Genomic DNA, 72089 nt, shown 5'->3' on the forward strand with positions numbered 1-72089 from the left:
ATTGGAAGTACTCGCCACAGCAATCAGGCAAAAAAGAAAAAATAAAAAGAAATAAAAGGCATTTAAATTGGAAAGTGGGAGGTAAAACTATCATTATCTGCAGACAATATAATATTGTACAGAGAAAACCTTGAAGATTCCACCAAAAAAACTACTAGATCTAATAAGTGAATTTGGCAAAGTAGCAGTATACAAAATCAGTACCCAGAAATCAGTGTCATTTTTATACATCAATAATTTTTATACATCAGAAAAACAAATTAAAAAACAATCTCAGTTATTATTGCAACATAATGAATAAGGTATATAGAAATAAATTTAGCCAAGGAGATAAAAGATCTATACTTAGAAAACTATAAGACATTGAAGAAGATAGAAATAAGTGGGAGCATATACTATGTTCATGGATTGGTTTCTCCTGGGACTCTCCAAGACCAGCACAAGTAGCAGCCATCTCAGATTGCTTAATAGCTCAGGCAGGATGGCCCCACAGAACAAAGGTGTGGGCTAAGCTTGACGAGCACCAACTGGGAAACCCTAGGGCCAGTGCATCCAATGGACAGCTACAGACCAGGCTAGAGCACTACACTGCCTCTGCATAGCCAATCCTAATAAAGGGTGAAGGCTTGTGGTCAGTGGTCACAGCTAATCTTTGAAGCTGACTGGCCTGAGAAAATCCTTCCCATTGACCTGCCATCCATCAAATATCAACTACGAGAGAAGGGTATACTTAGCACACATAAAAGACACACCTCCAGTACAGAGCTTGAGTGATAGGAGGGGCTATGCACTGGACCCTACAGGATACCTCTAGCAGCTCTACCAATACATAGAAGCAAACACAAATGGCTGCCAAAATGAGGAGACAAGGAGACATTTCCCAAATGAATGAACAGATCGAAACTCCAGAAAGAGAACTAAACAAAATGGATATAAGCAATTTATCAAGTGGGGAGTTCTAAAGACTGGTTACAAGGATGCTCAAAGAATTTAGTGAGGGCCACAATAGAATAAAAAAGATCTAGTCAGAAGTGAAGGATATACTAATTGAAATAAAGAACAATATACAGGGAAATAACTGTAGAGTGGAAAAAGCCAAGAATCGAATCAATGATTTGGAACATAAGGAAGCAAAAACCAACCAATCAGAACAACAACAACAACAAAAAGAAACCCCCCCCCAAAATAGGATAGTGTAAGCAGCCTCTGGGACAACTTCAAGCATTCCAATATTTGCATCATAGGGGTTCCAGGAGAAGAGAAAGAGGAAGAAATTGGAAACCTATTTGAAAAAATAATGAAAGAAAACTTCTCTAATTTGGTGAAGGAAATAGACATGCAAGTCCAGTAAGCACAGAGAGTCCCAAACAAGAAGCATGCAAAGAGGCCCACTCCAAGACACATCATATTTAAAATGCAAAAGATTAAAGATAAAGAGAGAATCTTAAAAGCAGCAAGAGAAAAGAAGTTAGTTACCTAACTTCTAGTTATTAGGAAAGTTTCCATAAGGTTGTTAGCTGATTTCTCAAAAGGAAACTTTGCAGGCTTGAAGAGATTGACAAAAAACATTCCAAGTCCTGAAAAGCAGGGATCTACAGCCAAGATGGCTCTACCCAGCAAAGCTATCATTTAGAATTGAAGGGCAGATAAAGAGCTTCTCAAACAAGAAAAAAAAAACTAAAGGAATTCATCATCATGAAACTATTATAATATAAAATATTAAAGGGACTTATTTAAGAAAAAGAAGAGTGAACAATAAAATGGCAATAAATACATTATCTATCAACCGTTGAATCTAAAAAAAAAACCCAAACTAAACAAATAAAAAGAACAGACAGAATCATGGATCTAGAAAGAGTTTTAATGGTCAGATGAGAGGGAGTGTGAGGGAATGGGTGAAGGTGTGAGGCGATTAAGAAGTACAAGTATATAGTTACAGAATAACCATGGGGATGTATGTACAGTATAAGAAACAGAGTAGCCAAAGAACTTGTATGCATGACCCATGGACATGAACAATGGTGTGGGCATGCCTGAGGGAGTGGAGGGTACTGGGTGGAGGGGAAAAGGGGGAAAAACTGGGGCAAATGTAATAGCATAATCAATAAAATATAATTTAAAAAAGAAAAAATAAGTTGTGGTACATTTATACAATGGAGTACTATGCAACAGTAAAAAAGAAGGAACTCTTCCTTTTTGCGACAGCATGGATGGACCTGGAGAATATTATGCTAAGTGAAATAAGCCCATTAGTGAAAAACAAATACCATATGATCTCAGTTATCTGTGGAACACAATAAACTAATGAACAAAATAGAAACAGAAGCATAGATATGTAGAACAGGCGTTGTTGGAGGGGAGGGCAGCAGGATTGGATTTAGAGGTGAAGGGATTAGCCAAAGAACATTTATGCATGACCCATAGACAGGTACTATGATATGGGGATGTACTGAAGAAGGGGCGAGGCTGGCTGGAGGTGGACAAAGGGAAAAATATGAGGGTGACTGTAGTAACAAACAATAAAAATTAAAATATTTAAAAAACTAAAAACATTTTAATTTGAATACTCCAGGGTTAACTAAAAAAAAAACCTCAAAAGAAAAAAGAATTTAAATGGTATAGTAGGAAATATCTATTAAACATAATAGAAACATTAGTGGAGGGAAAAAGGAACAAGAAAAAAGACAGAAAATACACAGTAAAATGACAAATATATCTTGCTTTACCAATGATTAAGAATAGTAAGAAAATGGAAAAAAGGAAAATGAAGAAAACTTCAGTTACAATAAACTAAAATACATAGGAATAAATTTAACAGAAATATTAAAAAATCTCTATATGAGATTATGGATGTTAACTATACTTATTGTGGTAATCATTTCACAATATATGTAAGTAAAATCATTATGCTGTACACTTAAACTTATATAGTGCTTCTGTCAAGTATATTTCAATAAACTTGATTAAAAGAAGTATGAAACGCATACATGGAAAACTACAAAGTGTTGCTGTAATAAATATTGGTGAGAATGTGGAGAGATAGCAGTCCCCATCTGCTGCTGATGAAATGCTGTAGCTGCTTCGGAATACAGTTAGATGTCCCTGAATAAATTAATCATAGAGTTCACATGTGACCCAACAATTCTAAGTATACATCCAAGAATGCTGAAAACGTATGTCCAATCAGCAACTTGCACGCAAATGTTCATAGCTGCACTATTCATAATACTGAAAAAGTGGAAACAAATCTCATAAATTGAGAAGCAAAATGTATTATATCTACACAAGAGAATATTACTTAGCTGTAAAATGGAATGACATCCTGATAGGTGCTACAACGTGGATAAACCTTGAAAACATTATGCTTGGTGAAATAAGCCAGTCAGAAAAGGCATATCATATTGTATAATATTATTTAATTTCACTTATATGAAATGTCCAAAATATGCATATTCTTAAAGAAAGAAAGTACATTAGTAGTGGCCATGACTGAGAGAGAGAAGACTAGAGTGACTGGTAGGTATTAGGTTTCTTTTGGGGTTGATGAAAATTTTCTTGAATTATATTGTGGTGAAATGCACAACTCTGTGAATATACTAAGCACCATCGACTTGTACACTATAAAAAGTTGATGAGTATGTAATGTAAATTAGGTCTCAATAAAGCTGTTATTTAATAAGGTGCTTCAAAGTCCTTTTCAGTCTCATATATTGGGTTAAGGTGCTTCACTCAAACGTAACAGGTACCTATCGCAAACTTATATGATCACAAAATTATCCCTGAAGGTAAGTTTCAATCTTTTCTTAGTGCTGTACCCACAACAAGAATTTATTGCAGTTTTTTTACCTATACAAAACTGTTTGAAAATTCTCAATTGGAAGTCCCTGGCTGCTGAGGAAGGACTGCAGTTGGTGGACCTGACTCATTGTGTGGTCTGAGAATTGAAAGATTACCTCTTCTCTGCCTAGTAGAAGAGGGAGTGTCTCCTAATTTTGAAAATGTACACATTTCACATTCCTATTATGGTGAATTTTACCTCTGCTAACTGGGCTGTGTCCTGTGATTGTATCTGGCAGCTGTGGACTCTTGGCAACAAGAAGAGTGAACATCTGGGTCCTGGTCTCTTAAGCGGCAGAGTTCTTTTAGTAAAGCACCATCAGCTTAAGTGATGTAGTATGAAAATGTACAATCTTTTCAAGCAGAAATTTGTTATATTAAATTTTTTTATTGTGTTGAAACTAATATATAATATATGTACTTTTAAAAGTATTCAATAAGTACATAAGAAATGTCTTCCTTTGTCACTAAACCCATTTCATTCCACAGTAGAGGAATTATTGTGATATTCTGCTAGTCAATAGCCTATTTGTTCTTGATCCCATCTTTCCTTTGTTCTGTATGGCAGAGAACTCATTTCCTATCCTCTGATTATCCTCGAGTTGCCAGGAAGTTTCGGCCAGTGGAACACACTGGTGGGAGACTGTACTGTGGAAAGAGGAAGATACCCATCTCAGCTTTAGGTGGCGTTTCTGGGGCAAGTTCATCTCTTCCGTGGTCCTGTCTCTCTTGGGAGGTCCATCACGGCTCCAGCTTCCTTTGGGTGGCTTCAGCACCTGGAATTTGGTAATGCTGTCTCCTTCCTGTGTTCCTTCATCTGGGGGTAGTAGTCACTTACTGCTTTTGCTAAACCCCACATCATCTACCCTATACGCTGTTTAGATTCTCAGGTTTTTCATTATCAGTTACACAGATGTTTTACGTTTCTCTATTTGACATATCTAGGGTAGTTCTCTGTCTGGACAGAAATACAGTATTCTTCCAGAAATTGTTTTAGCATTTTAAAAATATGTATTTATTTTAGAAAGAGAGGGAAAGGGGGGAAGAGAGGGTGAGAGAGAGAAGGGGAGAAAGAGAGAGATAGATTTGTTCTTTAACTTAAGTATTCACTGTTTGATAGTTGTAGGTGGCCTGACAGGGGGTCAAACTTGTGACCTTGGTGTATCAAGGGTATGCTCTAGCCAGCTGAGGTACCCAGCTAGGAACTCCAGAAATTTTCTATGATGATACATTAACATACACAAATATCCTTTTAATATAAATGACAATATACTATTTATATATATTGTATTTTACACTATATCTTAGAGATCTTCCCCATTAACTAACTTATGTATATTGATGTCTGTGTTTGAAATTGCTGCATATATTTCATTGCAGGGATATGACATAGTAGATTTAATCAGTGCTCTATTGGTGGAATTTTAAGTTGCTTCCAATTTTACATTAGTACAAACATCTATGCACACACACATCATTGTACATATGGGAAAGTTTGAAAATTTGAGAAAAATATGCCAAATTAGTTTCCAAAGAGATTAACCAAATTGCTACTCCAGGCAAGTGTATATTCTCACTCTGTGTGTTATTGAACCTTTAATCCTTTCCCATGTGATAGAGATGAAAAAGTGATATCTCATTGTTTTAAGGACAGTTTTCAAATAGTAGACCTGACTAAGGGCATTATGTCTTTATGTAGAGAACCCCTGGGGCATGACCTGGAGTTTAGAGGCTGAAGAAAGCCGGTGACTGTCGGTAATAACCTGAATGAGAACAAACACCCAGAGGCAGGGAGATTGTGATTGTGGAGGCATTCTTTCTTCAATGCAGGTCAGTATCAAACTGACTGTGAGAACAGTGCTAGTCCTGTGGAAGTGTAGCGTGTGGCAGGTGTATGCCCTTGCACTGAATATGCTTCTGGTGCACTGGATTTAACGCTACTCCCTAGAACATGAGGCAGAGTTCTCATTTGGTATAGAGTACTGACTTGGAGGGTAAAAGCCCACACTAGACCCTCTTGCTGCAGCTTTTCTGTGGAGTCAGTCTTTAGCAGCTTAGATTTCCAGAAGAATTAACCCCTGAAGATTAACTCCTAAAACAAGAATAGCCCCCAGGTGAAGTTGCAGTTTCAGAGGACCTAGTCAGGGAGTTTTTTCTTAACGAGACTGAGAGTTATACGTTGGAAGCTTAATGAGTTAGTCCCTCAAACCAGAGCAGATGCCAAGAAAGAAGACCAAGCCTTGCATTGAACTTGAGGCCTAGAGTTACATACAGGCTGTGCCAGTCAGGCGGTGGACAGCAGGGGGTGGGGTAGGGGTGGAGACCCTTGGCATGCGGGGAAAGAAGCTTCCTGGGGGAAACCCAGATGTAGGCGTTGGGAAAGAATCTGCTTCAGGGAGGCTGATATGCAGCTTCAACCTCTCTGTCCCTTTTCACTAGGAGCACTCCCACTTGTAGGTTGGCCAGGGAGGGAGAGGATGTGAGACAATGATTGGGAAAAGGTGGGTGGCTGATCTCATGAAGGTCACATTTACCTGCTTTGGGGATTTACTCTTGATCTTGCCCTGATAGCCTTCAAAAGCTACAGATTGATGTTTCTCATATATATATTTGCCTCAGCAGAGAGCTCATTCTTTGCCTTATGCATGATCTCCTAGTACCATAAACGAAAGGGGAGCAGGAGGAAAGGGGGGTTGACTGGAAAACAGAAGAGCCATGAGCATGGGAAAGAGGAATGTGTGGTGCCCTGGATGAGTCTCTTACTTAAGGTGAACTGCCATTTCAGTATTTTCTGAATTGATTTGCCTGCCAGTGTAAGTCGTGTAAATGAGAATCCCTTTAGTTTTTCTCTTCAGTTACTTTTCGCCCTCAGCTGTCTCTAATTTTGAAGAGCAAAACTCCTTTTCCCTCGATGTTAAAAGTGGAATTGCTTCTGTGTTGTCTACATAGATAGAACTGTTTCTGACTATCTAAAATGTATCCAATCAGACAGAAACTGCTACTTTCCCCAGCATCTTCTCCCCCTTAACAGAAGGAACCAACAGTGAAAACGTCCCTGTTTTCTGAGGGGCACACATGACCTCGGACCCTCGGAGACCCCAAGGTAACAGCCCCATCTTCTCTTTTACTCCACAAAGACCTTCCAGGAAGGAAGAATTCACAGCTTCCTAATGGAACAGGCTCAAACTGGTAAGGAAATAAATGGTATTTTCCTGCTTCTAGGAGCATATTACAAAAATAGAAGTGGAAAGTTAAAAAAAAAATGAAAAGAGTTCTCAGCTACAGTGTGATAGATTGAAATTTCCCTTAAGAATTTTGGTTTCAGGAAAACAATTTTTTTAACTTTTCACAACATCTCGAGTGTGGGATATTAAAACCCTTAATAAATACATTGTTAATTTAGGACAGCCGACTCAAAAAATGTGACTCTTGGTTTCCTCCCCGTTGCCATCTTTTGATTAAGAGGAATTTTCAGCTAAGCATACCCGAACTCCTTTCTAGCTAACCTGCAATTGCCTTAGCCTCTAGGCTATTGCTCAAGTGGATAGTATGCCATTTAAAATATTTTGCATACTCCACTGCAAACTAGTTAAGAACAGAAGCAATCAAACCAACCAAATCCATGACCCCTGCTATTGCTAGTAGAAAGCACAGCTGCTAAAGGGAGGACATTGATTTCCAGGTCGTATATCATTTCCATGGTTGCACTAAGCAGTGTAACCTGCTGTAGCTGGGACAAGTCAGGCAGCAGGCAGTCTGACTGTAAGGGATTCAGAGGTAATAGGTTGGCTGAGAAGCAGGGACACGGTCCTCATACCAGGGGACTGTGTGCAGCTAGAATTAACAAGCATCAGATGAGATGTCACACTTTCAGAAGCACTGGAGAGGCATTTAACTGAGGCCAGATCTCTGCTGCGTGCTTCCTCTTTCCCTGCTCCCAGTGTCTGTGCTGAGAGCTGAATTTATAAACCCTCACAGTGGGACTGGCAGGCTGACAGTCAGTGGGAATTAGAGAGAGAAGAGGTGAGAATGTCTGTGATATTGGGACCTGGTGGAAGTGGGGTTGTCCTTGTATTGCTGTTGCATTAAGGTACTGTAATGTGTTGGGACAAGGATGTACTCAGGCCTTAGATTGCCCAGTGTTGCCTGTGTGCAGAGAAGGGCCTGTGTGCAGAGAAGGGCCTGCAGCTGGTCCTTTACAAAATGTAGAATGAAAGATGCTAAAGGACCAGATAGCCCTAGGTAGCATGTTTGAGCTGTGGGCTTCCGGAAATATTGTTTCTAGCTCTGCCGCCCCGGCCTGGAGAGAGACACACAGTGGCGATTTCAGGCTAGAAAGAGCAGGGTGCTTTTCGTGCAGAGTGAGCTAATTGGTCAGGCCTCCAGTTTTGTCATTCTCGTGACAGTCTCCGCTCTCTGTAGGGCAAATGACTGTAACCACCTAACCAGGATCCTGCCTCAGGTCTTCCCCTGTCCATGCTACCTGCCCCATGTGCCACAGATTGCGCTCAGTGCTGGGGATACATACAGAGGTACAGTCTCTCCCCTTAAAGATTCACAGTGTTGGTGAGAAACTACAATTCTATGAATTGTCAAAGAGGTGGACAAAGTGCTGGGACAGTATCGAGCATATTTTTCTCTAGTAAGCCTTTGAGATGATTAACTATTGATTTTAAATCAAGAGAGGTAATTTTTCTTATCTGCAAATAGCCAGGTTGTTTTAATGTTTTCTCATAGAGGAGTAGAGTTTATGATCATTTATAGGCAGTGGTAAATAAGAACAGTCATTTTCAATTTATAAATTAAAGGCAAGGGATCCAAGTCCATACAACAAAAATATCACTCATTATATTTTAAACCATTTTCAACATATGTGTACAGCCAGCTACATAAGCGTATATCAATCATCAGAAGCAAACATATCTCCATAAATGTAACAGAGGAACTCTAGCTTAAAATTTATATCAAACATCTGTACTTACATTAATAGCATAAGTCAGAACAACTCTTCCCTTATACTCATGGTTCCTTTAAATAGAACATACTAGGTGCAAAGTTCCATCCCGGCACCAGGAGCAAACTGGAGAGGGAGAGAGAAGGTTGGGGGGACCTGTGGCTACGCAGCTATGGCTTCACTCATGGGTGGGAACTGAAACCCTGATTTGTCTGCGGGACACCAGAAGTTCAGTTCTTGGAAAGGCTGATTCCATTTCTAGCCTTTTTATTGGGATTTGATGACTCTAAATACATTTTTAATTAGATGCCCAGGTAACCAGAAGATGTATGCTGCTAATGCATCCCTGGCCTTTTATGAACATAAACAGCTGATTAGCAGGACAGAATATATTTTTTAAAAGAACAAATAAGCCTCAAAGGATTGAAATTGTTATGAACCAGTCCTAACTCTTCTGGTTTCATTCATAACTTGAAGTAGCCAGAGGGTTGGAAACAGTGCAGAGGGATGGCTGTGCTCGGAAGAGCCTGGCTGGGTCATGTATCACCAGCGGAAGGAACAGATGTGATCCTCACTGGGCGGGCCTAGGGGCTCCTTTTGTGATAATAGACTGTTTATTATATATTTCTAGATGTATAACTAAATACGTAATTTAATATATCTAGAAATTCTGTTTCTAGAGGCAAGAAGCTGTGCAAGAGCTCCAGGGAAAGAGGAGGGACTGCTCTTGGCAGTGGGGGTGGGGTGAGGGCGGTACGGGGTGCTTGCGAGTGCTGAGGGTTCATCGCACTGCCCTTGTGTTGCTCTCTTAGTTCGCAGAAGCCGCTCACATCTCATTTTGCAAATTAAAACCATGGTAACTAAACTTGAAAAAAACCCAGTGAACCAAGTGGAATGACTCACAATCTAACTGAGAGGTAATTTTTCCTCAACCAACTAACTTCAAATTACGTTAGGCTCCATTTCTCTTCCTTGTTTTGCTTTTCGTATTAGACAAATTTCCAAAGACTTCCGGGATCATCTCCCTTTCATTTGAAGCTCCTTCTATGATAAATGTATTATTTACTGAATGTTGGGCATGTAGGACATGTCTAATTTGTGTCTTGTAAAGAACATGTTGCTCTTCTCTAGAGATAACGAAACTAAGGCTCAGAGAAGTTAAACGAGCTGCCTGATGGTGTACCTTGCTAACAAATGGTGGGGCTGCATTCTAACCCCAACTTCCCTGACTCGGAAGCTATTCTCTGACTTCTGCCACTATTGATATTTGAGGAATCATAATTGCTGGGGGATTTCCATGACCATCAATGTGATCTTGGAAAAGATTGTCAAGGCTGTGTATTCCAATACTGAAAAGGCTGAGGATACATTTTACAGAGAATTATGTAAACCTCCAATGATTCTGAGAGTGGGCATCAGCTGAATTTCATATTTTTGTCAGCGGGGCTCAGGGCGGCACTTGCTTAGTGCTCCTGGAAGTTTGCCTGATGGGAGAGGGGCAGAGACAACTTCTGCTTGGAGTATGTTCTTCGACTTGAGTTATTAAGGAACGAGGGAGCTAATTGCCAAAGCTCCAACTCTACATGCTCCGGAAACCATTCTCCTCCAAAAATGTTTTTTAAACATGAGGTGAGAGGTCCTAAAGAGGAAGGTGCATTATTCTTCTGAAAGAAAAGGAAATTTCAACATCCACCGACAGAATGTGCTCTCTGAAACAGCTGAAATAAATAAAACTGTTAGTTGACTTCTATATAAACTGTCCAGAGCAGCACTGCTGGCCTCTTCCTCTTCATCTGCAGGTCCAGGCGAGAGCTTTGCTCCATCTCCTTAGCTCCTGGTCCACCTAAGAGAGGAGATGATCAGACCTGGTGCCTGAGGGAAACGAGAAGGAGTCCTACTCTCTCGAGCCCTGTTTACAGACTGCAGGTTTAGCCCTTAGAGTCTCTGTCTTTTCTGCTGCTTGACTTTGAGAACTAATCATCTTGCTGATAATGCCTGAAAATATTATGGATAATATTTTGTCCATTCATATGTGATCACAGGCTTAATTCCTGTTAGGCTCTAGCTTCCTCCAGTGACGAATCCTTTACACTTGTATACTGCTATTTATCTAAATGCTTCCAAACATGCTGTCTCATTGAAGTCTCACATCAATTCTACAAAGTAGGCAATAGTATCCTCAGGTAATGAGCCTCAGAATCTAAAGCTCGTGGTTGTGGAGTTTGCAGGACGCAGGGCTGGAATACAGATTCAATGTTGTCTGATCCCAAGGGTCCAGATGCGGGAGGCAACCTGCTTGACACAGAACTAGTAAGGAGACATATGATTGACTTTTTATTATTACAACTTTCTGCTTTTCTCTTACAAAAGAAAGTGGTCCCCAACACCCTCCCCTCTGACAGCTGTCAGTCTATTTCTGCTTTGTTTGTTAGCTTATTTTGTTCATTAGATTCCACATATAAGTGAAATCATATGCTAGTTTCTTTCTCTGGCTGGTTTATTTTGGAAGGTGTTGAGGGTTGGGTGAGCAGGGCGAAGGGATTAAGCAAAAAAAAAAAAAAAGGAAAGATTCATGGACACAGACAACAGTATGGTGATTGCTAGAGGAAGGGTTGGTGCAGGGAGGTAGAAGAAAGTAAAGGGATAAATAGTGATGGAAGGAGACTTGACTTGGGGTGGCGAACACACAATACAGTGTACAGATAAAGTATGGAACAATTGCATACCTGAAATCTAGATAATTTTGTTAACCAATGTCACTCCAATAAATTCAATAAAAATGAAAGTGGCATTTTGTTTTTTATTCATTTATTAATTTCTTTTAAAAATAAACTTGATTTTTTAAAAACAGTTTTATGTATATAGAGAACTTTCAAACATGGTCCAAAAAGTTTCCATATACCTCTCATCCAGTTTTTGCCATTACTGGTATGTTGTATTAATGTGGCACATTTGTTATGATTAATGAGTAAATGTAGATGCATTATTACTAACTAATGCCGATATTTTATTTAGATTTCCTTATTTTTACCTATTCTTTCTGTTCCAGGATTCCACCCAACATCCCATATTACCTTCAGTTGTCATGTCTCTGGGGGCCCCTCTGGCCTGTGACAGTTTGGAGGAGTACTGGTCAGGGATGTCACAGGATGATCTTCCACTGGGATTTGTCTAACGCGTTTCTCATGACTAGTCTGTTGCAGTATTTGGGAGGAAGAGCACAAAAGCAGTGCCATTTTTATCACATATCAAGGATACACACCATCAATATGTTATTGCCGTTGATGTTGACTTTGGTCACCTGGCTGAGGTAGTTTATGTCAGGTTTTTTCTCTGTAAAGTTGTTCTATTTTTCTCCCCTTGCATACTATACCCTTTGGAAGGAAGTCACTGCATAGCCTCTGTTGAAAGAGTGAAAAGTTTGCTTCATTCTCTTGAAGGCACAGTATCTACATAAATAATTTGGAATTGTTACGCACAGATTTGTCTGTTCTACCTGTTTATTTATAGAATCGTTTACTTATATCAGTATGGATTTATGGATTCTGATTTATTTTGGACATTAAAGATTATCTAGTCTATTGCAGCAATAAGAAAGTAGGTTAGTAGGGCCCCTCTTTTTCTAGTTAAGTAGTAAGATTTTCTGGTTATTTGGAAGAGGCAGTGGTATACCTGAGGGGCGTGGCCTTTCTGTGGACTGTTTATTGACTCACGGAATGTAGACCCTGGCAGGTATTATCAGTACGCTTTATTTTACTGATGAGGCAGTGTAGTCACAGCTGTTATGGCACTACTGACCCACTTCATTTTCACCTGCTCCATCTCTCTCCATCGCCTACATCTGTCTGGATACCTAGGGAGCCCAGAATCTTTTCTGTCACTCAGAGAACTGTGTCCATCCCTGATCTGAACTAAGACAAGCAGCTTAGACTTCATGGCATGCAGTTCCAACCAGGGTGCTCTCATCTTTGCAACAGGAGGAGGACCAGCAAGCCACACTCTCTCTCCTTTTAAGGCACAGAGGGAAGGACAGGAGAATCTTTAATGCCCTGAAGCTGTAAGAAGGATGTGGTATTTTTGTTTTCCCTTAAGTACCTGTTGTGTTGTGTGGGACCCATTTTGGCAGGAGGAGGCAAATATATCTGGGCGGCACGCTTTAATGTGATTTGTGCAGATTTTCAAATTAAAATGATAACAACTCGGGATTTACACCAGCCCAGCATGGAAGAAATCCATTAGTAAGCCTTGGCAGCAAAAGTAAAATCGTCTTCCCCTACCCTGCTGTCCACATTAATCATCTGTTCCCAGGCTGTGCTGAAGGAATGTCTCCTCAGCCTGCTTGACACTTGCTGGCTCTACCTTCCCTCCCTCCCATTGATAGACAGGATCTGTATCAGACCTGGCCAGACCATGGAGCAGAGGAGGGGCTGAGTGAGGGAAGGGTCGCAGGAAATGCTGGAGATGGGAGTGAAGCCACGGTGCCAGTGCAGTTCATGACAGATTTCCCTACCCCGGGGCCCTGTGCCGAATCTGCCTGCACCAGAATGATGAAGGTGATTGACAGAGGGAAAAGCCCTCCTACACCTTCCTGGACCACGTCAGCAAAGGGAGGTACAGACCTGCCAGTCTAGCCTGGAAAAAAGACAGGATTGGCTGGGGAAGACGGATGCTTCCTGAGCTCAAGGAAGTTAGGGCAGGGAGATTTAAACAAAAGGTAGGGAGGAACACGTGGCTTCTTCCCCTTGCTTGCTGTGTCGAAAGGCCAGAGTGCTCACAGGGTGTCCGTGCTGGAAGCTCGTGTGGTCAATTGCAGGCTCTCCCTCACCCAGCATAGGAAATGGTGGTAGCACAAGTGACTGGTGCTGTGGGGTCCTGCTCTGCTGGGCGCACAGACACAGCAATCCAATGGCCAGAGGGACTGGACGCAGGTGCTGGGCTGGCTGGAATCAGCAAAAGACAGGGCAGTGAGCAGTGAGTAGGATGAGGGCCACAGGCTAAGACTCCGGAAAGGAGCCTGAGGCCAGACAGTGAGGGGGGAAAGAAGTGAAGTAGTTTGGAGGATGACTCAGTGGCCACCTGCAGTTTTCCAATGGTCAGTATTTTTAAATGGGAACAGGAACTCTCTGGGTGTGCCCTCGGGTTGGCCTGGCAGAGGGTGGCAGGGTTATTTTTCTATGGGTGTTCTGGAAGGGACAGGCTCCGAGGCAGAAGCCTGCCAGTCTTCCAAAATTGTGTATAGTAGCTTCAAAATAAGCAACCTCTTTTCTTTTTCACCCAACCTCTACCGCTGGAGTTTGCCTGTGAGTGGTGGGCAGCAGAACCCCATTTCTGTTCAGCATGGCCCTGTTAGGGGAGAATGGTTTGTCATCAAGAAACAGAGATCAACTGTTTCTCATTTGGAAAATCCTTACACACAGCTAATTCTAATAAAGATAATTTGGCTTTTAAATATCACCATTTGGGTAAGATCGCTCTGCTGATCCAGAACCTCCTCAGAGTGTCAGAGATTCCTGCCATATTTGCTTTCTTGTCTGGTGCTGCTCCAAGACCGTAATTCTTCTGTATCTTTAGTTCAGTGACATGGTCTACCTTTCTGGGACACACGCAGTGTGTCTGGTCTAGTGATGCAGACAGTCCTGTGGAGGCAGAAAGCTGGCAAATAATATTTGATTTCTTGGTGGAAGGTCTTGAAAGAGTGATGTGCGGCTGCCTCAGTCAGTCTGCACCTGGGAAGGGGGGAGCCATGGTAACATATGTAATGTTATAGAATAGACCCAGGGTGGGGGGTGAATGATATACTATTACTGAATGGAACCACCCTGATGCTGTGGGGATCTCCCATCCCTTACTAGGTTCACCTTGGCCATCGCCTGGGAAAGACATCTCTCAATGCCAGAGATTGGTGAAAAGGAAAGGAATTATTTATTTAAAGAGTTATACAAACTTAAGAATAATGATTTAATGTCTTCATCGAGATCCCAAAGTCCTTTGGAATACCCACCAACTCATAGTCCTTCCTTTCCCCTCTACCCAGTGTGTGGTACCATATCTCAGAAAAAGAAATAGAAGTCTGTGGTTCTTCTCTGCCAAAGCTGTGTGGTCCCAAAAGGACCCCTGCATGGCTGCTGTGCCTGGGTTTAAATCCCGGTGCCAGTCTTCCTCTGCCATACCATTTCTGACTTCTCCCACAATTGGCCACAGTTACCAGCATTCCTGTATTTTTCCAGCTTTACTGAGCTACCATAGTAAGTCTGGGCAGATGTGGCCCCATGGCGTGGAGCCAGTCATCTCCAAGCTCTTACGCAGTTGCTGTAACCAGGGGGAGTTGCCTCCCAGTTACATCTGGGTTGAAGTCACTTCCATCCCCGTGGCTCAAAGCATAGCCATAGCTATTTAACATATCTATGAAACCAGTTAAAGGTTATAGATATGTTAAACGACTGTTCTAGAGGTTATCTGCAAAACTGTTGCTATTCAGAGCAACTCTCAATGGCCCTGCTCCAATCGTCTCATCCCCAGCTCAGGCTTGTGGGGGTGAGGACATCCTATATATATTTTTTTCTAATATTTTCTTGACACTGAGTTCCAGACCCCATTACAAATCCCCATTTGGGCCCCCTAACCCCCACCTTATCTGCACCTGTTTCAATAAGAGAGATTTGGAATGTAACTGCCCTGTCCCTTGTTAACCAAGTTACCCTGGTCAGTTCCTTTACCCCTGTGAATCTCTTGTTTTGAAATGTCTAATTGATTTCTATACAGTAAATGAGACAAAGTATATCCAGAGCCTGAAGAATAATCAGGGCATCTATAAATGATAGGGGTTATCATTCCCATCATCAAAATATTATTGTTATATTCTATATGATTATAATTCCAAGATTCTGAAATCCATATGACTTTCAACTTCTCTCATTGTGGGCTTGGCTTCAATAAGAACTATTACCCTTCACAAGGGAAAATGTCTCTTCTTACCCCATCATTATAGCATCACTTTGAATTATTTTCCATAATAGGCTAATTTGTTCAGATACATTCTCTTTTTCTTTCTCTCCTGATTTTATTTGTGTTCAGCAATGAACATTTTTAAGATCATTGGCCCTGGATGTGGTGTACTCACAGCTCAAATAAAGGAATGGTTATAGTTACATGGGGATTGAAACCAGGACCATGACCTCACTACTTTGAGCAGAACTAAATTATTCATTCACTTATTGGTTGATTCTTTTTTTTTTTTAAATTTTATTTAGTTATTTTTCAAGTACAGTTTTTTGTCTATTTCTCCCATCCCAGCCTCCCCTGCCCCATGCTCCCCACCTCCCTCCCACTTCCTATTGGTTGATTCTTGTACGTGCCCTGACCAGGGATTCAACCTGCAACCTTCACATACCACGAAAATGCTTTAACCAGCTGAGCTACCTGGCCAGGGATTCAGAACTAAATTGTCACAGCACGTATTGGTACATCACAGCAAAGTGTTGCTGAACCTGCAGGAGGTTCACTTGCTTTCATTATCTTGGGTGGTTCCTTTTCCTCTGCGGCCCTGTAGGCAAAATAAGGTCAATTCTTATTGATGTATGATCTGTGGTGAACAGAGATTAAAGGTACTTTAAAGTTTTACCTGATACGTATGAGCAGAGACATTCAAGGCTGAAGGAGACCTAGTAGCCCTTTCATCCTAACTACCCCTACAATAGCCCTAACTACCCCTATAATAACCACTTGAGAACAGCTAGGGTATGTTTTCATGTTTTTGCTGGGTTGGACTAAAGGAATATAAGCATTCGCTTGACGTAAAAATGTTTTTGACTTTCACCTAACAATTTCTTAGTAACCTCTCCATATTCCTGGCTAGCTTCTCATGTTATCATATTACTCCATTTTTTTTTGACTTCCAAATTTCAAAAGAGAATAGACATTGCCTGTCTACTCCTTATGCCATTTACACTCTGCCTTTTGTCTCCATCATAATTACGAAGTTGCTCCTTGGAGGGCTGCCTTCTCAGTGGTCTCAGAGTGGTCTAACCAATGCCCTTCCCTTAATGCCATCTTCCTTCTGGGTGTGTCTGACGCTCTGCCCCACCTTTCTCTTTCTGCAGCTGCTTCCTTGACTTTTAATATTTTGGACTACTTGGATGTTCATGCTACTTTTCAGAGTATTCATCTGTCTACTAGGCTGCCTTCCCCTTCTTTGCCCACCTTAGAAATGTAGGCTTTCCCAGAAGTCTGATTTTTATCTGTATTCTTTTATTTTCCTCCTCACTTATTTTCTCACTCATCTCATCCCTTACCATGGCTTCAGGTATCACCTTCTTACTGAAGGCTCCCTAGTCTTTATCTAGACCTTAACTTTCTCCCAATTCCTGTTCTCTCTGTTCAGTTGCTTGCTGAACCTTTTCACCTGTGGATCTCTTTCTTGGTACCTCAAAAGCAATATGTATAAATATTATTCATCTTCAAATCTTGGTTTCCAGATCCCGAAGGTTCAGGAAAATACCTTAGATGCTAATTGGGGAAGGGGCTGGTGGTTGTGAGAAAGAGTGCCTGACTCCTCCAATTTAATTAACTTTTTCTCTTTTGTGTTTCTGTTTTCTGTATATGTGGGACTTCCAAGTAAGATTTCATTTTTCTCAAGAACTGTGATGCTGAAAAAATGTTTGGAATCTATGAGTCACCCAAATTCATCCTGAACTAGATCCTTTTACTTTTGACTTTGTAATTTCAGGTATTGTTACTAGGAATCACAAAGTCAAATGCCGACAGGGGCAGGCAGGTAATATGTAAATGAGTGGGATTCCCTGAGTCTCAGACAAAAGACCATAGTGGCAATTCTGGGGTACTGAAGAAAACACAGCAATTCTAAAGGCCCTAGATAGAAAACCTAACTCAGTGTATGAGCCATAAATCCATCCTGTAAGGTTCTTCTTCTCAATGGTTATACATTTGCAATCTTTGGGTAGCAATAGTATGCTAAATACCCAGGCTAGACACCTTAGAGGGGTTTCGCTCCTTCCTTTTTCCTTGCCTGGCATCAGTTTCCTTTCTTGTCATTTCATTTGTGACCAAATGTAAGCGTCTTCCTCTCAGTGATTCCCTCATCTGTCCTCTTCATTCTGTTCTTATTGATCCTGGTTTATACTGTATTACTCTGTTCATGGACTTTTTCTCTTCACTTCCCTCTGAGTTCTTTTGCACTGTTCAAAATGCGTCCTCATTGGCTACGGTGAGAAGTCAGCTACCTCAGCTTGGTTTTCAAGGCCATTCACCTTTCCACATTATCTTTGTAATTCCACAGAACCTGATTATAATCATCCTCTGATAGTTACTATCTTCTGTAAGTTCTATCTTATAGTATAGTTACTTATAAAAATGTCTCATTTGTCTTGCTAGATTGTGAACTTCCACTGTTCCATTTAACGTAGGTATGCATTTTTCAGTATCTATCGTATCTAACAGGTACTGCGCTAGGTGTTTTGGACATAATCTTTACCCTCAAATAGATCACAGGTGATCCATGAAGGCAGACATGAAAATGAATAAGTAAAATATTAAATAATGATGTTTTATACTAGAGATATGTAGAAATTCTATGAGAATATAGAAAGAGAGTAGTGAATTCTGAACAGGTTGTAGAGTGGGTGACAGATGGGTCAAGGAAGGTAACAGGAGTGCTGGGCCTTGAAGGAGGTCCCCTTGATGTAGCCATTCACTACGATGTATAAAAGAGAAGGAAAAACAATTGTAGCCCTCCTCATGGCTGAGGCAGGATCTTGGAAATAATGTTATATAAGGAAATGTGGAAGATATTGGAGCTGTTTGTCTGGAAAACAGATAACATATATGAAGAGAAAATAGAATCTTTCTTAGGAAATAGAAGAACTAATATGTGGAATTTTCAGAGAGGAATTTTAGATTTAATATGATAAAGATGACTTTCAAAATGGACACCATAACATGCTTTAAAAATAATTTTAATGGTGTTTCTGAATCAGCCAACGTGACTCTTTTGGCCAAACTGATTAGAGCATTATTCGACTAATTAAATTTGTTGGTTCTATCTATGCTGCTGAACTAAGCACAGGACAGGTTCTCTATAATTGTAGAATTGAATCCAAGTGGCTGAATAGACTGGTTTCTAAATAGAAGCATTGTAAAATATTTTCAATTACTTGGCTTCACAAACTTTCAGCAGGGAATTGGGATATCGGCACTTTTACCCTCTGCTGTTGGGAATATAAATTAGCAAAACCTTTCTACAGGACAATTTACATATAAATTACATATAATTAGCTTCAGCGCATTCATATCTTTTTGACCTAGTAATTCTATGTGTAGTAACTTCTTTTAAAGCAGTTATTATAAATTGTTAAAATTTTATCTATAAGGATGCTCATCATAGAAGTACTAATAATAGGAAAAATTAGAAGTAATCTAAATGTCCATCAATTTGTAATTCATTAAATAAATTATGATACATCTGTACAATTAAATATTATTTAGCTACTAAAATTAACATTAGTAAAAACATTTAGCAGCATGGGCAGCCATTCACAACCTATTATTAACCTCAATAAGGCAAGTTTCCTAAGCACTGTAATTCTACCTTTATGCTATATATGCACTGATTCTTGAGTTATGTGATTATGGAAGATTTTAGTTTTTTCATCTTAATTTATTTGTAGTAAACACTTTTCTACAAAGTACATATAGCACCTTTGTAATAATTAAAAAGGGTATGTAAAAAACTAGAAAAATCTGCCCCTGCTCTCTTGGAGTCAGAGATACTGCATCTGTGATACAGAAGCCGCAGCGACACAAAACCCAGGAACCAAGCCAAGCTAGAAGGTCAGGGAGCTCCTGAAGGTGAGTTCAGTCTTGCTGGCCAGGAGGACCTCCTGTCTCTAGCAAAAAAGCTGTGTTCCTCATCTGTACTGTATTGGGCACAAATTCATATAAGGAATTTTCCTTTTTCAGTAACTTTTCCCCTGAAATGGCTTAGCTCGTCAGAACTTCCTTAAGCCTTTCTGTGCTTTTCCTCTTCTACCGTTTTCCCTTCACTCAAGTGCAGGTTGTCTCACTGCATGTAGCAAGCTCCTGGGAGGTGAGACCTGAACATGCACAGACCGTCAGAGTAGGTGTGCTCAGGAAGGAGCACGTACTTTCTCTGCTGGAGACTTGGACTTCTCCTTGCTTTTGCTTCTGAAGTGGGCCTACTGGCTTTCTTACCTTTGCTACTGGCTCTCTATGGAAAGAAATAAGGAAAAAAGGGTCATATCAGAACAAGCACACAGTGTAAGGAGCTGAGCTACTTACTGTACCTCCATCTACATCTATGACAAAGTGACAGGAACATAAAGAGAGGCCTGCCTGGGCAAGCTAAGATGGCTTGTTCTTTTTCTGGTGGCTGGGGCTTGAGCAAAATGACTTCTCTATCCCTGACTTCATGGTAAAGTATATATATTTTCTCCCTTTCTAGAAAAAAAGATCACACTCAATACAAACCACTCTGTTTTAACTTTAGCACTATAGCTAGGTAGAAGCATTTTCTTTGTATTTGCCCCACTCAGAGAAACTCATTTGTGGGATCACATCCATTTTCTTTTATTTAAAATGTGAACCACTAGTGGACACTGGTAACATTCGGGGGCAGCACCAGCAAAGAAACTGGGAGCCTATGGAAAGGGTGCAATATAGCAACTGTCCTTGCACTTATTCGAGCAAAGCTTATGCAGGCACTTTTGGGCCATGGGCACACAAAGGAGATGGAGTCATAACTGCTGCCCTTCAGTACTAGCAATAGACTGTTCCAGGTAATTTGAGATCATTAGAGTCTGTGTTAGCTGCTGGGGTGAAGGAAAGCTCATAGTCTGGAGGAATGTGAGAAGGGCCTCCTGGGCTGCTGGTGCTGGGGCCGAGGGTAGGATCTGGGGATGAGGTGAAGGCTGATTGAGTCTTAAAGGGTGAAAAGAGATAGTAAAGACAGAGAACTGGGGGCAGGGGGATGCTCCAGACAAAAAGGCAGTATGAACAAAGGCATGAGGTGTGAAAGTGCAGGATGTGTTCAGTGATTTAGAATGAGATGTGATGCCGGCTTTGGTGAGAGACGAGGATGCAGAGTTGGGCACAGCTAGGTCTTGGAGGACCTTGTGAGCTTAATAGCGAGTTGGGGTTTATCCTGTAGGCAGTAGGGGGCCTTTAAGGAGTTTAAGCAGGAAAGCTACATAATATTTGAGCTTGAGAAAGGTCATTTCGTTGACATGGTATTAAAGAGAGGTAGACTGGGTTAAGGGGCCAGTTAGGAAGTAGTTGTTACTAGCTCAGAGAGGAATGGTATGTAACAGGTTTAATGAAAGCAAAGATGGTTAGTAGTTTGAATGAATATTTAGGAGATAAAATTAGCAGGCGTGTGTGTGTGAGAACACACAGTTGGGAATCAATGGTGACCAGAGCTGAATGTAATAAAAGTCTCATGCTTCTTGGGTTCCATTTTACCGTGAGTAGTTGTTCTGCAGTCAAAGCTGTGGGAGTCAACCTGTTTGTGTCAGAATTAGGATAGATTGGTTGAAAGCACTTATTTTTACTAAAATAATACAACAAGATCTTGGCTATTGTAAACAATGTTGCAATGAACATAGGGTGCATATATTGTTTTGAATTAATGTTTGGGGTTTCTTCAGAAAAATTTCTGGAAGTGGTATTGTGGGGTCATAGGACAGATCCATTTTTAATTTTTTGAGGAAACTCCATACTGCTTTCCACAGTGGTGGCACCAGTAGCATTCCCACCAATAGTGCAGAAGGGTTTCCTTTTCTCCACATCCTCACCAGCACTTTTGGTATATTGATTTATTGATAATAACCATTCTGACAGGTGTGAAGTGATATCTCATTGTGGTTTTAATTTGCATTTCTCTGATGATTAGTGAAATTGAGGATTTTTTCATATGTCTATTGCCATCTGTATACCCTCTTTGGAAAAGTGTCTATTCAGGTCTTTTGCCATTTTTTAAATTGGATTGTTTGTTTGTTTTTTTATGCTAAGTTTTATAAATTCTTTTGGAAGCAGCCCAAGTGCCCATCAGTAGATGAGTGGATAAAATAGCTATGGTACATTTACACAATGGAATACTACTTGGCTATAAAAAAGAAGAAAATTTTACCCATTGTGACAGCGTGGATGGACCTGGAGAACATTATGCTAAGTGAAATAAGCCAGTCGGAGAGAAACAAATACCATATGATTTCACTCATATGTGGGATCTAATGAACAAACTGAATTTAGAAGGAAAATAGAGACAGGCTCACAGAGAGCAGGCTGACAACTCTGTGTGTTGGGGATGCTTCTGGAGGGAGTGGTGGAGTACATCTAAAGCAAAAGAACTCATGGACATGCACAGCAGTGTGGTGACTGTGGGGGGAAGGGGTGGGTGGAAGATTGTATAGAGGAGAAAATGGTAATGGAAAAAATACAATAAAACGAACTATTAAAAACATATGGTGAGGCAAACATTTTTTATCTGAACTTTCTTTTTTTATGAGGGTTGGGGAAAATTTTTTAATAAAGGAAAATTTTTTATACAAAAAGATAAACTTTTAAAAATTTAGGTAAAAAGCTGGATTGTAGCTCTTTAGGTATCAAAGCATTAGGGATTAATGGCCCAAGTCAGTTTTAATTTTAGGTGTGAAGAATTTAATGTTGACAAGCAAAATATCTGTTATTAAAGGAGCACAGTAGCTCCCCCTATTTCATGAGTGAAATGTTCCAAGATCCCCAGTGGATGCCTGAAACTTCAGATATTATCGAACCTTGTATACACTCTTTTTCTCTCTATATATTGGGTTGGCCCAAAAGTTTTTTTTTCATAAGATGGCTCTAGTAGTGATTAATTGTCTTTACATCATTTGAAACAATTTTGTTAGATTGTACTGTGACAGCCATCATTTCAACAGGCATTTAAAAAAATAAAAATTTACAAAATTTTTGTAGCCATTTTAATATTGAAGATGGAAGAAAATAAACACCATTTTCAGCATATTATAATTTATTTCAAGAAAGGTAAAAACACATCTGAAACTCAAAAAAAGATACTGTGTGTGAAGGTGCTGTGACTGATCAAATGTGTCAAAAGTGGTTTGCAAAATTTTGTGCTGGAGATTTCTTGCTGGATGATGCTCCTTGATTGGGTAGATCAGTTGAAGTTGATAGTAATCAAATGCAGACATTAATTGAGAATAATCAACATTAGTCCATGTGGGAGATAGCCAACATACTCAAAATATTCAAATATCCAAAATACCCAAAGCTTTAAAAATCATTTGCACCAGCTTGGTTATGTTAATGACTGATGTTTGGGTTCCACATAAATTAAGTGAAAAAACCCTTCTTGAATGTATTTCCACATGTGATTCTCTATTTAATTGTAATGAAAATGTTCTGTTTTTAAAACAAACTGAGATGGTTTACGAAAAGTGGATACTTTACAATAACGTGGAATGGAAGAGATCACGGGGCAAGCTAAATGAACCATTGCTCTGGCCAGCAGAGCAGTCAACTGGAGCTCGACCACCTTCCTGGAACAAATGGGTTGAGGGGACAAGAGGCGCGAAGAATGGCAGCAAGACAATAAATTCTGATCAAGCTGCAAATTTTATTTTTCCGCACTGGGTATATATATAGGGAAGAAGGGAGAGGAAGGAGATTAGGCTGCTTGCTATTGGCTAGCTTAAGACAAAGGAGGGCCTGCTTATTGGTTACTTGGGTGTAACTTGTACTCGTGGACACCTCATGTGCCGGTAGCTGATTGGCTTGTGGAGCGCATGCACACGGGGGTTATTTGGAGAGTCCTTGTTGATTAGAGGTTCCGATAGTCAATGGACTGTGCTGCAATGTTAGCTAAAGGCCAGGTGCTCATTTCGGGGAAGTACGAGACCTGGGGCAAGGTTCCCAACAAACCATCACCACCCACACCAAAGGATGGTCTTCATCCAAAGAAGGTGATGTTGTGGGATTGGAAGGGAGTCTTCTATAATGAGCTCCTTCCGGAAAACCAAACAATTAATTCCAACAAGATCAACTGAAAGCAGCACTTGATGAAAAGTGTATGGAATTAGTCAATAGAAAACGTGTACTCTTCTATCAGGATAATGCAAGATGGCATGTTTCTTTGATGACCAGGCAAAAACTGTTACAGCATGGCTGGGGAGTCTGATTCATCCACCATGTTTACCAGATATTGCACCTTCGGATTTTCATTTATATTGGTCATTACAAAATTCCCTTAATGGGAAAAATTTCAATTCCCTGGAAGACTGCATAAGCACCTGGAACAGTTCTTTGCTCAAAAAGATAAAAAAGTTTTGGGAAGACAGAATTATGAAGTTGCTTGAAAGATGGCAGAATGTAGTGGAACAGAGTAGTGAATACATTGTTGTGTAAAATTACTAGTAGTGTTTAATTGTCTTTAACTTCATTCATTCATTTTATTTTTACTTAAAGATCAAATACCACTGGCTGGTATAGCTCAGTGGATTGAGCACAGGCCTGTGAAGCAAAGGGTCACCAGTTCGATTCCCAGTCAGGGCACATGCCTGGGTTGCAGGACAGGTCCCCAGTAGGGGACACATGAGAGGCAACCACACATTGATGTTTCTCTCCCACTCTTTCTCCTTCCCTTCCCCCTCTCTAAAAATAAATAAATAAAATATATTTTAAAAAAAGATCAAACAAACATTTTGGCCAACTCAATACATACCTATGATAAACTTTAACTTATAAATTAGGCACACTAAGAGATTAACAACAATGTGCTGTAATGAAAGTTACGTGAATGTGATCTCTCTTTCTCTTTCCCTGTGTCTCTCTGATAAACAGTCTGGTAACCAAAGTGGCTACCAAGTGCCTGACGTGTGGGGAACATATACAGCATGGAGAAGTGGACAAAGGGACGGGTCACATCCCGGGTGGGAGAGAATCGGATGATGTGAGATTTCATCATGTTACTCAGAATGGATTTAAAATGTATGAATTTTTCAGTTCTGCAATTTTCCATTTGATATTCCAGACCACAGTTGACTGCTGGTCACTGAAAACATGGACAGCGAAACCGTGGATAAGCAGGACTACTGCATTTTGAATGCCTGGGTGGGTAAAACCCAAGGTGGTTAATTAGAGTAAGTGCTGCTGGAGAAGGTGCTGCTCTGGAGCATTGCCAGGAGGGATGATTAAGGATTTAGAAAAATTAATTTTTCATCCAGGGAAAGGTGAAAGACATGCAATGATTCATTCAGTGGCTGTTAAGGACATTTTGGCATCTGAGCTGTAAAACAAAATACTGTCTTTGTGTGAGTTATGTTTCCTTGATGGTTCCCTGGCAGATGCTGCTAGGCCCAGGGCTCACCTTTCCTTCCATGTGTTCCTTCAATTGTGTGTGGGGGGAGGGGAGGATGGGGGAAGATTATGAATAAATGAGAAACCATGAGGAAGCTGTACTTATTTTAAGAACCCTCTTTGGATGGGGACATCCCTTTTCTTTGTAACACTGCTGTACATCACAGCGGAATCATGTTTCTAGAATGTATTCATCTTTCTCCTTTTCCTTTCTCTTTTCTCATTTTTCCTCTATTGCTCCTGTTCTCAAACCTCTTTCCTTTTTCCTTCCATGAATCCAAAGACAGTTTAATACCTCAACATGTCAAGCAGTACGAGAGTTAATTTATTTGACAACTAGGCAAAGTAAAGGGGCACAATCTGCACGTTTTGGCTCAAGGGCTCAGTGTTCTTAGCTATGCACCTTTCGGCAAGGTAATTTTTTCTCGTATATTTGGGGAGTACTGACAATAGTCTTTAGCTACTAAATTTACATGTCTGTGTAGTTATGCTTATTATTCATTAACTTTACAAATATATGAAAAAGTACACTAGGGAATGAATTCACATTTATAACTTCTAACTGTAAAAGTAGGCATACTATTTACCTATTCAAAGCTCTCATGATTTCAGAGTAATTTCTCTAAGCAAATGCAATTAGAAAATGCTACTAATATGTCAACAGGACAATAGGTCTTTGAGTTCAGAAAAACCATAACAGCACGATGTTGTCGGTGTTCAGCTCAAAAACCTGTTTCCTGTGACTCTAAATTCCAGTTAATATGATGTAGGAATTGATAACACAAATGAGGGGTGTAAATGTCAACATCATTAATTATTTGTAGCTGTTAATTAGGCTGTAGATGGATTACTAGAAATAACTCAGAGTGCACTAAATCAGTTAAATGAATGTTAAATAAAATTTCATGTCCTATTTTGATTCAGCAATGTCACTTTCAGTGAAAAATACGTATAAACAGAAATTTTATCATTATGGTAGCTTTGGATCCAACTGGTCTTGTTTTGGTTGGTTATTATCCATTCCCCTTACCTACAAGCATCCTGATTTACTTTCATCCTTGTCGGGTATAATTTGATTGAAATTTTAAACGTGAATTGATCCTGGCCAAAGGCCAAGCATTTCAGAAATGTTAGACAATTGGATGCTTATTCCCTTCTTTTTTTTTTAATTAAAACTTTATTATTTTAGGGGGGACTTCTGCCAAGATGGAGATGTAGGTGGAAACACTTTGCATCCTCCCACAACCAAATCTAAAAACAACAAAGTTTTAACAATAATAAACACAACGAAACCACACAGAAAATCGATAATATGGAGTCCAAAAACAACGAACCGCTCAGCTAAACTGCTGAGAGGGGCGAGGCCAGCATCGGAGCGGGTGGGGCAGGGAAGATCCCCTGACCCAGGCAGTGCGCAGGCAGCTGAGGGCGCGGATCCCAGGTGCGGGCTAGCTACAGGCGGACACAGGGAAGAGGCACGGCTGGCTGGCTGCGGTCAGTTGTGCATTTGCACGCAGATAAACCAGTGAAGAGGTGAGCATTGAGACCGCGTGGTGCAGGGCGGAGGGCTCCCACATTTCCGCTCAGATAAACAGGCAGGGGTGAGTGGTGGGATGGCCTAGGTGAAAGAGGACTGCCATTGCTCCCTCTCTGACCCCACCCCCACATACAGCATCACAAACCAGCGACCTGGGTGGTCCTGCCCTGGTGAACCCCGAAGGCGCCTCTCCTCATATGTAACAGGCACAGATAAAAACATGGCTCAAGAAGAACTCAGAGCCCCAGAGCCAATAAATCTAAGCAATGAAGAAAGCCAAACTTTCAGATGCACAGTTCAAAACACCGGTGATCAGGATGCTCACAGAACTGGTTGATTTTAGTCACAAATTAGAGGAACATATGAAGGCTAAACTAAGTGAAATGAATGGTAATGCACAGGAAACCAATAGTAATGGAAAGGAAACTGGGACTCAAATCAAGGAAGTACACCAGAAGGAAGTAAAAAATGACCAAACAGAAAAGAATGAAGAAACAAGAATTCAAAAAAATGAGGAGAGGCTTAGGAACCTCCAGGACATCTTTAAATGCTCCAACATCCAAATTATAGGGGTACCAGAAGGGGAAGAGGAACAGTCACAAGTGGAAACCTTATTTGAACAAATAATAAAGGAGAACTTCCCCATTCTGGCAAAGGAAATAGACTTCCAGAAAATCCAGGAAGCTCAGAGAGTCCCAAAGAAGTTGGACCCAAGAAGGAACACACCAAGGCACATCATCATTACATTAGCCAAGATTAAAATGAAGGAGAGAATCCTAGAAGCAGCAAGAGCTAAGGGGACAGTCACCTACAAAGGAGTCCCCATCAGACTGTCAGAGGATTTCTCAAAAGAGACCTTATAGGCAATAAGGGGCTGGAAAGAAGTATTCCAAGTCATGAAAACCAAAGATCTACATCCAAGATTTGCTCTATCCAGCAAAGCTTTCATTTAGAATGGAAGGGCAGATAAAGTGCTTCTCAGATAAGATCAAATTCAAGGAGTTCATCATCACCAAGCCCTTATTATATGAAATGTTAAAGAGACTTACCTAAGAAAAAGAAGTTTAAAACCAAAAGACAGCAACCACAGTTATCAACAACCACACCTAAAACAAAAGCAAACTAAGAGGACAGCCAGATCAGGAGTGAACCATAGAAATGAAGATCACATGGAGGGTTAGCAACAGGGGAGTAGGAGAAGGAGAAGGGGGGAGAAGGTACAGAAAATAAGTAGCATAGACAGTAGATAGAAAATAGATAGGGGAGAGGGTAAGAATAGTAGGGGAAATATAGAATCTAAAGACCTTGGGACACGTGTTCATGAACTAAAGGAGGGAATGGTGGGGGAGAGGTGTGCAGGGTGGAGGGGAATGGAGGGGGGAAATAGAACAAATGTAATGGCATAATCAATAAAATAAAAAATATTTTAAAAAACTTTATTATTTTAGAGGAGTTTTAGGTTTACAGCAACACTGAGGGGAAGGTGCATAGACTTCCCATATCTCCCAGCCCCAACACATGCGTCTCCTCCCCCATGATCAACATCCCCTTCAGAGAGGTACATTTGTTATAAACAGTGAATCAACACTGATACATCATAATTACTCAATGTCCACCATAGTTTACAATGCAGTTCACTCTTGGTGTTGCAGATCCTGTGGGTTTGTGTTAATCAGTATAGTATCATACGGAGTATTTTCAGAGTGGCTTTTTTTCACTAAGTAACATGCATTTAAGATTCCTCCATGTCTTGTCATGGTTTAATAGCTTATTCCTTTTCAGTACTGAATAATATTCCACTCTCTGCATGTATCAGTTTATTTATCTATTCACCTATTGAAAAACATCTTGGTTGCTTTCACATTTTGGTAATTATAAATAAAGCTGCTATAAGCATCCATGTGCAGATTGTTGTGGACTTATTGTCAACTCCTCTAGGTAAATACCAGGGAGTGTGATTGCTGGATCATATGGTATGAATATGTTTAGTTGTGTAAGAAACCATCAGATAATCTTCTAAAGTGGCTGCACCATTTTTCATTACCACTAGCAATGAATGAGACTGCCTGTTGTTCTGCATTCTTGCCAGAATTCAGTATGGCCAGTGTTCTGAATTTAGGCCATTGTAATAGGCATGTAGTATCTCATTGATGTTTTCATTTGCATTTTCCTGATGGCATATGATGGGGAACACCTTTTCATGTGCTTATTTGCCACCTGTATGTCTTCTTTGGTGAAGTGTCTGTTAATATCTTTGGCCTATTTTTAAATCAGGTTTTGTGTGTGTGTGTTTGTGTTCTTATTGTTGAGTTTTAAGAGCTCTTTGTGTATTTTAGATAAGAATCCTTTATCATAGGTATCTTTTGCAGATATTTTCTCCCAGTTTATGGCTTGTCATTTAATTCTCTTGAACTGATTATTGCAGAGTAGCAGTTTTTAATTTTAATGATATCCAGTTTATTAGTTATTTCTTTGATGAATTAATTGTACTTTTGGTGTTGTATCTAAAAGGTCATCATGAAATAGCCAGTTAACAAGTACCATATGATCTCACTTATCTGTGGAATCTAATGAACAAAATAAACTGACAAACAAAATGACAACAGAGGCATGGACACATGGAACAGACTGACAACTGTCAGAAGGGAAGGGGAGCTGCATGAAAGGTGAGGGAATTAGTCAAAGAACATACATGCATAACTCACAGACACAGACAACAGTGTGGTGAAGGCCAGAGGAAAAGAGTGGGGGCAGGGGCTGGCTGGAGGTGGAGGTGGGCAAAGTGGAGGGGAGGGGTGAATGGGGGCATCTGTAATAATGTCAACAATAAAAATTAAAAGATGTAAGAGCATCACCACACCTCAGGTCATCTTCTGAATTATCTTCTAGGAGTTTCATAGTCTTCCATTTTATATTTAGTTCTGTGATCCATTCTGAGTTATTTTTTGTGTAAGATACAAGGTCTGTGTGTCCAGGTGTTCCAGCAGGATTTGTTAAAAACTATCTTTTTCTTTGTATTGCCTCTGCTCCTTTGTCAATGACTGGGTGACTATATTTATGTGGGTCTACTTCTGGGTCTGTCTTCTGTTCCATTGATTTATTTGCCTATTATTTCACCACACTGCCTTAATTACTACAGTTTTAGAGTAAATGTTAAAGCTGGGTTCAAAGTTTTGTTGACTGTTCTGGGTCTTCTGTATCTCCATATAAACTTTAGAATCAGTTTGTCAATATCCACAAAATAACTTCCTCAATCAAATAATTTTGATTAAGATTGCATTGAATCTACAGATAAAACTGGAAAGAAGTAATATCTTGACAATATTGTCTTTGTATCCTTGAACATGGAATATTTCTCATTTGTTAAGGTCTTCTTTGATTTTGCTTATTAAAGTTTTATAGTTCTTGTATAGATATTGTATACATATTTTATTAAATTTATTTTAATATGAGCCAACCTTGTTCATATTTTTGGGTGCTAAAGTAAATGACATTGTGTTTCATTTCAAATTCCACTTGTTCATTGCTAATATATAAGAAAGCAATTCACTTTTGTTTATTAACCTATTTTGCAAACTTGCTTTGATCACTTATTAGTTTCAGGAGGTTTTTTTGTCAATTATTTTAGATTTTCTGTAGTTTATCATCATATTGTCAAACAAAGACAGTTTCATTCCTTCCTTCCCAATATGTACACCTTTTATTTCCTTTTCTTGTCTTATTGAATTAGCTAGAATTTGATAGGAATGGTGAAAGGGAACATTCTTGCCTTGTACCTGATCTTAAAGGGAAATCTCCAGTTTTCAACATGAAGCATGTTGGTGAACTTTCATGTTGTTCTCAACAGCATGCAGTACCTATAAGTTTTTTGCAGATATTCTTTATGGAGTTGAAGAGGTCCCTCTATATTCCTTGCTTACTGAGAGTTTTGATCATCAATGGGTATTGGATTTTGTTAATTGTAGTTTCTGTATCTATTGATATGGTTATGTCAGTTTCCATTTCTTAGTCCACTTGCAAACCTCTAATTAACAATAACAATAATTATGGTGGTGTTGTTAATTTTATAAGAAGCATAATATGTTCAATTATAACTGAAAAAATAACTAGTGTGACTTTTTTAAACTAACCATTTCTTTTAGCCTAGATTTTTTTTTTACTTTTTATACTTTATTTATTTATTTTTAGAGAGAAATGAGGGAGGGAGAAAGAGAGGGAGAGAAATATCAAGGTATGATTGACTCTTGCACACCTCGTCTGGGCACCTGACCTGCAGCCCAGGCATATGTCCTGACTGGGAATTGAACCAGAGACCCTTTAGTTTGCAGGCCAGAACTCAATCCACTGAGCCATACCATCCAGGGCTAGTATGACTTTTAAAATAGTTCAGCACAATATGTGGATGGCTAAAAACCCAACATTACTTGACATCAAGTCTTTTTTTCTTTCTGTCTACATGGTAGACATATTGGTGTGCCATTGCAGCCATTATAAAAAGATTCTCAGTTCTTACCTCTGCCTCTGGACACAACATCTTTGGTCAAGAAAAACCATTTCCTCCTGGGGGTGCCTGAGCTAGTCCTTGGAGCCAACCATATAGAGAACTCTAGATATGCTGCATTATGAGAAATGGAAGTTCAAGTTCAAACAGCCACTAAATTGTCCTTGGACTGTTTATTGTCAACAGATTGTTTTTTAATTATATTTTATTGATTATGGTATTACAGTTGTCCCAGTTTCCCCCCTTAGCCCACACTCTCCCAGCAACCCCCATTCCCTCAGGCAGTCCTCACACCTTTGATCATGTAATGGGTCATGTGTATAAGTTCTTTGGCTGTACTGTACTTTTCACCCCCATGGCTACTCTGTAACTACCTGTACTTTACTGTACTGTAAAGTACAGTAAAGTATTTCCTATACTGTACTTTACACCCCCATGGCTATTCTGTAACTACCTGTTCATACTTCTTAATCCACTCACCTCTTCACTCATTTCTCCCCACCCCTCTCCCATCTGGAAATCATCAAAATGCTTTTGATGGTTATCAGAGACAGATATCCATGATTCTGTCTCTGTTCTTGTTTGTTTAGTTTGTTTTTTAGATTTGACTGTTGATATGCATTTATTGCCATTTTATTGTTGCAGTTTTGATCTTTTTCTTAAATAAGTTTCTTTAACATTCATATAATAATGGTTTGGTGATGATGAGATCCTTTAGTTTTTCTCGTCTAGGAAGATCTTTATCTGCCCTTCAATTCTAAATGATAGCTTTTCTGGGTAGAGCCATCTGGCTGTAGGTCTCTGCTTTTCATGACCTTGAATATTTCTTGCCAATCTTTTCTACCCTGAAAAGTTTTTTTTTGAAAAATCAGCTGCCAGTCTTATAGGAACTCCCCTGTAGGTAACTAACTTCTTTTCTCTTGCTGCTTTTAAGTTTCTCTCTTTAACCTTTGGCATTTTAATTATGATGTGTTCGGGACTGGGCCTATTTGCATCCATCTTGTTTAAGACTCTCTGTGCTTCCTGGACTTGTATGTCTATTTCTTTGACCAAATTATGGAAGTGTTCTTTCATTATTTTTTAAAAATTTCCAATTTCTTGCTCTTTCTCTTCTTCTTCTGGCACTGCAATTATGTGAATTTTGGAATGCTAGAAGTTGTCCCAGAGGCTGCCTACAGTATCCTCATTATTTTGGGATTCTTTTTTCTTCTTGTTCTGATTGGTTGTTTTTTGTTTTCTTATGTTCCAAATCATTGATTTGATCCTTGGCTTTATCCACTCTACTGTTGTTTTCCTTTAAACTGTGCTTTATTTCAATTAGTGTATCCTTCATTTCTGACTGGATGGTTTTTATGCTGTTGAGGTCCTCACTAAGTTCTTTGAGCATCTTTACAACCAGAGTTTTGAACTCTGCTTCTGGTAGATTGCTTATCTCTATTTTGTGTGGTCATTTTCTGGAGTTTTGATCTGTTCTTTCATTTGGGCCATGTGTCTTTGTCTCCTCATTTCAGCAGCCCCCTCGTGTTTGTTTCTATGTACTAGGTAGAGCTGCTATGACCCCCTGTCTTGGTGGCATAGCCTAATGTAGTAGGTGTCCTGTAGGGTCCAGTGGCACAGCCTCTAATCACCCAAGCTAGGTACTTGAGGTGTGCCCTTTATGTGGGCTGAGTACACACTCCTCTTGTAGTTGAGCCTTGATTGCTTTTGGCAGGTAAATGGGAGGGATGTAGCCAGGCTAGTCAGGTGCAAGGACTGACTGTGACCATTGACCACCAACCTCCGCCCACCATGGAGGATCAACTGTGGAGGGGTAGGGTAGTGGTGCTCCACCATGGCCTGTAAATGTCCATTGGGTGTGCAGGCTCTGGGGTTTCCCATTCGGTACAGGCCAAGGTCAGACTCTACCTGTGTTCTGCCCAGGGCCACCCTGCATGAAGTATAAAGCAATCTGCAATGGTTGTTACTTGTGCTGGGCTTAGAGGTTCCCTGGAGAGCCAAGCTGTGAATCTAGGCTGCTTTCTGCTGGTGCCAGCCTGGGGCAACTTAGCTGTTGCTTGTTTGATAGGATATAGGAAATTGTGAAGCATGAGGGTAGACCATCTATTCATATGGAAAACTCATGGTTAGCAGTTTAGGCAGGCCCATAAGTTGGGTGGTATGGAGTCTTAGGGGAGTCTCCAGTGAAGGGCAAACAGAATTAGCCAGGTATAATAGCAGCATTATTCCAGCCAATAATGGGTGATGGCCTATTTCTCTGAGAAAAATAATAAGGTGAGAAAGGAAGGAGAAATTGAAGGGATGAAATCCTTGAGTAGGCAAGAGGAGATTGGACCTGTTATAAGTGGAAGACTGGCTTTAATAATAGCACTGACCCTTCACACACAATGATAGGGAAAAAGCAGAGAATGTGGGTAAATGTGCTCAAAGGTGAGAGGAGGAGGCCATTCCTATGTGTTTTTAAATTTATTTTTCAATGAAATTTGATTGTAGGTCATGAAGGTAAAGAGAACTGTCAGAGGAAATTGTGAAAAGGTTATTTTTTAGAGTGTCCATATGTTAGAGAAAATTAATAGGAGTTCAAGGCCATGATATGTGCTCACTTAAAATTAATGGTCATGAATTTAAATCAAATGATTTAAATCAAATGAATTTAAATCAAATCATTCAGAATAGTGTTTTATTATCCCCTGCCCATGTTCAGGTACTGAAATAATGGCTCAAAGAAAGTAATATTTGAGATTAAGCTGAATTGATGTTTTTTTTTTAGGTTAAGAAACACAGGAAGAGAAATGACAGTGGTTACCCAAATGGAGTGTGTCAGGTAGAAGAAAAAAAGAGAGAAGAGGTAGATAATGAGCAAGAAGATGGGGTCAATGTATGAGATGTCTTGATGAGAATAGCAGGTAATAGTCAGAGAATGTGAAGCTTAGAATCTGGATTTCAGACCTGATACTGTTAGGGAGATATGGGTCAAGAATACAACTATGAAATTCAGTGAACTCTTGATGACCATGTATATTCATATATAGCAAATCTGAATAGAAGTAAAAAGCAAGTTCCTCCCTATGTTTATTTCTGTTTTGGTTGTCCAAGTATATCATTAGGTGAAATACATCAGAGTTTTATACCAATATGGTAAACCCCTGATCACAGTAACCTTCCAGATGCAGGATTCCATAGAATTAAACTTGGTTCCATATTCAGAAAAAATTGTCCTTTCCAACTCTGTGTACTTTGAACTGTGCAGAGTAGAAAGACATTAACATATCCATCACTTCACATATCTGTCTTTGTGTGTGTGTGTGAACATTTAAGGTATCTTCTTTCAGCAAGTTCCAATTATACAGAACTAGTGCTAGATAGGCACTCACGAATAATAAAGTCCATGGAGTCTCTGCATTGTCATTGCTGAGAAAGCTGTGACATGTCCTCATTGCTGCGGTCAGGAAATTTTTGTCTACTATATAAATTGAAAAAGAAAGAAAGGAAAAAGGTATGGTTAAATAATTCTTCAACATTAAGTAAGGGCAGATAGTTTCGGTGTACATGGTTAGCATTTATTATGGGCACTATTTTGCACTCCTATAATATGCCTTTTAGACAGGTTCCTCCACCAGTAACAGCCCCACGGATGGAGGGGTGAATTCTCTTTACTTCAACCCTACTCACATCTGTTGAGCACCTTTTGATATCAGGCATTTTCAAAATACAGGACTTACAAAAATAAAAATAAAAATAATTCCTTGTCTTTGTGATATGTATGGATGTACATGTATGTATGTATTTAATTCTTATATAAAATAATTTTTTGAAGTTAGTATATGACCGACCATAGATTAGGTGCCATTGATTAAAAAAATCTGTTATCCTTTCTCAAGAGGAAGCAAGTTAGTGGGGAGATATATATGCAAACTAAGTATTTTGAACTAATTATTGCTATAATTGAAGTTGTTATCAAGAGTAGTGGACACACCAGGGGAAAGAGAGCCTGCATCCCTGAGAGAGTCGGGAACTGCCCCCAGCAGGCAGCTCTGCTGCTGCGTCTTGAAAGAGCTGGCCCTTGCAATGTCCTTGTAGCTGAAGGAGTAATTGTGTATTTAAATAGTGAATTCCATTTAATTCACTATTTAAATATAGGCATGCACCTAAAATATAGGTATACATAAGGTGTTGTAGAAGCTAATGTGAAAGGTTAATTTATTTTGCCTGAGTGAGCATCAGAGGAGCTCATACGCAGGAAGTGCCACTGAAGCTGGGCTTGGCAAGATGAGACGTGGGGGCAGAGGCTGTGGCAGTGTGGCTGGTATCTGTGGAGGACAGGGCGGCAGTGAGGTCGGGCAACCACGACTGACCCCCCACCCAGGGGCTTATTGTCCAGTCCACCATTTCAAGCAGTCACAAATCATTACTCCCCATGGCTGGGTCTTTATATTAATTTTGGCATCATGGCATTCTGGGGAATTTTCTTAGGCTCACCTTTCAAAACTTCAAGTCTTTAATGAAAACTATTATTGAGAATGACATGATTTAAATGGAAACTAAACACATACACAGTTTCCTCACAGCTAAGAATCCCTTCGAATATTTATTGGACATAATGTTTCTGCAATGCCATCTAGAATCTTGTTATTCATACTTTATGGGTAGATTAGTTCAGAGATGAAAATGGGCGGACATGTGAATGAACATGAGCACTGTGTTGAAATGCAGAAATCCATGCATTCGTGCATTGAAGTGTAACTATGGTGCACTGGCATGACCTTGCAAACACATTTGAATACAGGGACATAAGTAAGACTTGCCCAAGCTGGGGAAGGAAAAAAAGTACACTACTTATTCTCATGCTCGAAGTACTTCTCCTCTACAGACTGTATGCTCATATAAATTGTTAAGGGCGCTGCTTATGGTGTTGCATCGTTCACAGGATAAGGACACTGTGGGATTCCAAAGTTTAAACAGCCTCCACAGCAGGTATGTTATGCAAAGGGCCCTCCCTCACATAACTTGTGAGGATTCCTTGGAAGGCGTGAAACAGTGTGTTCAATGAGTACAGACTTATTTTTAACCACTTTATCTCCAGGGGTAGCTATAAACATGGATTATGGAAGCTTTATTTATATCTTTAACTATTTTTTTTAATTGGTTAAGGCTTGAGCTCCTGAGATAAGAAGAACCAAAAGGACTCTCCTTGAGATGGAAGGCTCCTGCCCATGGTTTGAAACCAGGCTCCGGAGTGGGACTGTGCACCCACCAACACAGAAGAAGAGGCTGCAGCTGGCTGCTCTGAACTGATGTCCAGGGCTATTGCTCCTGCGCACTGAAAGTGTGAGGAGGCAGGAGGGTATGGGCACAGTTTCTCTATAAGAATCTGAACATTTCTGTTTCTCCCCTGCTGCCTACCCTTTGCGACAGCATGGTTCGAACCCAGTGAGCATTATGCTAAGTGAAATAAGCCAGGCAGTGAGGGACAAAAACCTTATGATCTCACCTTTAACTGGAACCTAATCAACAATCAGAGACAAAAGCAAGCAAAATACAACTAGAGACACTGAAATTAACAACAATCTGAGAGTAACCAGAGGGGAGGTGGGAGGGGATAATGGGGGAAGGGTTTTCAGGAACAACTTTGTCCTTTATAGTTATAAAGGACACATGGAAAAAACCAAGGGCGGGGGATGGAAGCAAAGGAGGGAGGTGGGTTTGGCTGGGGTGGAGGAGTGATGGAGGAAAATGCAGATCATTGTAATTGAACAACAATAAAATAATTAAGAAAAGAGAATATGCACAAAGGCATTTCCTGGCTCTGTGGCTTGACCTACAATATTCTCAATATTATCATGGAATGATTACCCTGGAAAGCCCACTTTAAGCCCTGGTTCTAGCTCAGTGCCTCAGAAGCCCAGGTAGAGATAACCATACAACTAGCTTAGTGGATGGTAGGGAGAAAGAGGGGGAAGAAAGAAAAAATATGTGTAAAGCAATCAACACTTTCTATTCAAAATAGGACCGCAAAGAAAATTCTCCAAACTCAAGAGGCAATCAACAATCAGATGTTGAAATTAATCAAGATAAAATTAATATAATATAACCTGACAAAACATTCAGAATAAGTATTTTGAAGATGTTCAAAGCTCAGTGCTGGCTGGTTGCTCAGTTGGTTGGAGTTTTGTCTGGTGCACCCGAACAGCTGCCATTGTGGTTCCCTATCAGGGCACATACGGAGGCAAACTGATACCTTTCTCTCTCTCTCCCTCTCCCTTCTTCTCTCTCAAAAATCAATGAACATATCCTTGATTGAGGATTAAAAAAATGTTCAAAGGCCTAAATAAAAGCATAACTTTATTTAAAAGGAACCAGGAAAGTGTGAAACAAACAATATACAAAATAAGAATGACATGTATGAAAAAATAGATATTTAAATAAAAATGCAATTGATGGTATAAATTCTAACCAGGCATAGTTTCCAGGTACAAGGAAGTAAACTTTCAAAAGAATGGATAAAGGTATGGAAAATAATTAAGAGGCTAAATAATTAGCCTCTGTAACTAAAATATTAGTTACATATTACTATATAAAAAATTACTCCAAAACTTAGTGACTTAACACAGTATTTATATTTCACAGTTTCTGTGGGCCAGGATTCTAGCTTGGTGGTTCCAGCTCAGGGTCTCCCAGGAGATTGTAGTACAGATGGCCAGGGATGCAGTCACCTGAAGGATTGACTGGACTAGAGAATGCACTTCCAAGCTCACTCAACTAGCTGTTAGCACAAAACTTCAGTGCCTCATCAGCTGTTGGTTGGACACCTCAGTTCTTTAGCACATAGGGATTCTCCTGACAGAGCACCGCCTTCCCTCAGAGCATGCGATCTAGGGAGAGACATCAAGACAGAAGCCACAATGTAATTTATAACATACTCTCTAAAGTGACATACTGTTACTCTGGCACATTCTAATGTGGGAGGGGACTATATAAGCCCCCTACCAGGAGGTAGGGACCTAAGGGGGCTGGCTACCACAGTCTTTTCTCTAATTATTCATGTGCCTCCCACATGCAAAATACCCCACCCAAGGCCTCTGAAGTCTCATCTCATTACAGCAACAATTTAAAGACCTGAATGCCGTCGTCTTTCTCACCCATTTTGTTACCTTGATCTTGCAATTCTCCTGTTTTGTTTAAGCCACCATTATTGTTTGTCTGGGTTATTGCCATATCTCCTAAGTGATTTATTGACTCTTGCTATTGCATCTATGAAGACTATCCAGGATGATTTTTTTAATATGTAAGTCAGATCACACTTAAAAATTCTCCACTGATTTCCCATTCCATTCTTTAAAAAGTTAAAATTCTTATTGTAACCCACTATGCCCCACAATATCTGGCTCCTAGTACCACTAAGACCTGCTTTGCTCTTACTCTTCCTGCATTTTCTCTACCAGTCTTGCTGGCTTTCCTGTTCTGTGACCTGCTATGGACACTCAAGTGCGTGAATTTAGAGTTCGAGGAGGAGGACAACTCAGGCCCCAGTGGAAGCTAGACTGTACTAACTTCGGACCCTAATCAATCTTCAGGGAGGTTGTCCTTGGCCATTTTATATAGATTAATCTATATCCTAATTGCTCTCTAGACTATTTACTTTTTTCAGCTTTTATCTTCATAGAATTTACTGCTGTCTGGTTTTATCTGATACGTGGTATTCCCCACCTTACCATAGTTTTGCTTTTTATGGTTCTAGTTACCCATGGTCCACCATGGTCTGACAATATTAAGTTAAAAATTCCAGAAATAAAAAGTTCATAGGTTTTAAATTGTTCACCATTCTGAGTAGTGCAACAAAATCTTGCGAGTCCCACTTCGTCCCCCCCAGGACATGGGTCATCCCCTCGTCCAGCGTCTCCAGGCTGTACGTGCTCCCCGCCCTCAGTCGCTTGGTATCTGTCTTGGTTATCAGAAGGATTGCCATGGTATTGCAGTGCTTGTGTTTAGGTAACACTTATTTCACTTAATAATAACCCCACAGCACAAGAGTAGTGATGTTGGCAGTTTGGATATGCTGAAGAGAGGCTGTGAAGTGCTTCCTTTAAGTGAAAAGGTGTGCACAAATAGGAAAAAAAAAACAGTCTATGTAGGCTTCTGCATTCTCCTTGGCTTTAGGCATTCACTGGAGTCCTGGAATATGTCCCCTGTGGATAGGGGGTTACTGCCCTTACGTGTTTGTTTTCTCTCTTTACTGCCATGGGAGCAGGGACATGTTGTTTTCTTCTTTTTTAGTTACCTCCCCTCTTCTCCCCTCAATTCCCCCCCATTCATTCATTCATATTCTCTCCTCTCTCTTTCTCTCTCTCATTGTGTTACCAGCATCTAGAACAATATCTGACTTATAATAGGCACTCAATAAATATTTGCTAAGTAAATAGATGTATTTTGTATAATTGAACTCCACAATTATATAACCCACCCTCTGTTGATATATATTTATTTATCAACAGATATATATTTAGTCTTTTCAAAAGAGCATCCTTATACATTATCTTGGTACATATATGCAAACCTGTTGTTAAGGACAATTCTTTTTTTTTAAATTTTATTTAGTTGTTTTTCAAGTACAGTTTTTTGTCTATTTCTCCCATCCCAGCCCCACCCCCCACCCCCGTGCTCCCCACCTCCCTCCCATTTCTGCACCCCTTAGTTCTGTCCCTGTGTCCTTCATACTTGTTCCTCAAAATCCCTCCCCTTTTTCCCCCTTAAATTCCCTTCCCTCTCCCCTCTGGTCACTGCCCACTTGTTCTCTATTTCAGTGTCTTTGTTTTTATTCTGCTTGCTTGTTTGTTTTGTTGTTTAGCTTCCTGTTAAAGGTGAGATCATATGGTATTTGTCTTTCAACACCTGGCCTATTTCACTCAGCATAATGCTTTCCAGTTCCATCCATGTTGCTGCAAAGGGTAGGAGCTCCTTCTTTCTCTCTGCTGCATAGAATTCCATTGTGTATATGTACCACAATTTTTGGATCCATTATTTATTGATGGGCACCTAGGTTGCTTCCATCTCTTGGCTATTGTAAATTGTGCTGCTATGAACATCGTGGCGCATAGGTTCTTTGATATTGATGTTTTAGGATTCTTAGGATATAATCCTAGCAGTGGAATTGCTGGGTCAAAAGGCAGGTCAATTTTTATTTTTCTGAGAAAATTCCATACTGTTTTCCATAATGGTTGCACCAGTCTGCAATCCCACCAACAGTGAACTAAGGACCCCTGTTCCCCACAACCTCTCCAACATTTGTTGTTTGTTGCTTTGTTTATGATGGCCATCCTGACTGGTGTAAAGTGGTATCTCATTGTGGTTTTAATTTGCATCTCTCTGATAGCTAATGATATTGAGCATCTCTTCATGTGTCTCTGGATATTCTGTATGTCCTCCTTGGAGAAGTGTCTGTTCAAGTCCTTTTCCCATTTTTTAATTGGGTTAGATGAAGGACAATTCTTAATGAACATATCTATCAGAGATCGCATTACTCCTGGTTCCCTTCAAAGGTGTTGCAACAGTTACATTCCTCTAACAATGTAGGAAAACACTCAATTCCCTATACTCTAACCTACATAGAATGATCTTTGCAACTGATACATGAGAAAATAGTTTTTCAGTTTTACTTCTTTAATTACAAATGACATCTTCATGTTTGTGTATTCATAAGTCATTTTGGTTTATTTTCCTGTAAACTGCCCATTTTTCTTTGGGGGTTGTTGGTATTTTTTTGTCAGAGTCATTCAGCAAGTATTTTTGAAGCAAGTGTATTACATTCTAGGCACTTCTTAAAGTGCTGTAAATATAGCTGAGGACAAAATAAGCAAAAGTTTCTGACCCTACAAAGCTTACATTCTAGTAGGGGAAAACAACTATGCAAGTAAAACATGTAACATTCCAGGTAAAGAAAGTAAAGGAGGAAAGGAAGAGAGGAAGTACTGGGAATAGGGCACAATTTTTGATTTTGAAATAAGAATAAGCATACCTTGCCAAGAAGGCACTTGAATACAGGTGTAAAGAGCAGAGCACAATCCACAAAGGTATTTAGAAGGATAGAACACTAGGCAGGGCACCAACTGCAGAGGTGGGATATGCTTGGCATGTACAAGGAACCGCCATGAGACCAGCGTGGCTGGACCACAGTGAGCGAGAGAAGTAGGAAATGATGCTGTAGGAGTAATATAGAAGTCAGATTGTGTAAGAACTTAAATTTTTTTTTCAAATTCTGAAAAAGAAGTAAAAGCCATGTGAAGTGGGAAGCCTTTGGAAGCCTTTGAGAAGAGTGAGTTTTTAACTGGGTTGCATTAGCTGCTGTTTGAGAATAGTCTGAAAGGAAGCGAGGGCAGAAAGGGACCAGGTAGCAGACTGTTGCAACAACACAGGTAAGATATGATAAGAGGACCAAGGTGTGGAGGTGATGAGAAGTGTTTACATGCAAAATAAACGTTGGAAGTAGAGCCAAAAAGGTTTGTTGATACATTGGAAATAGAACTTGAGTTATTTCTATAACAGTAACATTAAATCTTTGTCAGATATATTAGGTGTTTTTACAGATTTTTATTTACATACTTTATATGTATGTACATACACATTACTACTAATGCATTTAAAATGTTTATGTTGATTTGATCCATTTCCTCCTTTGTGATTTCCAGGTTGTGTGTGCTCCCTAAAAAAGCCATCCTCTCTACTTAACAATCACACAAAATTTTATTCCTTTTTTCTATATGCAATTTATTATACTGTTGGGTGTAGAGACTTAATGTTATCTCTCCTCAAATCCCAATCATCCCCTGAATAATCATATTTTACCCCTTTGAATGAAAATGCCTGGTTAAATTGTACTTTTTCTTGATATTGATTAAATCTATAGACATATTTGGGGATATTTTATATCTTTTCCCTTATCCAAGAAAAAAATCATTTCTCTTTATCCATCTAAGTTTCAGCCAATGTCCCCACAAAATCTGCCTTCAAATTTTTTTAAGTATTCCACTTTTTTTGTTGTTACAGTGAGGTCATTTATCAACATATTTCTAAGTTTTATTGAAATACAAATATAAAGCGTAAAATCTATCCATTGTAAGTATACAATTTAGTGATTTTTAGTGATTTATAATTTGTGCAATCATTGCCCCCGAAAATTCTCTCATGCCCATTTGTATCAATTTGGGAATGATTAATATGCTGCCTCTAGTTGTTCCCTTTATAAATATTTTATATAAATGGAATCAGACAATATGTAATATTTTGTTCATATGTTAGGTATTTATTTTTTAAAGAAACAATTTTAGTGTTTATAATATGTTATATATAGTGCGTTATCTTAATTCCTTAATCTTTTATCTTTAGTAAGTGCTTTTCTTTTCCTTGGCTTTATTTTGTTGTTACATTCCTAATTTATCAAGCTGAACTATGAATTATTTACTATTATCTTCCTTGCTTAGTAATTATGTATTTAGGTCTACAATGTCTGTCAAATTCAGTTGAACTGTATTCCATAGGTTCTGATGTGTATATGTCTATCATTTTGTTTTACCAGCTTTCAGTGCTTTGATTTTCTCTTTGTTTATGATTGAGCTTTTAATTTTAAGCTGGTCAAGGTTTACTTCCTTTCTAAAAGCATAAATTTCTAATTTTTCTCTTTTTTTAAGAATTGAAAAGGTTTTGGGCTCTGGGCTCTATTATTTTTATTATTCGATTTAATGACACTTTCTGGTCAATTTTTGTAAACATTCTATGGTCATTTGATTATAAGTTATATATTCTCTTGTCCTGGGTGGTATAGCTCAGTGGATTGAGCACCAGCCTGTGAACCAAAGGGTCACAGGTTTGATTCCCTGTCAGGGCACATGCCTGGGTTGCAGGCCAGGTCCCCATTACGGGGCACACACGAGAGGCAACCACACATTGATGTTTCTCATTCTCTCTCTCTCCCTCCCTCCCCCTCTCTCTAAAGATAAATAAAATCTTTAAAGAAATAAAAATAAGTTATATATTCTCTTTAGGGTGTTTATATATAAATACTATATATATAGTACACTTTATTAAGTATATCATTTATACCCTGCATGACAGTGCAAAAGACTCATTTAAAATGCTCGCATGCAGATTTCCTGGAACCACTCCCCAAATATCCGATGCTGTAGGCCAGTGCGGGGAGTGGGAATGTACTTTATTTTACAAGAATCCCAGCAAAGTTTGCTGCAAATGATCCTTGGGCCACACTTTGAAAAACTGTTCTGTATATTATTTCTAATTTTTATTATATATTTAATTTTTTATCATCTGTAGAGGCAAATTAAAGTACTTTAATATTATTTTACTTTCTATTGTTTTGTTGGGCATTTTGAATTATGATGATCTGCTGTATGATGCAGCAAATGTATAAAAATTTATGCTTTATTACTACCAATTGCCCTTTGTTTCCCCATTTTTCATTATAAACTCAGTCTGAGATTAATATCTAACTTCTAGTTTCCTTGTGGGCTTCTCTGTGTGTATATTTTTCTAGGATGATGCTACCCATTTTTAAAAAATACTTTTAATCTTTGTAAATGAGTGCTAGAAATGCATTTCTTATGGACAAAAATATTGTTTTATATTTCCCAGTGTGATAGTGTTTTCTTTTTAATAATTTAGCCTTTCTCATTTTCATTATGACATATGTGTTATCAGGGCTGTCAGAGTATTTTGGAAAAATGAGAATTTGTGTTGGCTTTAGGTTTAGAAATTGTCAGAAACACTTCTATTTGACTCAAGCTCATCACAAACAGCAGCAGCAGGAATCACAAATGATAAAACCTATCTCAACCACCAGAAGTTACTATGAATTTTTATAGCATGTGTCAGACAGAACTTAATCCAAGGTGAAAAAGGAGAGGAAAGCAAAAGAGATTTGCAGTAAATTCTTTTGCATTTAAAATGATCAACAATTGACATAGTTATGAGTCATCAAATTTTTCTATACTAAGTTTATAAAATTATCTAAAATGTTTGACAAACCTTGAGGAACATATACTCAGGATACTACTTTCGCAGCTTTATAGAAGTATGTGATGTATAGTAAACCCTATCTATTTAAACTGTACAATTTGATTATTTAAAAATATGCCTAAATTTACACCACAAGTTAAAGAATATATCCATTGTCCTTTCAAACTTCCTCATGCCCCTTTGCATTCCTCTTCTTTGTCCCAGCATCTATAGTTAACCACTCACCTGCTTCCTGGCACTATAAAATACTTCCCATTTTCTAGAATTTTAAATAAGCGAAATGCATGAGATACTCTTGTGTCTTTTTTCTGTCACTCAGCATGTAGTTTGAGATTTGTTTATTATTGCATGTATCAATGTTGGGTTGTGGTTTTGTTTTCCAGGGTTTCAGTGTGCAACCGTGGGTAAACAATTCATAAGTTTTAACTTACGTGATGTAACGTGATGGAACAATTCTGAGTCATGTGATGAAATCTCTGGACGGTCCAACTGTGTCCTGTCTGGGATGTGAATCATTCTTTTTTCTAGCATGTCAACCCTTACATGCTACCTGCCAGTTGGCCACTTAGTGTTCTTCTAGGTTATCAGATGGACTTTGTGTAAGGAGAGTGCTTGTGTACAAGTGTTACCGAACAAGAGGAGGTGGAGGTGGGAGGGGCAATACAATATTTGGCCCACCTAGGGATGCCCAAAACTGCTATACAACAGGGGCCCCTCCCGACAACCAAAATACTAAAATCTACTGGGCCCTTCTGTCCGCCGCCAATTGGAAACACATCTCTTAATGCCAGAGATTTGTGAAAAGGAAACAAAATGTTTATTTAATGCTATTCAGGCCTAATGCCACCACTAAAATATCAAAGTCCTTTAGGTTGTACACCTACACCCACACAGCGCTCCTCACTCACTGTCCCAACTCCGGGTACCGTAAATCAGGAAAAGAGCACACGTCTGTGTTGCAGGCCGCTGGCACCGTCAGCTGTGTCACTGTGCAGGATCTCGAGTTAATCCAAAGTACTGTGGTACCCTCTCATGGTCCACTGGCAAGAGTCCTTTGTACCCAGTTCCAGTCAAAGTCTCTGTTGCTTTTCAGGCCCCGCGGCCAGAGGGGGCACCCCAAAGCCGCGTGGGCCTCTTCTACCAAAGCTGCAGGAGTCCGCACTCTACCAAAAGCATGTGGCTGTCTTCTTCACCTGGCTGCAGGGATCCCCATTCTGGCAAAGCTGCGTGGTTTTTCCCTTTCACCTGGGAAAGAGGGGGTCCGCACTCCGCCAAAACCACGTGGCTCCCTCTTTCACCCCACCAACAGGGGGTCCTCACTCTGCTGAAACCGCATGGCTCTCTCTCATCTGCCCAAGCAGGGACCCTTCATGTCCTGGAGCCAGTCTTTTCCAAGCTCCCACACAGCGGCCCTTCCACTCAGGGGCCAAGCCTTAGTATCCTGAGTCCAAGCCCCTCCTCACTCAGGAGAGCAGCTCATAGATCCCATCTTGAGTCCCCCGCTACTACCTTCTCCCCTCTCCCTTCTGCTCCAAACTTGGCCACTGCTATTTAACATATCTATGAAACCAGTTAAAGGTTATAGATATGTTAAATAAACCATTCCTCCGGAGGTTAGCTCCAAAACTGTTGCTATGCAAAATAGCTCTCAATGGCCTGGCTCCATTCTTTCTTCCCCCTGTGGGGGGGGGGGGGTGAGGACATCTTATATGTCTCTCCAATATTCCTATACACTTTGAATTCTGGACACTTTTCTAAATCTTTTTTGGGGGGGCCCCCCTGTCTGCACCCTGTATCACAAGTAACTCCTATTTTACTTAATAATGCCCCCCAAACCATTCATATAGCTTTTATCAGAATATATTGTTATAATTGTTCGGTTATTATTAGTTATTGTTGTTAATTTTTTACTGACAAATTTATAAATTAAACTTTATCATAGGTATGTATGTGTAGGAAAAAAAACATAGTAAATATATAGAGCTTGATACTGTCTGGAGTTTGAGGCAGCCACTGCGGGTCTGGGAACGTATTCCAGCAATAAGAGGGAACTGCTGTACCACGATTTGTTTATTCACTTACCTGTTGATGGGCTGTTTTCAGTCTTTGCCTATCACAAAGAAAACTGCTAAGAATATTCATGTACAGGTCTTTGCTTATACTTTTGTTAGATGTACACATCTAAGAGTATAACGACTGGGTCACAAATTTTGTGGCATATGCTTATTTTAAAAAACTGCACAACTGTTTTCCAAAGAGGTCATACAATTTTACACTCCATCAAGCAATTTGCTGACATTTAGTATGATCAGGTTTGTAAATTTTAGTTTTCCTAATGGGTGGTGTGTCATGGTGATTTAAATTTCTATTTCCTTAATGACCAGTGGTGTTAAGCCTTTTCTTATGTGCTTATGCCCCATGTATGTATTGTTTGGCGAAGCATCTGTCTGCATCTTTTGCCCATATTTTTTGTTAGGCTTTTTGCCTTCTCATTGAGCAGCAAGAGTTCTTTCCATATTCTAGGTACAGATCTTTTGTCTTATAAATGTTGTATAAGTATTTTCTTCTAGCCTGTGGCTTTTCTTTTCATTTTTTAACAATATCTTTTGAAATTAAAAATTTTAAATTTTACTAAAATTCAGTTCATCATTTTTTTCATTTATCATGTGTGGTTTTGTGTCATATTTAAAAAATTGTTATGAAAGTGAAGGTAACTAAGATACTCTCCCAAGTTTGTTTCTAGATGTTTTGTAGTGTAGCTCTTATATTTATATCTATGATAAATTTTGACAACTTTTGTGTGAGGGTGTGAGAGAAGAGTCCATACTGATTATACTTCTTTCATAATTAGTCTAAACTTTATTTATTTTTAGTCATTAAAATACCTTGTCAACTTTCTAAAAAATCAACTGACCATACATGTGTGGATCCATTGTTGGATTTTTAAGATCTCTTTCATTGGTCAATTTGTTCATTTCTACATCAATACCATACCTTTTGATTGGTGTAGCTTTATGATAATCTTGAGATCAAGCTGGGTAAAGTCTTCAAATTTGTTCCTCTTTTCCAAAGTTATTTTGTATTTTTATATAAATCGTAGAATTAGCTTTCAGTTTCTACACAAATGCTTGTTGGGATCATCATTCAACGCTGGACTGAATGTATAGATCAGTTTCACAGCTATAGGAAATTTGATTTATGATCATATTTCAGACATTACTGATCTCTAAGCGGGTGCCAAATTTGGATACCTGGTATTTAGGGAAAATAATGTAAGGAAAAGAGAAAGGGGACAAGCTAGTGGAGTAAGCAAGTTTAATTACTGACAATAATATACCTCCTGGGGTCTTTCAGGTACAGCTCTTCTCTGCATAACCTGGAGATTTGCCTGGCTAATAAAGAAGCTATGCATCTCACTGGCCCTCAGTATGAGAATCTAGTATTGATTTCTCCATACATTGCAGAAATGATTGTTACTCTTTCTCTTCTAACCTGCCTAGAAGTCTGAATGAGTCCTCTTTATGCCTTGGTTCTTCTACACCATTGGTCAGTGAATTGCCTTTTGTCCAGGCTCCTAGATTTTGCTAGTCCAAACAGAGGCTCATTGGTTCATCAGAATTTAGCCACCCACTTTAGGTGGATTTGGGCAGTACCAGAATTCTACAGAGACATCCATCTGTTCTCAACATCTTTTCTATATTTGGTTCAAATTGTACTGTATACGAACACTGTCCTTCATGCATTGCGAGTTGGAGTTGTGGCTATTTCAGTTTTATCAGAGATGGGCTAGGGTCTTGCTAATGATTTTTGTTTGTTTCTTTTGCTTCTCATTCCTTTTTTTTTAATTAGTTTTTTTTCTCCATATTAACATATTTATTTCAAGCTGGCCAACTTGGAGCTATTTTGAGTTTCATAGAAGCCACACTGCATAGAATAAAACATTGAGACTGTGACAGCTGTTTCCAATGGGCTTTCTAATACAAAATTAGCTTCTCATGAGAAAGAAATGGATCCAATAATTTGTAAGATCTGACTTTACCATACCTTTCTAGAACTGCAGATTCTGTGTGTCTTCTCTTTGTCCAAAGCAAACTCGGATGTGACCAATTTGAATATTTGACTTTAACATTTGGTAATCTCTTAAAATATGTTTAGTCTAATAATATTAGTTTATACCTAGAGATTTAGTTCATTTATATTTATTGTCATTACCGATATATTTGAAGTTATTCCATTTCATTTTGTCCTTTTTACTTGACCTATTTTTCTTGCTCAATCAAATAATTTGCTTTTTTAATAGTTTGTTTTTTTAAGCAAAATTTTGTTTATGAAACAACAGTACTTAATCAGTATTTTTTGTCTACCCCCATACCTTCCTCCACACATCCTCCTCCCCAGAAATCACCACACTGTTGTTCGTGTCCATGAGTTTTCTCTCTCTTTTTTGCTCAAGGAGATTGCACCAAGGGACCCCACAGGACACCCACTCCATAAGGCCACACCATAAAGACAGAGTTGTAGAAGATCTAATACATAGAAATGAACACAAAGAGGTAGCCAGAATGGGAGACAAAGAAAATTGCCCAAAGGAAAGAATAGGAGAAATCTTTAGGAAAAGAGCTAAATGAAATGAAAGCATGCAATCTATTAGATATAGAGTTCAAAATAATGATTATGGGAGGGAGGTGGGGAGCAAGGGGCGGGGGAGGCTGGGATGGGAAAAATAGACAAAAAACTATACTTGAAAAATAACTAAATAAAACTTAAAAAAATGATTATAAGGAAAATAGGTAAAAGAATAAAATGGCAATACACACATAGCTATCAATAATCACTTTAAATATAAATGACTTAAATGCTCCAATCAAAAGACACAGGTAAGGTGACTGGATAAGGGAACAAGACCGATAAATATGCTGTCTCCAAGAGACCCACCTCAGAATGAAAGACACAAACCGACTAAAAGTTAAGGAATGGAAACAGATATTTCATGCAAATGGGAAGGAAAAAAAAGCTGGGGTAGTAATACTAGTTCTGGTTTTAGAAAGGATCGTGTGAAAGGGCAAAAAATACAAAGAAAACCTTTGTTATTGCACCTTGGTTAACTTTAAGATGTTAAAACCATCTTCATGCTTGTGTCAGTGTTTGGCTGAGGAGAGATAGGAGGGCAGAGATGGGGAAAGAACTTTGCCATGAAGAACTCTGCAGGAACCTCTGTTTTAATCTACCTGGCAGGGACTTTCTCAACATGGATCCCATTTGCGCGCTGCAAAGGTCACCACTCTGCCTTATCAAAGGGACTTATCAAATACTTTGTTTCTAAGCTAGCTAAGATAAAAAAAAAAAAAAAAAAAAGGACTGCAAATTCCCAGCACAGGTAAATTCACAAAGTTACAATTGACTTACCTGTCTTTAGGAACTTTTCTTTTTTTTTTTAAAGATTTTATTTATTTATCTTTAGAGGGGAAGAGAAGGAGAGAGGGAGAGAAATACCAATGTATGGCTGCCTCTTGTGTGTCCCTTGCCGGGAACTGGCCTGCAACCCAAGCATGTGCCCTGGCTGGGAATCAAACCACAATTCTCTGGTTCGCAGGCCCATACTCAATCCACTGAGCTACACCAGCCAGGGCAGGAACTTTTCTTATAGCAGATATATACCAGTGTCTACTGTCCGTTTAGCCTATGTCATTTCTGGCTCTGGTTTTTCCAGTCTGGACCCCTGGGTGTGGATCCGATGCTTGTTTGCGCTTGCCCTTCAGTAGCCTGTCTGAACTCCAGAAATGTTTTATATACAGTGTGAAGAAACTGAAGTTCAGAGACGTTAAGGGACATGTTCAAAGACATTAATTCAGACATGTCAGAGCCAAGACTTAAATCTGTCTTCTTAGCCAAAGGTGCTTTTATTTTATTTTTCAAAAAAATATCACCTCCAATATTGAGGTGATAATCCTCCTGTAATCCTAGGAAGATTACATAATTTTTTTTTTAGAAACTGAATCGGAGAATATAGTCACTTGCCTCGGGTCATGTAGATGATAATTGTAGAGCTGAGCTAGGACTCAGATCTGACCTAAATCCAGGGCACTTCCCAGTGCAGAAAACTGCAACGGACCAAATTGGTTAACCAGTGCTTTCCTCCTCTCTCGACCCAGCAGCTCCTGCCATACTTCTATATTACTATTCTTTAAGTTTTGTGTATGCTATATGCATTCCTCAGATGATTGCTTGAATTAGTCAAAGTAATATAGTTCAGTTTTTCTCTATTATGTCCCCAGGCTCTGGAACATTGTGCCTTTTGCTTGTGAATATTTAAAACTTTTCAGTCCTTTTCACTCATACCAAAGCAGTTTCAGACTTTGAATGAGGCCAATGGAGAAAAATCTGTGCTTATTTACAAACCTTTTATTGATACTGCTCTGAAAAAAGTCATCAAGTAATAGAGATTTGGAAGGCTCCTACTGTAACCAGGGTATGTTAATTACCCAGCTGTGAGATACTGAGTCAGAGGCTCTCAAAGTTATTAGTCTTGTGTGGTACATATCACAGTGGTGAGTTTAATTTTCTGATCTTGTTTCAGTGCTCACCCTACCTAGGAAAAGACTGGGCTGCTTATTGCCTGGAGTGGCAGAGTTTTCATGAATTATCAGAAGTACTGTGCTGTATCTGGTAGGGGGGAGAAGCATTTTCTTGAACTCCTTCAAAGGTATCTTTGAAAGATGTCTACCTCTATTTAGAGATATTAAAAAGGGACCTTAACATTTCATGAAAGTCAGTGGATTTAAGTTCAGTCTATATGTGGGGCAGCCCTCATGTGGAGAATGTGGTGTGAGGCTAAACAAACATCTGAAACCAAATTCTAACATATTTAGTTAAATAAAACTTCTTTTCAAAACATCTTTGTTATTTTACACTCAAATAAATTTCAACCTTACAGAAAATGTTTTTTTCCACTTACAGTTATCAGATTGCCATATCATTTGAAAAGAATATTGTCCTTTTGCTTTTTTAAAAAAGAGCATGGATATGGATAGCACCTAGTGAGTTTAAAGCCTATAACATATAAAATCCTGTTATTAAGGACTGTGAATGATTTAGAACTGTTTTCATCAGTCTTCTTTTATATTCAATAATCAGGGTGAAGTTTAAAATGGCCAACCTATTTTTACATAATTTATATGCTGTTGTATCTACTGCATATACCTTTTGTTGTTACTATATGGATTAGATTATATAAGCAATTAAAAAAGATCAATCTGTTTCTTAAATGGCAATAATTTAAATATTACAAATGTAAAGAAATATTCCATGTTTACATAGTGAATGGAGCCCCATTGCCAGTATAGAATGTGAGGGTTTAAGAGCTTGCATAACAGAAAATAAAGTATGATAACTTTCTTAAAGGTAAAAAAATAATAACAAGGGATTAATAGCAAAAATAATAGCAATAGTAAGGGATTATCTGAAAGTATCTGATCTCAAACTTGTCTAATAAAAGTCTGAAGAACATGGCATGGATGCTTAGAGGTTTTCATATCATTGTCAAACAAAAAATGGTTTCCTCTCCTGTAAAATTGCTTTTTCTTTTTAAGGAAACATTGCATATTGCTTGCAGTATAAAATTGATACATTAATGGTTAAGGCAGAGAAAAAATCAAAACAAAATAATAGATTGTAAAAGGAGTTATACTCCATTTACCTAAAAAAGGTTGTGTTATAGTACGGCCCAGAAACTTATAAAACCAGCTGCATAGCAGCATTATTTACAATGGCTGAACAGCCTAAGTGCCCACCAGTAAATAAGTGGGTCAAAAAACTGGTACATTTACACAATGGAATTCTACTGAGAAGAAAGAAGGAAGGGACTCCTGCCTTTCATGACAGCATGGATGGAGCTAGAGAATATTATGCTAAGTGAAATAAGCAGGTGGCAAAGGACAAATATCATTTGATCTCACCTGTAAGAGGAACCTAATGAAGAACAGCAAGAAAAAAAGAGCAAAATAGAACTAGAGGTACAGAAACAAGAAACAGACTGACAGTGACCAGAGGGGAGGTGAGAGGGGGATAAGGGTGGATATAAGGAGATGGGACTAGTGAAAGAACATGTATGAATGACCTGTGTACGTGGACATCAGGATGGGGGCTTACTGAGGGAGCCGAGGGCGGGCAGTGGAGCACAATGGGGGAAAACTGGGACAACTGCAATAGAACAATAATAAAATATTTTTAGAAAACAGCTGCAAACTTAAGTAAAACGATTTTCCCACACAGCAACCTAAAGCCACATTCATTTAACGAGATTATCAAAGAACTGCTCCACTTTTGAAAAGTAAATTAGGAAAGGAAGGGGAAAAAGCTCAGCATACCATCCTTGAAAGCTGATGTGTAGATTTATTTTATTCATCTGGTCATGAATCTGATGGGCGTAGAAAAAAGTCATTCCTACAAAAATCATCCACCCACCTTAACCCAAAGAAGACATAGGTGTAAGTTTAAATTTAATTACACATGACATAAGTATACTAAATTGAGAAATAATTAACAAAACTACTCTGAGAATGCCCTGGCTGGTATGGCTCAGTGATTGGAGTGTTATTCCATAAATTGAGAAGTTGTGGGTTTGATTCCCTGTCTGGGCACATACCTAGGTTGTGGGTTCAGTCCCTGGTTGGGTCATGGGTGAGAAGCTACCGATCAATGTTTTTTTCTCACATTAGTGTTTCTCTTCCTCCATTTCCCTCTCTTTAAAATCAATAAGCATGTCCTCGGGTTAGTATTAAAAAAAAAGCCCCCAAAACCCTACTCCAAGAAGGGTTTTCATTTGGCCAAGAAAGAGTAACTGGGAAAAAAATTTATCCTACCTGAACAGACAAGATATATAAATCAAAGTTTCTCAAGACATTGGGAATTAGGCCATTAAGGATGTTGATGAAGAACAACAGGTGAGCTGTACGATCGTCCCAGCTTATTGCCTGGAAAAAGTTTCCAGCACAGGCCTAGGGAGGTGCAGCTTCCTCTAGGAGACAGAACTGGAAATTTGGATATGTGACAGCAACCGGAGTTTGCAGGACAAAAGAAAGGAGAGAAGAAAGCTGCACAGAGAGAAAAATCCAGAAATCAGCAGAAGCACTCCTAAGAAAAAATTTCAGCCCAGAATTATATATCCATCAAAAGTATTTTTCAAAAAGGAAGAATATTAGGATACCAATTTTGAAAGCTTCCCTTGCTGCCTCCCAGAGTAAATAAAGCAAGATGGGCAAGATATGTTCACAGAGTTCTCCTTGTGTACACATGTGTGATATTCCCTAGGACAGATACCTACCTGTGATTGAAATTTTTGCTGGATTGAAAGGCATTTCTTCACGTGGCTTTCGAGGAAGTGACCATTACAATTCACCTCATTCGTTTGTGTGATCATTGCAATTTCAAACCTGTAGTATATCATGGAGTTAATTTGGACAAAACTGTAAAGAAATTAATAGTATTTCCAAGTGAAGATATCGCTTTAAGGACCAGCCTGCCAACTACTATGCAGAAGTTATAAGTATAATAAACTAGGTATAATTCATCAAGCACAGTAAAAAGGAAAATGAACTTGTGTTGAGTTTGGAAGATGCCAACAGATTCCTTTAAACAAAGACAGCACTCTAAAAGCAGTTGGAATCGCCAATGAAACTGAAATTACATTCTGCAAAGAAGGTTGTAAGAGCTACAGAGATAATCCCATTTTACACTGGTGAAGACCTCACAGGGCATTCCTTTTTGCCTACGTTTTTAAAAGTCTTTATTCCACGAGTGAGTTTTTTTGAAAATGACAGACTTAAATACCTTTTTAAAGACTTTTAAAAAATTCATTTTTCCTACATGCACAATTTGCAATAATTCTTCACACAGAGACCTGCAGTGTAAGAAATGTTAAGAGAAGTCCTTCAAGCAGAGGTAAATTATATCAGAGGGAAACCTGGATCTGCACACAAAAAAGAGAAAACAACAGAAATGTTAACTACATGGAGAAAGATAGAGACTTTTCTTTCTTTAAACAATTTTTCTTTAAAAGATACATGTAAGGAAAATGTATGAAAGCAAAAGTGACAAGGCTTGGTATTTCTGTAAAGAACTTTTTGTAAACAATGCCTTTAAGGCTTAATATCCTTAATACATACATTAATTCTCTTGGCAAGAGTCTTGTCCTTAACTTGTTTGTTCGCAACAGTGCCCACTGCATGCTGGGTGGCACTGCGGACTCCTCCCCTTTTGCCCTGGTAACAATTGTGGGGCATTCCTTTTTGAACAGTGCCCATTCCCTTGCTGTCTACAAAATTACCTTTCTTGTAGATTGGCACGTAAGGGGCCAAAGAAGCAAGTCCATGTTTTCCAAAAAACCTAGAGAACTAATAGTGGGTGCCTCTCCTCTTCCCCATTGCATTGGTCCTTTTGGCGAATTGCTGGAATATGGTGGTATCAGCTGAAAGTCTAGTCTGAATACATTTTATTTATTTTTAAAGAGGGAGAAAGTGAAGGAGAGAGACAGGGAAAGGAACACTGATGTGCAAGAGAAACATTGATTAGCTATTTCCGGCATGCCCCCAGCTGGGTACCTGGCCTGCAACCCAGGCACGTGCCCCGACTAGAATGGAACTGGCAAGCTTCTGGTTTGCAGGATGACGCCCAACCCACTGAGCCACACCAGCCAGGTCTGAATACATTTTAAAGGAGCTTTTGTGTATAAAAATGCTGTGAATCAGCTGATGTTAAATTAACTGCATTCATGCATAAAACTGCCAAAGGCAGAAGAACAACATGAAAACATCATGAGATAGTACAATAATGCCATTTATAGAAATAAATGAATGTATTATATTCAGTTCAATATAGAAAGAATTTTAGAGAGAGCAAGATGCAGTTATCAAAACTGATCTTTGATCAGGACATAAAAGCTAAAAATGATTATTAAAAACTACACATTTCATACTCTCCTTCTGTAAGCTCAGATTGGAAACAGCCTATAGACATGGTGTAAACAATATTTGAAAGCCATTCCAAAAAATGATGGGGGGCAAGAGTAGCATGGATATACTAAAGACAGACACATGTTAAACAGGTTGGTGGGGATGGGGGTAGGTGAGGGAATGAAGGGGGAATAAAACTTAAAGCATAATCAAAAAGAAAACTTCCATTCCAGAGTAATTTTTTAAACTTTATTTTTTTATTTGTTTTATTTTTAAGAGAGAGGAGGAGGGAGGGATGGGGAGAGTAACATCAGCCTGCGGTCACCTCTTGCATGGCCCTACTGGGGAACTGGCCTGCAAGCCAGGCATGTGCGCTAACTGGGAATTGAACCAGCAACCTTTTGGTTCACAAGCTGGCACTCAATCCACTGAGCCATACCAGCCAGGGCCCATTCCAGAGTAATTTGAGTTTCAGAGGGGAAATACCTTCTTTTTCCCAGCAAGGTTGCCAGAAATACTTTAAGTATAAGAAAGCGACCCATTAACCTTTGATGCTCTCCACAGATTGGGTTGTTTTGGAAAAAAGTCAAATGCTGTCTTCTCACGGAAGTCAGAAGTCAACACTTCTTACACACAGTTGCATAGTCCCCTCCTGATCTTTCATTAGACCAGCATTTAGGGACACCCCTCCCCTGAGAAAAGAAGGAGATCTGAGATAGGCCCATCAATGCACAAAAGCTGCTCTGGATAACATGAGGCATTTGTCAGAGAGGTCTTATTTCACATGAAATAGAGAGTGATATCATCAAGCAAAGCTTGTGTTTACAAAAGATATGGGAAAAATGTCATAGGTTCATGAGAATTTAAGACACATTTCTAGGAAGGGGAAAATATTTATTGGTTATTTGCTATGTATTGGGCACTTTATATACCCTACTACATTTAACATAGAGATAATAACTTCTTTTCCATATGATAAGAGGTGACAGCTTTGGCTTTGCTGCCCTAATGAAATCTTTTTATCGTTGACATTATTACAGATGATCTCCCCCACCTCATTTTGCCTGCCTCTATCCAACCCACAACCGCCTCCCCCCTGGTCTTTACCACGCTGTTGTCTGTGTCTGTGGGTTATGTATATATGTTCTTTGACTAATTCTTTCACATTCTTTCATCCAATCTCCCCGTCCCTCTCCCTTAGGGCAGCTGCCAGTCTTCTCTTCATAAAGCCTCAAGGACTTTCTGCTACTTGCTCATGGTCTCCTCTGCTGCACTGTTACTTTTTTACCATCAGGACTGTGACCTGTGTTCACTGTGGTGTTCAAGAGTTTTGTAGGCTGACTTGATAAATGTATGTTGAATGACTGAACACACAGGAAAGCAGCCAGGCTGCCTCCGGTCGGCTGCCCCAGGCAGCTGTGGTGTGTTACTGAACCACAGGATTATCCACACAGTGCTTCCTCCTCCTGCATGAGTACTTGGTCTACCGTTAGAGAAAGCCAGACATTCTGCTAAATATACTGAATCACCACAGTAACCTGTGACATGGTTATTGTAATCCCTCTTTTGTAGACAATGAAACTGAAGCCCAGAAGGGTACAGAAATTTTCCCGGGGTATCTCAGTGAGTTACTAGTGATTGAGTTGGGATTCAATACCCATATGTGTCTGAGGCTGAAGTCTTCTACTCTTCTATACTGAATTCTCAGGAAGGCTTCCATTTTATTCTATGGCTTTTTGAGATTTCAGCTCATAGAGACTCTCAAGGAACAGTTTTTCAAACTGGGGGTGGGGTGGGGGCGCAGGCACAGCTGTTTCCATTATGGGTGGGTTAAACTCCATCAAGGGCTTCGGGAACTTCACAACCCTCAGGAAATACAACTCTCAGTTACTTAGTTAATATCAGCCTTTGATCTAGATACAAGTTCTGGCATTTCCTACAGTATTTTCATTTATCAAAAGAGGCTATTTCAGAAATCACATTTTTAAATTTGGAATTTGTTTTTCAAGTTACATCACTTTTGCCATCTCCCTAAATTCCTGACTCCCAAAATATCATTGGCTTCTCTCTGCCTCTAGTCTAAGAGTTAGACATTTCCCAATTGGATTCTGCTTATCTGCATCTGACTTCAAGTGCCTGCGTTCCTTAGGCAGTTCCTACATTCCTCTGACATCTCAGAAAAGTCAGAAAGACATAGAATTGTTTACTAAATTCTAACAATTCTAGCCTCTTCTTTTTATTTCCCCAGTCTTATAGTAGCTAATTCCTAAATTTGTTGCTTCCATGATGTCTTTGTGTTCTCTTTTTACCTCCCCAGTTCTTCACTGCCTACTTAACAATTCTGTGTACAGAATTCTCTCTGTTGAAATTACTGGTGTGGATTTTTCTCATGACAATACCGACTGATCCAGGACTCAGCAGCGAGAGATTATAGGCTTTTTTCTTTCCAATCTAGAGCAAAGCCATCACAGTTACTTAGAGCAATGAAACTTTTTTTCTGGCCCTGTTTTATTTTTTCAAATGTTCAGGACTGATTGACTGGTATGTATCAGGGGTCTATTCTTGAATCAATCCAATCTGGTAGATGGGAAAGGGCCAGGTAGTTAAAATATGTTTCATTGGGAGTTGGTCCCAAAGAAAGAAGAATTATAAAAAGGGCATCTACTGTGTAATTATGACTTTGGGTAATTAAATAATCCTAAAGGACTCTGAATCCTTTTGAATCACAAAAGGAAGAATACAGTATTCCATGCACAAATAATTCTGTAGTACTAATTAGTACTAATCCTATTATACCACATTCTTTTTCATGAAATCGTATCACTAATAAATTTTGCTTTCATGCTAATAGAATTGCTGATCTGTAATTCTTTACTGTGTTGCCAACAAGAACTGAGTTTCTCTTGTAAGGGTTTATATATTGTCAAAGAGTAAAGAAGCCATTGGTAATTTATGGATTCTTATCATTACCCACCAAAGTACATCCATACTCAGAAATACAGTCACACTGTAACCTAGTGAGTTCTGTGAAGGAAAATTTATAAGAAGTCTGAGAATTTACCAGTCCAAAATCATAGAACTTAAAAGCTAGAAGGAATCTTATGATTTAGGCCAATTCCTTTATTTTGCAAAAAAAGAAACTCACATTTAAAGAAGTTTAGTAGCTTGCCTAAAGTCATACAATTTGCTGGTAGAAGTTTAGAGACTATATAGAATCTCATCAGTTGAAGTGAGCTAAATGTTTGATAAATATTCATTTCGCTATGCACTGTATCTATTTCTTTCAAAACATAATTAATGATATTTTAAAGCATATGTAAAAGTAGAGGGAATAGTATAATGAACCCTCATGCACTCATCACCCAGTTTTAATAACACGTGCTCATCATAAATAATCTGCAAACAAAACCTTTATCTATTTCTTCTTGAGTGAGCTTTGGTGGTGGAGTGCATATTTCATCCATTCCATATTTTATTATTCTTTGAATAGATAGAAGATCGATGGTGATGTTACCTCTCTTATTCATGATACTGGTAATGTGTGAATTCTTTCTTATTTTCTCTTTATTGCTCTTATGTTTTATGTATCTCTGAGGCACTGTTCATTTTTCTTCATTATTTTGTTTTTCTGTTCTTTAGACTTAATAATCTTTATTGACCTATTTTCAAGCTTGCAGAGTACTATTCTTCTAACCAGCTTAGATGAGTTGTTTATCCCCTTTAGTGACTTTTTCATTTCAGTTACTGCAGTTTCAACTTAGAATTTCTGTTTTTATAAGATAGATGATCCCTATCTCCTTTTTAAATTTTTTATTATTTATTCTATCTCTTTGGCAAATAGAAAAATAAAAATAACTTTTATTTTTCTATTTGACAAAAAATTATTCTCACACTTTTAAACACATTTTATCTGTTTATTAAAAACATGAAGCGAATACTGAAAAATGGTTCATTTTAAAACTGGATAGCAGGCATATATGTCCTCATTACATAATTCTACCCTGTTTTATTTATTTATTTTTTTATTCATTTTTTAAAAGATTTTATTTCTTTATCTTTAGAGGGGAAGGGAAGGAGAGAGGGAGAGAAACATCAGTGTATGGTTGTCTTTCGTGCGTCCCCTGCTGGGATCTGGCCTGCAGGGAACCAGCCTGCAACCTGGTATGTGCCCTGACTGGGAATCAAACCGCGATTGTCTGGTTCGCAGGCCCGCGCTCAATCCACTGAGCTACACCAGGGGCCCCCTGTTTTATTTTTTAAATATATTTTATTGATTATGCTATAACAATTGTCCCAATTCTCCCCCTCAGCCCCCTCCCCCTGGTAATTCCTATTACTTCCAGCAGCCCCCCTCTTAGTTCATATCTATGGGTCATATAAGTTCTTAGGCTACTCCATTTCCTATGGTGTTCTTTATACCCCTTTGCCTATTTTTTACCTACCAATTTGTACTTCTTAATCCCTATACCTTTTCCCCCATTCTCCTCCTTCCCTCTCCCTACCAATAACCCTCCCAATTATCTCCATATCTATGATTCTATTTCTGTTCTGCTTGTTTGCTTAGTTTGTTTTTTAGATTCAGTTGTTGATAGTTGTGAATTTACTGCCATTTTAATGTTCATAGTTTTTAATCTCTTTCTTTTTTTAAATATATTTTATTGATTATGCTATTACAGTTGTCCTATTTTCCCTATTCACTCCCCTCCACCCTGCATACCCCTCCTATCCATCTTTCCCACCTTTAGTTTATGTCCATGGGTCATACTTATAAGTTCTTTATCTTCTACATTTCCCATGCTGTTCATACCCTCCCCCTGTCTATTTTCTACCTACCATCTATGCTACTTATACTCTGTACCTTTTTCCCCTCTCTCCTCCTCCCACTGCCCTGTTGCTAACCCTCCATGTGATCTCCATTTCTGTGGTTCTGTTCCTGTTCTAGTTGTTTGCTTAGTTTGTTTTTGGTTTTGTTTTAGGTGTGGTTGTTCATAATTGTGTTCACTGTCATTTTACTGTGCATGGTTTTTATCTTCTTTTTCTTAGATAAGTCCCTTTAACATTTCATATAGTAAGGGCTTGGCGATGAACTCCTTGAACTTGAGATTATCTGAGAAGCATGTCATCTGCCCTTCCATTCTAAACGAAAGCTTTGCTGGATAGAGCAATCTTGGATGTAGGTGTTTGGATTTCATGACTTGGAATACTTCTTTCCAGCCCCTTCTTGCCTGCAAGGTCTCTTTTGAGAAATCAGCTGACAGTCTGATGGGAACTGCTTTGTAGGTAACTGTATCCTTTTCTCTTGCTGCTTCTAGGATTCTCTCCTTCATTTTAATCTTGGCTAATGTAATGATGATGTGCCTTGGTGTGTTCCTCCTTGGGTCCACCTTCTTTGGGACTCTGAGGTTCTTGGACTTCCTAGAAGTCTATTTTCTTTGCCAGATTGGGGAAGTTCTCCTTTATTATTTGTTCAAAGAAGTTTTCCACTTGTTGCTGTTCCTCTTCTTCTGTTAGCCCTATAATTCAGATGTTGGAACATTTAAAGATGTCTTGGAGGTTCCTAAGCCTCTCCTCATTTTTTGAATTCTTGTTTCTTTCTTCCTTCTGTCCACTTCATTGATTTGAGTCCTAGTTTTCTTCCCATCACTATTGGTTCCTTGTACATTTTCCTTTATTTCACTTAGGGTAGCCTTCATTTTTTCATCTAATTTGTGACCAAATTCAACCAATTTTGTGAGCATCCTGATCACCCGTGTTTTGAACTGTGCATCTGATAGGTTGGTTATGTCTTGGTCACTTAGTTGTATTTTTTCTGGAGCTTTGATCTATTCTTTTGTTGGGCCATTTTTTTTTTTGTCTTGACTCACCTGTTAGGTAGTAAGGGACAAAGCCTTAGGTGTTCACTCGGGCGGGGTAACCCTTGTTGCTGCATTGTAATGCTGTGTGTGGGGGAGGAGTCTGAGATAGAATAATGGCGCTTGCTCCACTCTCTGCTGGATTTCAGTAACTTCCCCTGCTTCCCACAAGCAAATTGGGCCCTTCTGGTGCTGATTCCCATGAGGGTGGGTTTGTATACATCCTGGGACCCTGTGGGTCTCTCCAATGAACTCTCCTGTGAGACTGGGAGTCTCTCCTGGCAACTCACCCCCCACAGGTGTTTTCAATTGGAGTTTTGAGGTCTTATTTCCCTGAGCTGGGGCCCTGGTTGTGCAGTCTGTCTCAATCTCCAGTTTCACCTGGTTTATCTGTGTGGGAATCTGGGACCACCCTGTCCACCAGCCACCTTGCATGACAGCACCCTGCCCCGCCCCCCAATCCACCACCTTGCTGTATCCACCAGCTGCTGCCTTGCGTGCCCAGGGTCCACCGGCCACCACTTTTTTTTTCCATGACCCTTCTCCTCTCCACCTGGCTGCCCAACTCCACCCCTCCTACTGGTCTGGATTAATGTTTCTTCCTTAACTCCTTGGTTGTTGGACTTCCGTACAATTCAATTTTCTGGAAGTACTGGTTGTTTTTTGTTTTTAAATTATTGTTGTCCTTATTTTGGTTGTTCAAGGAGGCATAGTGTGTCTACCTATGCCTCCATCTTGGCCGTAAGTCCTCTTTTTTTTTTAATAAGTCCCCTTAACATTTTATATAATAATGCCTTGGCGTTGATGAACTCCTCTAGCTTTACCTTATCTGGGAAGCACTTTATCTGTCCTCCCATTCTAAATTATAGCTTTGCTGGATAGAATAATGTAGGTTGTAGGTCCTTGCTTTTCATTGCTTTGAATACTTCTTACCAGTCTCTTCTAGCCTGCAAAGTTGCTTTTGAGAAATCAACTGACAGTCTTATGGGAACTCCTTTGTAGGTAACTCTGTGCTTTTCTCTTGCTGCTTTTAAGATTCTCTCTTTATCTTTAATCTGGCATTTTAATTATGATGTGTCTTGGTGTGGTCTTCTTTGGGTCCATCTTGTTTGGGACTCTGTGCTTCCTGGACTTGTATGTCTATTTCTTTTACCAGATTAGATAAGTTTTTTAAATTATTTTTTTGAATAAGTTTTCAACTTCTTGCTCTTTCTCTTTTCCTTCTAGCACTCATGTGATTCAGATATTGGTACATTTGAAGATGTCCCAGATGCTCCTTAGCCTATCTTTGTTTTTGTTTTTTAGCTGTTCTGATTGAATGTTGTTCCTTATGTTCCAAATTGTTTATTTGAATCTCAGCTTATTCTTCCCCCTGTTGGTTCCCTGTAAATTTTCTTTTATTTCCCTGTATAAACTTAATTTCTGCCTGGATCTTTTTTATGTTGTTGAAGTACCCAATGAGTTTTTTGAGCATCCTGATAATCAGTGTTTTGAAGTCTGCATCTGGTACATTGCTTATCTCCATTTTGATTAGTTCTTTTTCCAGAGTTTTGTTCTATTTTATCATTTGGGCCATGTTTCTTTGCCTCCTTGTTTGGCAGCCTCCTTGTGTATTTTTCTATGTATTAGGTAGAGCTGCTTTGACTCTCTGTCTTAGTTGTGTGGCCTATTGTAGAAAAGTGTACTGGCAAGTTGCGTGGAATGGAGCCTTTGGTAATTGCCAGGATGGGGCAACCTGTGTTGCTATTTTGTGTGTCTGTGTAGGGAAGGGCTCACAGAGGCAAAAATGCTTCTGCCTGGCCTGTGAAGTTTTTTCTGGGAGGAAGCTGCCTCCTGGCACTTGCCCTGATGCCAGTCACTTCATTTTCTCTCCATATGCCACTGGTGCCCTTCCAGCTAGTACCCTGGTGCTGAAGCCCAGAGGCAGTTTGTCTTAGGGCAAGTCCTAAGTCCACTGTGGCCCTTTAAGTGGAGACTCCTGAGAATCCAAGTTTCTTTCACCTCTCCAACCCCCACTGGTTTTTACAGCCAGAAGTTATGGGCACTTATCTTTCTGGTGCTAGAACTCTGGGCTGGATGGTCTAGAGTGGCGCTGGGATCTGTTACTCCTGAAGTATCCCTCCTGATTTTTATCTACCACACATGGGTGTGAAAGTACCCATTCTGTGTCTCCACACCACTTTACATCTCTCCACTTCTCTGTGTCTCCACATCTCTGCCTCTCCTACTCGTCCGGATGAATGTGGCTTCTTTAATTTGTTGGTTGTTGGACTTCCACACAGCTTGATTTTCCGACAGTTCTTGGTGATATTTTTCTTTGTGTGGTCTAATTGTAATTTTTGCTGTGGCTGTACTAGAAGGCAAGCTGAGTTTACCTTCATGCCATCTTGACCAGAATTCTTCTTTAATTTTGTAGGTATGGGTTTTTTTAGTTCTTTGATCATATTTTATATGCCTGATTTTAAGTGTATGTTGCCAGTAAGAGAAAGACAAGTACCACATGATTTCACTCATATGTGGAATCTAATGAACAAAATAAATAGAGACAGATTCCTAGGGAGCAAGTTGAAAGCTTTTGGAGTGGGGGAGGGCTTGGTCTGGGAGTGGAGAGATTGAATTAAAACAAAAAAAAAGGAGAAAAAACTCATGGACATAAACAACAGTATGGTGATTGTCAGGGTTGGGGGATTGTGGAGGTAGAGGGGGGTAAAGCAGGGATAAATGGTGATGAACGAAGACCTGACTTGGGGTGGTGAACACACAATACAGTGTGCAGATGATGTGTTGTAGAACTGTGTACCTGAAATATGTATAATTTTGTTAACTAGTGTCACCATGATAAATTAAATAAAAAATGGATAAAAAGTATATGTCAACTAATTCTAAAATCTGGACCCCCTTAAGAATATTTTCTCTTTGCTTTGTTTCCCACACCAGAAATATAGCAAACATTCTAATTTCTTTTCATGTCTCGTACTTTTTGTTGAAAATTAGACATTTTAAATCAAAATTATAAAAACACGGGTATCAGATACCTCTATTCTTCTTGAGTTGGTTTTTATTTCTCGGCTTTTGTTGTTTCCCTTTTTGCTGCTTATTTGTTTAGCAACTTTCCTGGACTAATACTGTAGATTCCCATAATTTCTGTAGTGTACAGCTAATGAATTCCTTGTTAAATATTAAAAGTTTTAAGTTACAGTTTTAAAATTTTAAACATAGCTGTCTATCATCATCCTTGGAACAGTGTAATTTAGTGATAAGCCAATTATCAGTCACAAGATTACCTCAAATGCCTTGTCTGTCTCTCTTCCACCCCTTTTAAAGGGTAATTATGTGTGGGGCACATGTTCAAACTTTCTGAAGTGTACAAAATAGCCTTAGATTTCATTTCCTACTTTTGCAGAGCCTGAAGATGACTGGAAACTTTCTTTCTTTCTCTCTCTTTCTTTCTTCCCTCTCTCTCCTCTCCTCTCTCTCCTCCCTCCCCTCCTCCTTCTCTCCCCCCCCTCCCCTCCCTCCCCCCCTCCCTCCCCTCCCCTCCCCCCCTCCCCCCCCCCCCCCCTCCCCTCCTCTCCTCTCCTCTCTCCTCTCCTCTCTCTCTTCTTTTTCTTTTTTATAGGCCATGCACATAGTCTTGTACATATACACAGCCTTTAATATACTCAAGAAATGTTGTAGATTTTCAAAATTTCCTATGGCTATTTATTTCCTAAGATTTCCTTTAAAATTTACATTTCAACCTGGGTTTGCCCCACCTGAAATCACAGCCTTAGATAGTGTTGTCAACATTTTGCTATTGTCTCTAGTAGGCTTGGAGCCTGGGATTTTTGTTGTTGTTGTTTTTGCCTTAGGTGAGCTCTTTTTTTTTTTAATTTATTTTTTTAAATTGATTATGCTGTTACAGTTGTTCTATTCCCCCCTTCATTCCCCTCCACCCTGCCCCCCCCCATCCCCACCATTACCCCCCCTTTAGTTTATGTCCATGTGTCTCAAGTCCTTTAGGTTCTATATTTCCCATGCTATTCTTGCCCCCCCTCCATCTATTTTCTATCTACTGTCTATGCTACTTATTTTCTGTACCTTCTCCCCCCATCTCCTCCTCCCACTCCCCTGTTACTAACCCTCCTTGAGATCTTCATTTCTATGGTTCTGCTCCTGATCTAGCTGTTCTTTTAGTTTGCTTTCGTTTTAGGTGTGGTTGTTAATAACTGTGAGCTTGTTGTTCTTTCGCTGTTCATGTTTCTTTAACTTCTTTTTCTTAGATAAGTCCCTTTAACATTTCATATAATAAGGGCTTGGTGATGATGAACTCCTTGAATTTGATCTTATCTGAGAAGCACCTTATTTGTCCTTCCATTCTAAATGAAAGTTTTGCTGGATAGAGCAATCTTGGTTGTAGGTCTTTAGATTTCATGACTTGGAATATTTCTTTCCAGCCCCTTCTTGCCTGTAAGGTCTCTTTTGAGAAATCTGCTGACAGTCTGATGGGGACTCCTTTGTAGGTGATTGTCCCCTTAGCTCTTGCTGCTTCTAGGATTCTCTCCTTCATTTTAATTTTGGCTAATGTAATTATGATGTGCCTTGGTGTGTTTCTTCTTGAGTCCAACTTTTTTGGTACTCTCTGAGCTTCTTGGATTTCTTGGAAGTCTATTTCCTTTGCCAGATTGGGGAAATTTTCTTTTATTATTTGTTCAAATAGGTTTTCCACTGGTGGCTGTGTCTTTCCCCCTTCTGGTACCCCTATAATTCGGATATTGGAGCGTTTAAAGATGTCCTGGAGGTTCCTAAGACTCTCCTCATTTCTTTGAATTCTTGCTCCTTGACTCTTTTCTGTTTGGCCATTATTTGCTTTCTTCTGGTCCACTCCATTGATTTGAGTCCCAGTTTCCTTTTCATCGCTATGGGTTTCCTGTGGAATTCCATTCATTTCCATTAGTTTAGCCTTCATATGTTTCTCTAATTTGTGGCTATAATCAACCAGATCTGTGAGGATCCTGATGACCAGTGTTTTAAACTGTGCGTCTGAGAGTTTTGCTATTTCTTCGTCGCTTAGATTTATCTCTGGGGCTTTGAAGTCTTCCTGCGACATTTTTGGTCTGCTCTGGCCCTGTGAGAAGCGGCGCCTTGGACTCCCAGGTCGCTGGGTTGTGACGCTGTATGTGGGGGCGTGGTCAGAGCGGGGAAATGGCGGCGCCCTCTACTGCCGCTTGCCACCGAGGCCGGTCCAACCGCCCACTCCCTCACCTGTCCGCTCGCCCGCAAACAGGCAACCGCAGTCAACACGCAGCACTGCCTCCCCACTGTCTCCTCAGCAGTCGCTCACCAGGTGGGTTGCTCGGTCGCTCACTAGGTCCAATCCTGCGTTTGGAACCCGAGCGTCTGGATTCGCGCATCTGGATTCCGTGCCCGGGTCCGACCCAGTCCTCCTGTGCAACTCCTCACGAGACGCCGGTTTCGCCCCTTACCGGTCGGGCTGAAGAATTTGTTGTTAACGGACTTCCGAAAAGTTCAATTTTCCGTGTTCTGGTTGTGTTTTCTGGTGCTAATATTTAGTTGTCCCTAAACTTGGTTGTATGAGAAGGCACGGCACATCCACCTATACCTCCATCTTGGCGGAAGTCCCCCTTAGGTGAGCTCTTAATTAAGTCAAATAATCACATCACCCTGGGAATAGATATTTTCCAGTGAGCTGAAAGTTTGTAAAAAATATTGACTGCTCTCTGAGGATAGTGCTTTTAGTAGCCTCTCCATTGGCTGCAAGGCTGTGGGGGGTGAGGGAACAGGGATGGAGAATGAAAATGGCCCCAAATTAAAATATCACATACCCAAATATTTTATCAAGGTTCAGTAGTTTCTTTTGGGTAGACTTTTTTTTCCAGTTTACCTATGATGGTGATGAATTTTTAGAGTTCTGAAATGTTTAATTTAAGTTGTTCTGCTATTACTTTTATTGCTTTCATGGGAGAACTAGTTCAGCAATGTTTTCAATCTATCATTCAGGAAGTCAATACACTTATTTTCCTCTTTAGAAGATATTTTAGCTGAATATAGAATTTCAAGAGCATAGTCCATTGTCTTCTGACTTGTGGTCTCAGATAAGTTGTAAAACATAATTCTTTTATTTATTCATTTGTGCATAATGTGTTTTTATTTCTCCGCCTTTGCTTTTGGAATGTTTCTTTTTCACTGATTTCAGTCATTTTACTATGATTTGCTTTGGGGTATATGTGTGTGTTTCCCTATTTATTCATTTTAAATTCTCTGGTTGACCTTGGATCCAAGGGCTTATAGTTTTTAGCAAATTTGGAAAAATTCTGGAATTTTATTAGTTTTTTGTCCCTACCCTTCTCCCATTCTTGGATCCCGGATCCCAATGAAATAAATGTAGTTGGCTTGTTAATATTTTCCACAGGTTACTTATTTTGTGTTCTTTTGTTTTTCCAGTCTTTTCCACTTTTCAACTGGGATAGTAATTATTGCTATGCCTTTAAGGTATATAATATTTTCTTCTACAGTGTTTAATACTGATAAGCCCACTCAGTTAATGATTTATTCCAGATATCAATTTAGAAATTCCTTGAGTCTTTTTTCTTCTTTCTTTTTCTCCTAATTTATGATTTTTTTATATTCTGTGCATATGGAGCATATTTAAAATAGCTGTTTTAATGTCTGTGTTTTATCTTCATCATTTTGCTTATATTTAGTTATTTGTTTTTCTGGTTGTGGGTAATATTTTCTACCTTCTGCATATGTCCAGTGCTTTTTATTGGATTGTGGTCACTACACATTTTACATTGTTGGGTGCTGTACTGTATTCTTTTAAACAAATTACAATTTTAGGGTATGCAGTCTCATTACTTTGTAGGTTTGATCCTTCGAAGTTTGTTTTTAAGCTCTTTTAGAACAGATCTAGAGGAGCCTTTACCCCTGGGCTAAGTTAGTCTCACACATAATCCATGATTCTTCTGAGACCTCATGTGACTGTCCATAATATTGAAGACGGTCCACTCCATGACTTGAAAAAAGTTGAACAATTCCAAGCCCTTAGTGAGCTCTGTGAGTTGCACATCTGACAGATTTCTCATAATTGTTCTTTTGTCAGAATTAGTTCTTATTTGGCCTCACTGGGTTTATATTGAGAATATATAAAAATCTCTCAAAACTTGATAATAAGAAAATAAACAATCCCCTGATTGGGCAAACTGTTTGGACAGACATTTCACCAAGGAGTGGATAGCAAACAAGCACATTTAAAAATGTTCAACATTATTAATTATTAGGCAATACAAAGTAGAAACACAATGACATTCCACTGTATACCTATTAGAATGTCTAAAAGGCACAAAAATACTAAGTGTTAGTGAGAATTAGGAGCAGCTAAAACTATCATATACTGTTTATATGAACATAAAATTGTACAACCACTTTGGAAAACATTTTGGCAATTTCTTAAAAAGTTAGACATACACTACTATATCACCTAGACATTCATGCTCAGTTATTTTCCTAGGTGAAATGAAAGCATATGTCTGTACAAATAGTTGTCCATTCATGTTTATTTGTAATAGCTCAAAACTGGGAATAACCAAATGCCTCGCAGCAGTTGGAAGAATAAATAAATTGTGATACATAGATGTATAATAGGATATTAATTAGCAATAAAAGGGATAAACTATTCATGCTTGCAATAACATAGATAACATCCCTGAAAATGCAAACTATGTGGTGATGGTTACACATCATATTGTACAATTTGAATATAGAATATTTTTGTGATCTTAGAGAAAAAGATTTCAACCTTTGATCATCAAGTATGTACTTGTGAGTTTGTCAAATACACTCTTTTTTAAACTGTTCATGTATATTTCTTCTATATCAAATTTGTTGAGTTTTTAAATCATGAAATGGTGTTGAAGTTTGAAAAATGCTTTTTCTGCATCTATTGAGATGATCATACAATTTTCATTCTATGATTGTGGTAAATCACATTTATTGAATTGTGTGTGTTAAGCTATCTTTTTTTAAAGTTCTTAGTTATTTTTAATACATTTTCTTTGATCTGTGGTCATAAGTTCACCTTTCACATTTGGTTCTTTCTCCATTTGGAATTTTTTTTTTAGCTGAGAATTTTTTTTCATTGTAAGTTTTTTTTTTCATTGTAAGTTTCACAGTTGTCTCCATCTTCTCCCCTATACTCCCCTCCACTCCATCCATCCCTGCCTTGCACCCTTAATCCTACCACCCTTTGGCTTTGTCCATGTGTCCTTTATACTTGTTCCTTCATGACCCTTCTGCTATTTTCCCCCATTATCCCTCTCCCCAGTCTCTTTTGGTTACTGTCAGTTTGTTCTTCATTTCAATATCTATGGTTCTATTTTGCTTGCATATTTGTTTTGTTGATTAGGTTCTGCTTATAGGTGAGATCATATAGTATTTGTCTTTCACTGCCTGGCTTATTTCACTTAGCACAGTGCTGTCCAAATCCAATCATGCTGTTGCAAAGAGTACAAGCTCCTTCTTTCTTTCTGCTACATAGTATTCCATTATGTAAATGTACTGTAGTTTTTCCATCCATTCATTTACCTATAGGTACTTAGGTTGCTTCCAACACTTGGCTATTGTACATTGTGCTGCTATGAACATTGGGATGCATAGATTCTTTTGAATTGGTGTTTCAGGATTCTTAGGGTATAATCCCAGTAGTGGAATTGCTGAATCAAAAGGCAGTTCCATTTTTTGTTTTCTGAGGAAATTCCATACTGTTTTCCACAGTGGCTGCGCTAGTCTGCATTCCTACCAACAGTGCACTAGGGTTCCCTTTTCTTCACAACCTCTCCAGCACTTGTTTGTTGATTTGTTAATTATGGCCATTCTGATCAGTGTGAAGTAGTATCTTAGATTTTATCACCTATGTTCATTAGTGATATTGCCCTCCTGCTTTCTTTCTTTGTTGTGTCTTTATCTGGTGTTGGGATTAGGATAAGGCTGAATTCATAAAAAGAGTTTGTGAGTCTTACCTTTTCTTGGATTTTTTTGAATAGTCGAAGAAGGGTAAGGGTTAGATCTTCATTAAATGTGTTGTAAAATTCTCCTGTGAAACCGTCTAGTGCAGGGCTTTTGTGTGCCAGGAATTTTTTGATTACTGCTTCAATTTCACCAGCTGTTATCAGTCTGTTCAGACTTTCTGTTTCTGCCTCATTCAGTTTTGGGACATTATATTTTTCTAGAAATTTGTGCATTTCACCCAGGTTTTCAAATTTCTTGGCATACAGTTCTTCGTAGTAATTTCTTACAATCCTTTGTATTTCTGTGGTGTCAGATGTCTCTTTCACTTCTGATTTTATTTATTTTGGTCCTTTCTCCTTTTTTCTTGATGAGTCTGCTTAAATAATTGTCAATTTTGTTTATCTTTTCAAAGAACCAGCTCCTGGATTATTGATCCTTTGAATTGTTCTTCTAATCTCTATGTCATTTAATTCTGCTCTGATCTTGATTATTTCCTTCCTTCTTTTTGCTATGGGCTTTGTTTCTTGTTATTCCTCCAGTTCTTGTAGATGTAGGGTTAGGTTATTTTTTGAAATGTTTTTTATCTTTTTCAGGTATGCCTGTATCACTGTGAGCTTCCCTCTCAGGACCACCTTTACTGTGTCCCATTATTTTGGACTGTTGTGTGTTTATTTCCATTCATTTGCAGAAAGTTTTGATTTCTTCCTTGATCTCATTATTAACCCACTAATTATTTAATAGCATGCTATTCAATCTCCACAAATTTGGGTGTTTTGAATTTTTTCCTTGGGGTTGATTCCTAATTTTAGCCCCTTGTGGTCTGAGAAGATGCTTTCTATGATTTCAATTTTCTTGAATTTGTTGAAGCTTGTTTTGTGTCCTATCATGTGGTCAATTTTGAAATTGTTCCATGTGCATTTGAAAAGAATGCACATTTTGCTTCTTTGGGATGAAAGGCCATATGTATATGTTACTTAATGGAAGCAACACACACACATACACACACATATAATATTACATCCATTTGATTTAGGGCAAATGCCACAATATCCTGGTTGATATATTGTTTGGAAGATCTACCCATTGTTGACAGTGGGGTGTTAAAATCCCCTAGCATAATTGTATTGCTGTCTATATCTTTCTTGAAGTCCCCCAAGACTTTCCTTATATATTTGGTTGCCCCTATTTGGGTGTATATATGTTTTAACATTTATTTTCTTGATAAATTCTTCCCTTGGGTATTATCAAGTGTCCTTCTGTGTTTCTTTCTAGAGCCTTTGTTTTGAGTGTATTTTGTCTGATATGAGTATTGCTACATTGACTTTTTCTTTCCCCTCTCTCTCTTTTTTTTTTGGTATTTTTTCCCCCAACCCTTTACTTTCAGTCTGTGTAGGTCTCTTTTCTGAAGTGTGGCTCTTCTAGGCAACATATATATGGGTCATGTTTCCTTATCCACTCAGCTGCCCTTTGTCTTTTGATTGGGACATTTAATCCATTCACATTTAAGGTTATTATTGACAGGTACTTAATCATGTTTCTTCTTTTGTACCTGGGTTCTTTCTCTCTCACTCTTTTTCTTCCTCTTCTTAAAGCAGTCCCTTTAGCATATCTTGCAGTACTGGTTTGGTGGAGGTATATTCTTTTAGACTTCTTTTGTCTGGGAAACTCCTTATTTCACCTTCCATTTTTAACTGAGAGCCTTGCCGGATGGAGTAGTCTTGGTTGCAGGCCTTTGCTTTTCGTTACTTGGAATATTTCTTGCCATTCCTTTCTGGCTTATAGTGTTTTTGTTGAGAAATCAGCTGCTAGCCTTATCAGGGCTCCTTTGTATGTTACTTCCTTTTTTCACCCTTGCTGCTTTTTAAGATTCTCTCTTCATCTTTAACACTTGGCATTTTAATTATGATGTGTCTTTGGAGTGGGCCTTTTTGAGTTCATCTTGATTGGGACTCTCTGTGCTTCCTGAACTTGCATGGCTTTTCCCCTCTCCAGGTTTGGTAAGTTTTCTGACATTATTTTTCAAACAGTATCTATCCATTGTTCCTTT

General features: G+C 39.0%; 1 pseudogene; it reads left to right on the plus strand.

The window, feature by feature from the left end:
• Nucleotides 1-23661: 23661 nt before the first annotated feature.
• On the plus strand, nt 23662-53975 carry LOC119055452 (UPF0538 protein C2orf76 homolog; annotated as a pseudogene).
• Nucleotides 53976-72089: the final 18114 nt, after the last annotated feature.

The sequence above is a fragment of the Artibeus jamaicensis genome, unplaced genomic scaffold (genome assembly GCF_021234435.1).
Source record: "Artibeus jamaicensis isolate MK-2021 breed Jamaican fruit bat unplaced genomic scaffold, CSHL_Jam_final contig_585, whole genome shotgun sequence".
Classification (NCBI taxonomy): Eukaryota; Metazoa; Chordata; class Mammalia; order Chiroptera; family Phyllostomidae; genus Artibeus; species Artibeus jamaicensis.